We start from the raw sequence: 72,089 nt of genomic DNA, 5'->3' as shown, positions 1-72,089 counted from the left end.
GCATGAGGAGAGCATTCTTGTCTGACGAAGATGGAGCATGTGTAACATCCCTAGCCTTGCTATGCACTTGGACTAGCTTGGTTGTTGCATCATGTCTAAATTTCTCTTAAACTTGAAATGGGGATTGTTCAAACCCTAGCACTAAATCAATCCATCTAGGCTTGATTAAAATATTTTTCAATAAACCCAAAATGTCCCTAAGAAAAGTTCATGATTTCTGGTTAAGGTGAAAACCTCTCCCAAAAATGATGATTATATTTCTAGGTCATCTTTGGATTTTTGAATTAACACAAAAGTATTTGAATTGGAGCCGTTTAAATGCTATATATATTTTAAATGGTCCAAATATTCTGAAGTTATTTGTGGAGCTCTGAAATAATTCAGTTAATCACCAAAATAATTTTTAGAATTATCTAAAATGATTTAGTTCCTAAACTAAATCAGAACAAAGAAAACAAAATAGAAAAAGAAAAACAGGAAAAGGAAAAGGCTTACCTGGCCTTACGTGCAGCCCAACTAGGCAAAGCTGGCCCGGCCCATCTGGCCCGTGCCAGTCATCACCTACCTCTACCAAGTTAGTGTTGTTTTAACCTTCACAAGGACCGGGCGTAGCCACACTCAATTCAACTAAAGTTGGAGAAACTGTCACCCGCCAGCCACCTGTGTGCGAAGCACGTCGATAGAACCAGTCTCGCGTAAGCGTACGCGTAATGTTGGTCCGAGCCGATTCATCCAACAATACCACCGAATCAAAGTATGACATGCTGGTAAGCAGTATGACTTGTATCGCCCACAACTCACTTGTGTTCTACTCGTGCATATAACATCTACGCATAAACCTGGCTCGGATGCCACTGTTGGGGAACGTAGTAATTTCAAAAAATTTCCTACGCACACGCAAGATCATGGTGATGCATAGCAACGAGAGGGGAGAGTGTTGTCCACGTACCCTCGTAGACCATAAGCGGAAGCGTTATGAGAACGCGGTTGATGTAGTCGTACGTCTTCATGATCTGACCGATCCAAGTACCAAACGCACGGCACCTCCGAGTTCAACACACGTTCAGCTCGATGACGTCCCACGAACTCCGATCCAGCAGAGCTTCACGGGAGAGTGCCGTTAGCAGGACGGCGTGATGACGGTGATGATGTTGCTACCGACGCAGGGCTTCGCCTAAGCACCGCTACGATATGATCGAGGTGGATTATAGTGGATGGGAGCACCACACACGGCTTGGAATAATCAACTTGTGTGTCCTAGGGTGCCCCCTGCCCCCGTATATAAACGAGCAAGGGGGGAGGCCGGCAGGCCCTTGGGGCGTGCCAAGGAGGGGGGAGTCCTCCTCCTAGTAGGAGTAGGACTCTCCTTTCCTAGTCCAACTAGGAAGAGGGAAGGGGGAAGGAAAGAGAGGGAGAGGGAGAGGGAAAGAGGGGCAGCGCCCCCCTCCCCTAGTCCAATTCGGACTCCTCATGGGAGGGGGCGCGCCACCTCCTGGGCTGCTGCCCTCTCTCTCCCCTCAGGCCCACTAAGGCCCAATACTTCCCCGGGGGGTTCCGGTAACCCCTCCGGCACTCCGGTTTTCTCTGAAACCACCCGGAACACTTCCGGTGTCCGAACATAGCCGTCCAATATATCAATCTTTACGTCTCGACCATTTCTAGACTCCTCGTCAGGTCCGTGATCACATCCGGGACTTCGAACTACCTTCGGTACATCAAATCACATAAACTCATAATACATATCGTCATCGAACGTTAAGCGTGTGGACCCTACGGGTTCGAGAACTATGTAGACATGACTGAGACACGTCTCCGGTCAATAACCAACAGCAGAACCTGGATGCTCATATTGGTTCCTACATATTCTATGAAGATCTTTATCGGTCAAATCGCATAACAATATACGTTGTTCCCTTTGTCATCGGTATGTTACTTGCCCGAGATTCGATCATCGGTATCTCAACACCGAGTTCAATCTCGTTACCGGCAAGTCTCTTTACTTGTTCCGTAATGCATCATCCTGCAACTAACTCATTAGTCACATTGCTTGCAAGGCTTATAGTGATGTGCATTACCGAGAGGGCCCAGAGATACCTCTCCGACAATCGGATTGACAAATCCTAGTCTCGATCTATGCCAACTCAACAAGTACCATCGGAGACACCTGTAGAGCACCTTTATAATCACCCAGTTATGTTGTGACACTTGGTAGCACACAAAGTGTTCCTCCGGTATTCGGGAGTTGCATAATCTCATAGTCATAGGAACATGTATAAGTCATGGAGAAAGCAATAGCAACATACTAAACGATCAAGTGCTAAGCTAATGGAATGGGTCAGGTCAATCACATCATTCTCTAATGATGTGATCCTGTTAATCAAATGACAACTCATGTCTATGGCTAGGAAACTTAACCATCTTTGATTCAACGAGCTAGTCAAGTAGAGGCATACTAGTGACACTCTGTTTGTCTATGTATTCACACATGTATAAAGTTTCCGGTTAATACAATTCTAGCATGAATAATAAACATTTATCATGAAATAAGGAAATAAATAATAACTTTATTATTGCCTCTAGGGCATATTTCCTTGATGTTTATGCTTGTGTGTGCCTGTGTGGATTAGTTTTGTAGCTTGTTTGCTGTGTGCTTTATTGCAATCGATCGTTTTCTCGTGCTTCTTTATTTGAATCTTCAGTGTTGCCCCCTTTTGGAAATTGCTCATCAACCGACACCGAATCAGAAGAAGCCGTGAGAAGTACAGATATACACCAAGGAACTCAGTTAAAAGCAATGAGATTTTCAGCTGACACCAGTATATTGCAGACATCCGGTCTGAATACAAGTACAATCTGCTTAGACTTTCAGTAACAAGTACCCGTCAGAGATACACCTTTATTGCAGCAATGATTAAATCAGCAAGAGGACTAAATTGGATCCAAGTCCAACCGTGTATTTCAAGCCAGAGGTATGATTGATTCTGCAATAAGTCAAATTTGAAGCATGTGGCACCCCGAGGTCAGTCCGGATATGCAATGAATTCGGCAAGAAGGATGGTCAGACAAATTCTTGTCATAAAAGTTATTAGCAGATGGAATGACAAGAATATATATATATATATATTCCATTCACAAAGAAGATCAGTCCAGTCCTTCTCCGCAGCTTATCAGCGAAGCATACAAGGCAAGATTCCTCAGTCTGCATCAGAAAGGCATGAATGGACTCCAGTGCAAGATATTCAGTCATTTCAATTGGATACTGCAAAAGCTTCAGGCATAAGGTACCGAGTCTTCCCTAGTAAGTCTTTAAGGGGGGAAGCTTATGAGGTACAGTACCCAGTCTACCTCAGCAAGATATCCGCAGAAAGCTTCGAGCACGAGCTGTCCAGTCTTTCGCAGCACGATACCCCGATGGATTCCGGAGCAAGCTGCCCAGTCTTCTTCAGTATGGCACTGGTACAAGAAAATAAACAATGGATTGTTAACATATGGCAGTGTTTTCCAAGTGGAAAATCTGCAACAGTTAAGTCAGAAATAAGAATCAGTCAGAACAAAGGCATACCTCGAGAATCGGATATTTGTTCACACAATGAGTATGCTGTCAAGTTCATGGAAGTCTCTCGCACAAGGAAGAATTCACGGTACGCATCCGACAACCTCACTGGATATGTAAGTGAAGGAAAACTAGTGGGTGATGCAAGGAATCGACAAGTTCGTAAGAAATACAACATTTAGGCAATAATCTTGGCAGTAATTATCAAGATCAGCCCCACACATCCGACAAGGTGATGTTATTAATCCTGTCACTGCCCGGCAAAGTCAGCAGTAGTAATGAGATCTGTATAAGTCCACATGAACCAGATAAATATCCCGAGGCTCAAGACATGAACCAAACCACAGTATGATTGCAAGATATTGCACATGACATTATTCAGGGCTGTGAAAATAATCAAGGATATATAAGGACCCGCTCTTTCAGTTAAGGATCTAGATAAAGAATATAATAATGAAGGGGCAAGACCAACAATACAGGTATGCCAAGTATTGTGCGAACAATGTGGTATGTATGCCCAAGACAGTCTGGTATTTCATATCAAATACCAAGTGAAGATATGCCTGAGAGGTCTACTTCATTGCGGTAAGGGCCTCATAGCAAGACAACCAGCTCAGTCAACAGTGTATGCTCATAACTATCATCATTGGATACCCAAGTCTACTAAGTCCGAACCAAGGACAGGTCAACATAGTGACCTCAGCAACCATGCTGAAGCATAGCACGGACTGTTATCCCCATGGATATACCGGCAAAATGAAGAACCAATGTGAGAGCACATACTTTGATGATTGTTATCTCTCACATATGTGAAATAATTACTGAATAACCTGCCGTGAATGGGATTCTTTGCCAAGATCACCGCCAGTCAAGTCTGCAAATGTGATCATCAGGTGATGGTGCATTCTTCTGCCAGTCACGTCAAGCGACAGTCAAACTTTTGGTACAGATTGGATATGAAAGCCAGTGAAGTCAGGCAAGATAAGTCAGAAAACTCCTGCAAGAAGTCAGGATCCATCAGAAAGCCAAGTATGATTCCTATCACTGCTTTGAACCCAAAAGGTATGCATACATTCAAGCAGTCTGATATCTGGATAGAAGAGATTTTTCGGGTGGTAGGTGCGACATATGCCAACGGGTGGCTTATCATTGTGGGAGCTAGTAAGACATCGCCGGTGCCTGGAAACGGGATGAGGCGAAGACATGCACGCCGGCGGATCTTACCCAAGTTCGGGGCTCTCCGTGGAGATAACACCCCTAGTCCTGCTCTGCGGGGTCTCCGCATGATCACTAGATCAATACAAGTAGCTACAAGTGCTCCTTGAGCTGTTTGGCTAGAGGAAGAAGAAGGGCAAGGCTAGCTCTCCCTTTCTCTCTATGTGGTGTGTGAAACTCTTAAGATCAACCCTTTGCATGGGTGTCCCGGGGGGTTTATATAGGCCTACCCCAGGGGTACAATGGTAATCCGGCCGGGCGCGGGTCCCAGCCGTCAGTGTCTATGCTCGCCGGCTTCTCCGCCGGCCATTGGGGCGCGCCGACTGGTGGGTCCTGCCGGCTGCCGGCCTCTTGGCCGACAGGCCGGCCCCACCGCTTGGGGGCCTTGTCGGCGGCTGATTACTATTGGCTCGCCCCTGATGACGAGGGCTTTGTTGAGGTAAGCGTGGCTACAGTGCCGCCGCCTTGCGGGCTCTCACTGTAGCCTTACCTCGTCTTATCTCCTTAATGAGGCACACGTTTCGAGGGAGGGAGGCAGCCGGCTATTGGGAGCCGGCCACGCGCCTGGCCGACTAGGGGAGGCCGGGCCACCTTCGAGTGTCTCTCTGGCTAAAGGGGGCCCCACCCGCGGGCCGTACTGGTGCCTGTCGTGGGTGACGTCGAGGCCAACATGGCTACAGTGCCGCGCCGGACGGGGGATGGCTGGCCCGTACGGCGCCCTGTGGCCATGCCTGCTTTGGGATTTGGGGGTAGTGGGCTGTACTGCGGCCATGCCCTGTCTTATCACCGTTATGGGGATACAGTCTTGGTGGGTGCAGTCTTGGCCGGCTTCTGGGAGTCGGCTTTCTTCATGGCCGGCTTCTGGGAGTCGGTCCTCTTGGGGCCGGCTCCCTGGAGTCGGCCATCTCGTATCTTTCTTGGGGAAGGTTTCTGAGGCCGGGTCGCCTTCTGGTAGTCAGCCCTGGGGATAGCCGGCCGGGGGAAGGTGGCCCTGTGCTTTGCATGTTTGAAGGCTCGAATGGCCTGATAATTTTTCGAAGAGCCAAGGGGAGTCGGTTAGGCTACCCGTGGCCATTTACTCCGACAGTAGTCCCCGAAGCTGGTTGGGCTTCGAGGCTGAGAGGAGGTCGAGAAGCTCGGTCAGCTTTTTATCTTGACTAGCCAGCAGCTAGGAGCCGGCTTCGGTTGGGCGCGCCATCTTGGCGAAAATTTCTAAAGTCAGAAGGCGGGAGTCTGTTGGCGCGTGCGGCGGGCCGCGGGCCGGCCGGTCACCGCCTGTGAACCACGTGGCATCTCCTGGCTGAAAAAAGCCTGCCAACCCACGCGCGCGACAGGACGTCGCCGCAGGACGGGGGCCCACCATTCCTACGCCAAGGCCTAGGCGCGGATCCTCTATGGCCCAGAGCTGTCCGCACGTCTTCCGGCGGCGGTTTCCGCACGCCGTTAGGGCGTAATAATCATGGGACATGGGGGAGTGGGCGCAGTTAATCCCATGTTCCTCCCCACGCTTTGCCTCCTTGGCTTTGCCGCATGAGGCTATAAATAGGGGGAGGAGGGGAAGCGGCAAACGCTTGCACGCTCCTCTCTTCTCCGCCATCTTCTTCCTCCTGCTTTCCCTCACAGCAGCGCCTTGCCGCCGCGCCGTCCCACCAATCTTCACTCCGCCCCCCGGCTTTGCCTTCGCAGGGCCGTGCTTTCTCCGCCGCTGCACTCTTCCTCGTTAGCTTCTCGCCACCATGCAGTACGGCGGGGACTGGGACGGCTCCCTCGTCCATATGGACCACATCGAGTTCCTCCGCAAGACGCGGCGGTTGCCCGGCAAGGACCAGGTGCGGGTCCGTCTCGCGCCAGAGAAGGAGATCACGCCGGCGCCGGAGGAAGGCGAGCGGGTAGTCATCCGCTCGCACTTCCTGCGCGGCCTCGGCCTGCCGGCGAGCGCTTTCTTCCGCTCCTTCCTCGACTTCTATCAACTCCAGCCGCACCACCTCACTCCAAACACGGTGGTGCTGCTGTCCGCCTTCGTCACCCTGTGCGAAGGCTTTCTTGGCGTTCTCCCCACCCTCGAGCTCTGGGGGGAGTTCTTCCAATCTAAGCTCGGCACCCGCATGCAGGGCGTGCCGGCTCAGAGCGGCGCCTTCATCGCGATGCGGAGGCCGGTGGCCGACAACCCCTTCCCCGTCATCACGCTGATCCAGTCGGTGAAGCTCTGGCAGAAGTCGTATTTCTACGTGAAGAACGTCGCCCCGCAAGGCGACTACATCAACTTGCCGGCTTACGTAGCCGGCCCGCCGACTGGGACGCGGCCCCAGTGGTCCTATCGGGCCGTGACGCTGTCGCAGGCCGGAGCTGCGGCCGTCGCCCGACTCTGGGTGATGATCCAGTCGGAGGGCCTGACTGGGTCCGACTTGCTGGCCGCCTTCGTCGCGCGCCGGGTGCTTCCGCTTCAAAGTCGCCCTCACCTGATCTGTCAGATGAGCGGCCAGCTCGATCCGAGTCGGATGTGCACCAAGGATATGCCGCACGACGAGGTGGCTCATATGGTGAATTATCTTGCGAACTGCAAGCTCTCCGCAGAGTGGCAGTTTGGCAAGGAGCCATACTCCCGCACACATCCTCCGCCTACGGTATGCTCTCTTTACCCTTTCTTCTCTTAGTTTTGTCGCCGAGTTTTTCTTGGCCGACTCTGACCAGTCGGCACGTCTTGGCAGAGCCCTCTCCTTCGACCTGCAGCCGAGTCGGGGGCGGAGCGCCGATTTCTCCCCGACCGGGCGGAGCATGACCTGGAGGACCACGACTTGGGGGCGGCCACCATGGACGAAAACACCGAGGCGGGTGGCGGCGAAGCCGGCGGCGAAGCAGGCGGCTCCGGGCTTGGAGTCAGCTTCGACGACTAGCCGGATGATGACGAGGCGGAAATCGTCCCACGCCGCCAGCCGGCGTCCGGCCATGGCGCGGGTTCTTCCGCCGCGCCGCCGGCTCGGGGCGGCGGGCAAAAGCGCCGGGCAGCGTCGGGCTTGTTTGGCAGTCGGCCGAAGAAGCCCAAGGGCGGGGCGGCAGCGACCAGGCGGGATGAGGCGGCCGCGAAGGCGGCCCGCTTCCGCAAGGTGGTGAAGCAGCCGCAGACGGCGTCAGCGTAAGTGTATATTCCTTTGCATATTCTTTCTTCTTTTCTTGATGATTCCTGAATCCTTGTCCTTTCTCAAAAATCAGGGCTCCGCTTTCTCTTGAGCGGGTTGCTGCCGCCTCCGTGGTTGGATCGCCGGGAGGATCCGGGAGCACCCGCCGTGTGGACCCCCGCGCCGAGCTTCAGGCGGCGATGGAGCAAAATGCGTGGGAGGCGCGAGAGGAGCGGGAGGCGGAGGAGCTGAGGGCGGCTGCCGCCAAGGCGGCACATGAGGAGGAGGAGGCGGCGAAGGCTCGTGCCGACGCGGCGGCCAAGGCCCAAGCGGAGGCTGCGGCCGCGGCAACAGCGGAGGGGGCCTTGCTCGTCACCCCTCTGCGTGTCGCGACGCCTGAGGTCCCGGAGCCCCTGCCGGAGGAAGCCGGCGGAGACCTGCCGGGGTTGGAGAGGGAGGACGACGTCGTCGTCCCAGAGAGGGAGGCGGCACCAGCCTCGCTGACTAGGGCGGCTCAAGGCAGCCGGCCTAACGTGCCGCCAGCGCAATTGGCTGGGGGCGAGCCGGCCGCGAGGACGGACCTGGTGGTCCAGTTGCCATCGCGCCAGCGCGCGGGGAAGGCCACTTCGGACCCGCAGAAGGCCACGGGCTCCAGCTAGTCGGCCCGGGATGTGGAGGCGGCTAGCGCCAGCTCGGGGTGGACGCCGGGTGGAGGGACAGCCGTGGTGAATGTGGCGGCGCAAGAAGTCCGGAACTGGCTTCAGTCCCAGGCCGCGGCGCTGAGGAAATATAATGACGAGTTCCTTGCGACGCGAGCGGCTATTCGGGTAAGCCTTCCCGTTTTTGCTTTTTGACCTTGGTTTCTTCCGTGGGGGCGCGTCAGCGCACCCACTGGGTGTAGTCCCCGAGTTCCGAGTCGGCTGCTGAGCAGGCGGCTTGGAACTTCTTAGCGGGCTTTGTTTTGCTATCTTGTTCTCATTCGCTTCTCTGCCTGACTTGCAGGACTACTACAACCTCCGCGCGGCTGCCTCCAACTCGCAGGCTCGGGAGCTGACCCAGAAGAATGCTGATCTATCTGAGAGCCGGGGTAAGTGCTTCATCTTTTATCTCACGTGGGGGCGCGTCAGCGCACCCACTAGGTGTAGTCCCCGAGATTCGGGCCGACTGCTGAGCAGTCGGGTCGGATCTTTCTTGACGACTTCTTCCTTATTCCTTCTTTCTTCTCTGCCATGCCTGCAGCAGCCAACACCAAACTGAGGGAGCAGCTGGGTGGGACTCAGGCCGCCCTTCGTGCTAAGGAGGCCGAGTTTGACGCATTGGCCCAGGAGCGTGACCGCCTGGCCAAGAGGCTAGCCGACCAGGAGGAGAGCCACAAGTCGGCCTTGAAGGCGGTGCAGGACAGCGAGGCCGCCCTTCAAGCTGAATAAGAGACGGAGGCGGCGAGCTGGGCCGAGGCGAGGTAGTCGTTGATCAACGGCTACAGCCAGATCGAAGACTTGGTTGACGGTAGGCCGCCCTCTTCTTCGTCCCTTGCTTGCTGCTTGCCGCTTGGTTCATTTTCTGACTTGGTATTTTTCCCTTCTTTCTCTTTCTTTCTTGCATAGAGTACTTCCCTGGCTACTCTACTGCCGCCAACCAGGTCGTCGAGGCCCACCGCGAGGCACAAAGGCAGGCTGGCGCCACGATCGCGCCGAACGCTCGCCGATCGTTGGAGGAACAGCTCTTGGCGATTCAAGCTCGCCTCCCGCCGGCTCACCGCATGCTCCGCCGGCTTCAGCGTGTTGGGGCGCAGGTGCTGGCCGCTCTCTGGCCTGGTGAGGTGATTCCCCGCACTCCCAGTCGGATTTCCGACTAGCTGGAGGTGGCAGCCGACCGCTTCGAGGCCTGGAAGGCTTCCGCGGCTCAGACCGGCGCCAGGCGGGCGCTCGAGTTCGTCAAGGCCTGGTATCCCGAGCTGTGTTTGGACCAGCTGGCCACCTGGCGGCAGGAGGCCGACACGGAGCTGGAGCCGGTGCGGCCGGCTATCATCCAGCGAGCCTCGGTGATCGCCGACTACACCGACACCAGCGCCTTCGCTCCTGAGGTGGACGACAACGGCGTTGCCCAGCCGGAGGAGTGGTTCGGGCCGAACCCGGCAGATAGCAAGGACTCGGCGGAGGAGATCGACTCCAGCAACGAGGGCGAGGAGGAGGAGGAGGAGGAGGGTGAAGATGCCGTGCCAGATGGTGGAGCGGCCGGTCAGCCTCAGCTTGACCATGCCTCCAGCAACAAGGCACGTGCGAGCGCACCGCCTGCAGCCGGCGATGATCAAGCCAAGACTCGCCAGCCGGCCACTCCTCCAGCCGGCACCGCCATCTCCGCCGACCAGCCCGGCTCCCCTGCTGCGCCCTTAGTCTAATCTACTGCCTCTACTTTCCGGTTTTACCACTCTTGGAACAGTATTTTGTTAAGTTTGCACAATTCCACCCACTGGGGGTGTATTCGAACTATATTGACCGCCGACCTGTTGAGGGCCTTATGTGTAAATAATTATGCATGCGTTTGGCTTTCCCTTGTTCTTTGCTTTTCATCCTTCAGCTGTTTCCTTTGCCGCCCTCCCTTGGTTGCCGCCTTCCCAGCCAGACAGCTGCTCTGCAGTCTGTGGCTAGAGAAGTGCTTGGCCGGTTGGGAGGGCAAGTACTCAAGCTTTGTTGGATTGTAGCGAAGTGACTGGGAAGCCGGCCAGCCGGCTGTTTGGTCAGCCGGTAGGCGTGGCCGCCTTCCAGCGTTATATAAGTTTGTTAGTCCTTAGCCGTTTTTCGTGTGGGCACCCTTTCTGCCTTTGGCTCTTGCCAGTCGGTTCTTCGAGCTGCGACTTTCAACAAGAGAGGGCTCGGGTGCCGGCACACTACTTGTCTGACTTCAGGTAGAACTTTTAATATAACTTAAGGCGACCAGTCCCCGGGCCGACTAGTCGAACCCGGTGCCAGACAGAAAATCAAATGTAATAATACATTCATGTGTATGACTCTCGTCATTCATAGATAAAGGAGGGCAGTCCCCGAGTGCGCCTCGGGGGGCCTGTTGTCTCGTACTTAATACAGAAAGGTAGCATGATACATACTGCTTTTAACTGTAAAATCTTCTCAGGAGGTTGGCGTTCCATGGTCGTTCCGACTCCTTGTCGGAATCATCCCTCTTGCGTGCTCTTGGCTTCTGTGCGTCGATCAGGTAGTAGGAGTCGTTGCCTAGTACCTTGCTGACGACGAAAGGGCCTTCCCAAGGGGCCGAGAGCTTGTGCTGGCCGGCTGTTCGCTGGATCAGCCGGAGCACAAGGTCGCCCTCTTGGAAGGATCTTGGCTTGACCTTCCGGTTGTGGTAACGGCGCAAACCCTGCTAGTAGATGGCGGGCCGGCTGAGTGCTAACAGCCGGCCTTCTTCCAGCAGGTCGACGCCGTCTTCTCGTGCTTCCTTGGCCTCCGCCTCCGTGTACATGGTGACCCGAGGCGAGTTGAACTCGATGTCAGTTGGGATGACAGCCTCGGCACCATATACAAGGAAGAACGGAGTGAAGCCGGTTGACTTGTTTGGGGTAGTACGCAGACTCCAGAGGACAGCCGGCAGCTCATCGAGCCAGCAGCCGGCCGAACGGTCCAGTGGTATGACCAGTCGAGGCTTGATGCCGGAGAGGATGAGGCCGTTCGCTCGCTCGACCTGGCCGTTTGACTGCGGGTGGGCAACGGACGCTAAGTCCAGTCGGATGCCCTGTGTCGCGCAGAAACGTGCCAGTGCTCCCTTGGCAAAATTTGTGTCGTTTGTCGGTGATGATGCTGTGTGGCACACCATACCGAGTAGTGATGTCTGCGATGAATGTCACGGTAGTCGGCCCGTTTAGCTTATTGATCGGCTTCGCTTCAATCCACTTGGTAAATTTGTCCACGGCGACAAGCAGATGTGTCATGCCACCGTGGGCTGTCTTGAATGGGCCCACCATGTCCAGCCCCCAAACGGCAAAGGGCCAGGTGAGGGGGATGGTCTTGAGTGCAGAAGCCGGCAGGTGTTGCTTGGAGCTGAAGACTTGGCATCCTTTGCAGCATTTGACTAATTCCTTGGCATCTTCCAAAGCAGTCGGCCAGAAGAAACCATGGCGGAAAGCTTTGGCCACAAGTGATATTGAGGCTGCGTGGTGGCCGCATTCGCCTTGGTGAATATCCTTGAGGATTGCTATGCCCTTCTCTGGCTCGACGCAGTGCTGGAAGACTCCAGTGACGCTACGCTTGACAAGTTCTCTGTTTATTATCACGTATGCTCCGGCTCGGCGTTGCACTAGTCTTGCCGAGATCTCATCAGTCGGCAGCTCTCTGTTGACTAGGAAGTTGAGGATGGGCTGGGCCCATGATGGAGCTATGACTTCTTCTACTGTCAGTACAACCACTGTGACCCGGGTGGGTGGGTTGAGTGGTGGAGAGTTGGAGTCGGCCACCGCTTCTTGTGCCGCTGCAGTCCCCGGGCTGACTGCTGCAGTCCCCGGGCCGGGTTCTGAAGTCCCCAAGCCGGGTGCGACTACGGCAGTCCCCGGGCCGCTTGTCGAAGTCCCCGAGCCGCCTGCTGGGTTCCTCTAGTCGGATCCGGCTGCATCAGGGGCGGGCGGTACGAAGATGGAGTCCGACTATGGAGACGGCTTGATAGACAGTTTGAGGAGGCGCTGGAGAGAGACACCGGTTGGTATAGCCTGTCGGGTGGAGCCGATCTGTGCCAGGGCATCTGCTTGGTCGTAGTCGGCTCGTGTGTCAGGACCCCGATTCTAAGTCACACCGATCTAGCTTGTAACACCTCATATCACTTTGCGGCCTCACGCACGGTACTCCCATGGGTGTTGCCTTACCATGGCCTGGGACCGTTTGCGCCTTTTGGCTCACGTATATGATAATGTCGCTAGCATCCATATGACAGAGAACCCGGGCCGACATGGCTAGTCGTGAACCCAAAGCGGCACTAACGTATGGGGACAGGCATACATCAATCAACATCGAACGTGTCGATTAGCAGCGTGTGAATCCGGGCTGTAGGACTGGGCTAACAGGACTCCGGGAACCCGGGCTGTAGCAGGCTAGGCAGGACTCTGGATGTCACCGCGTGACATTTCCCCGAAGGGACAGACACAGGAACGATGTGAAACACATGCCGGCCAGTCAAGTGTCTGGAGCAGTAGTGCTGGGCTAGCAGGACTCCGGTGAACCGGGCTGTAGCGGACTACTATGGCTCATGGAGGCACTAGACTACATTTCCCCATAAGAGAGGCTGCCAAGGATAAACAACTAGATTGTCGGATCCCACACATACCAAGCATTTCAATCATACACACAATATGCTCGATATGTGTAAATACAACATGGCATCACAACAAAACTCTACAACTCAAGTACTTTATTTAAAGGGCTCCGGAGAGCCATACATAACATGTTCATACAGATAGGGGTCACATGACCCGACACTCGAGTCATACAAACATACAAGCACATGCGGAAGCAAACTTGTCTGGGTACAGACACTAGAAAGAAAGAAGGCTTGACGAAGCCTGTCTATCTACATAGGCCCTTCACAAGCTTAGATCACCACCTGGGTGGCAAGTCACTCGTCATCGTCGAGTTCTACATAGAACCCATCGGAAGGGGCGGTGTTGTCGTCTGAAAACAGTAATTGAAGCAACATGAGTACAAAGGTACTCAGCAAGTCTTACAACAGATCCTACTATACATGTACATTCTCAAGAAGGTAGTGGAGTTATTGCAGCAAGCCAGCTTTGACTCTTGGCTAAGCTATCCTACGAGACACCACTTGTAAAATAGTTTTCGCACACGAGTCCACTAATCACCATCTCAATACTCCACCGTGGATCCTCCCTCGTCATCCTACGAGAGAGCCATCCGCGGTACTCACACTTATCTTGAGGCTTTTAGTAGTATCCATTTACTTGTCTATGAACTGCATAAGCGACCAAGTAGTCCTTTACCGCGGACGCGGCTATTCGAATAGTTTTATACCCTGCAGGGGTGTACTTCGTCACACACGCTCTCACCACTTACCGTCGTTACACGACTTGTACTCGGCAACCTTCAAGCGGAAGCCCAACGTGGGTGTCGGCCACAGCCTACCTAAACACTCAAGTCTCTAGTCCAGGTTTATCGCCTATTCAGGTTCCATCCGCAGGAAGTCCGGCCGAGGTTTCCACATACGGCCCCAAACGATGTGTGCAGGGTTCCCGGGACACCAAACGGGCGACTCGGTACACCGTGCCACAAGCCTACCGCATCACAGCCCACCCTGCGGGTCAGCGCTGTCCACGGCCTCCAGCTTACTACAAACACCAGAAACTACGTGCAACTCCTGGACAGAGGACAAGGGTGATTAAGAAGCCGAGGGGGTCCATTGGTTTCGGGCCCAATGCGTGGTAGTAGCTGAATCTTAAATCACGCATACAGATCTCAGTTCTTCGGGACGGTCTCAATGAAACAACCCACCATGTACTCCTACATGGCCTCTCATCGATACCTTTACCAAAACGTATTCAACACCTCACTCTCATTACTGACACATGCTTTCACTCTAGTTCATCACCCTGATGAGCCAGACCTGACACGACTCTAAGCGTAGCAAGCATAGCATTGTAGGAACACTACATGGCTCGATCAACTCCTACACATGCTAGTGGGTTTCATCTAGTTACTGTGGCAATGACAGGTCATGCAAAGGAAAGTGGGTTCAACTACCGCAACACACAGCAGTTTGAATCGCGTTGTCTTAATGCAGTAGATGAGAGCAGAAGCGAGAAGATGGGTTTGTATCGAAATGATCAATGGGTTGCTTGCCTGACGGAGTGGTGGTGGAATACTGCCCTTCAGTTGGATACTCGTGAATATCCTCAGAGGCAGAACCTGCCATGAAGAACACATCGAAGCACAATCAACACCAAGCAAGTGCAACAATATGATGCATGCATGAGACATGGCAAAATGAATGTATTGGGCTAATGCAACTAAGACCAGATGGGTTTGGACTATTTTGAATCAAAGATTCAAATTCCAAGTTCATAAATGGCCCTTATTAGTGCTTTATCTTGTTCTGCATTAAACAGCAGGTTAATTTGCTTAAACATGCATGAAACCAGTACATATGGATAGAATGTATTTTTCTGATTATTTTTCATATATAAATCTTTTCATTCTGAGCTATAGATTATTTTCTATGATTTTTTGAAGTTTGTGATATTTTCTGGAATTTCCTGTATAGAAATAATTCCAGTAATTAAATTGTTTATTACGTCAGCAGTGTGTCATGATGACGTCAGCGGTCAACGGGGCGGTCCAGGTCAAACCTGACGTGTGGGTCCCCTGTGTCAGTGTCACTGTTAGTTAGTTAAACTAATTAGAATTAATTTAACTCTAACTCAGGTTAATTAGCAGGCGGGCCCCACTGTCAGTGACTCTGGGGAGTCAAACCCGTGGTCAAACCACGCTGACTCGCCGGCGTTTAGCCGCCGGCGATGTCCAGACGCGGCGGAGGCTGCGGGGTTCCTCCTCCGGCGACCAAAGGGGCGGCGGAGGGCACCTACGCGTAGCTGGTAGCAACCCGCGTCGATTGGTGGTGGAGGTGAAGCTCGGGGTCGCCGGAAATGACGCCGGCGACTCGCTGTGCGGCTGCCGGGGTACGGGTGAGATCGGACCCGTCGTTGTGGTGCTCTTGGAGGCTCAAGGCCAGGTCCTACATGGCCTACGTGACGAGGTGAACTCGTTGGGCATGGTGGCGTGCCCGTTGGGTGGCCGGAGCATCGTCGGCGATGAGCTCGGCGGCGGCGCGTGCGGTGCTGCTTGTTGCGGTCGAGGCAGAGGGCGGCAGCAAGAATGAGAGGAAGGGGAAGGGGCAGAAGCTCACGGCAAAGGCGATGAGCTAGGCGGCGCTGTTGGGGATGAACTGCTGCGGTGGTGACGGCGAAGGGGATCTCCGGCGGTGGGTGGTGAAGGCGAGGTCGGAGGAGTGGCTTCAGGGCAAGCGAGCGCTCGGGGCCCGACCTGCTCGAAGGAGAAGGCGACGGCAGAGCTGCTGGACACGGTCAGGTGACGCGGAGATGGCGGTGGCTACGGCTACGTCGGCGAGGTGGCAGCGGCTGCGTCGGCCATGGTGGAGGGAGGCGAGGCAGAGGTGCAGGGGGCGAATGGAGGTGTCCAGGGGCTCGGGGGCGCGACGTGGAGGTCGTCCAGCTCATCCACGGGCGAAGCGGCAAGCAGGTGGCGCCGTGGAGAGTTCACGCACACTGGCGTCACCTCTCTGCCTGCTCTGGCGGGAGGAAGCAGCTGACTGGCGCGGGCCAGCACAGTGCTGGGCTGGCCAGTGGGCTGCCAGGTAAGATTCTCTCTCTGCTTTCTGTTTTTCTTTTTATTTGTTTCTGTTCTGTGTTTTGAAATAGTAGAAATACTATTCCATTTAGGAAAAACCTGAAAATATTCAGAGGCACATTTGAAAATATTCTCAACAGCCTAAAAATACCTTCAAGATTATTTGGGCATTTTAAAATATTTATAGGATTTAAATTGCCCAAATGCAAATACTTATGGCTTGGTGCAAAAATCCAGAATAGCCTCCAAAAATATGAAACCATTTTTGGCAGAGGGTTTAGCCAGAACCAAAGATGGTGAACATTTATGAAGAGCATTTCAGGTTCATTGAAAATAATTTTACTAAACCCTAGTTGTTTTGAGAGGGGGTGCTGGGGTTTCTGTCATCCCCATTTCAAGTTTCTGGTAAAAGTAAACATGATGCAACACTCTAATGCATGAACTAGCTAGGATGTGACACCGTGGCATGTGAAGGAACTCACACCCTTCGAAGTATCCACTGATCTGCTGGACGAGGAATCGATAGCTCGCCATGTTTGCATCCTTGGCGTCCCAGTCGCCAGATGACTGCTGGACCACCAAGTCTGAGTCGCCATAACACAGGATCCGGCGTATGCCGAGTTCTTTGGTTAGCCGGAGCCCGTGTATAAGCGCCTCATACTCAGCCACGTTGTTGGAGGCGGCAAAGTGGATTTGCAGCGTGTATCTGAGCTTGTCGCCTTTGGGAGAGGTGAGGACGATGCCGACTCCCAAGCCGGTGCGCATCTTGGACCCGTCGAAGTGCATCCGCCAATCAGTGGAGTCGGGAGCCGGCGGTAGGTACTCGGTCTCGGCCCAGTCGATGAGGAAGTCGGCCAATGCTTGGGACTTGATGGCGGTGCGGGGCTGGTAGAAGCTTGCGTAAGGCGCCAGCGCAATGGCCCATTTAGCCACCCGGCCGGATGCATCCCAGCTGCCTATGATCTCGGCAAGCGGGGCGGTGCAGACGACCGTGATGGGATGCTCTTGAAATTAGGGCTTCAGATTCTTGGCGGCGAAGTACACTCCATAGCACATCTTCTGGTAGTGCGGGTAGTTTTGCTTTGAGGTGGACAGTACCTCGCTTAAATAATATACCGACCTCTGGACTAACTGGGCTCGGCCTTCTTCTGGGCGCTGGACCACGATGACTGTACTGACCACTCGGCCAGTCGCGGCTATGTAGAGGAGCATGGGCTCCTTCTCAGTCGGCGCCGCCAGGACAGGTGGAGTGGTCAGCATTTTCTTCAACTCATGGAAGGCTTGGTCTGCTTGGTCGTTCCACTCGAAGTGAGTGGATTTCTTCATGAGTCGGTACAGGGGGAGAGCCTTCTCCCCTAGCCGGCTGATAAAGCAGTTTAGGGAGGAGGCACCCGGTGAACTTCTGCACGTCTCGCAACTTGGTGGGAATCTCCATTCTCTCAATGGCCTTGATCTTCACAAGGTTGCACTCAAAGCCGCGTTCGGAGACCAGAAAGCCTAGAAGCTGGCCGGCTGGCACTCCGAACACGCACTTCTCGGGGTTGAGCTTGATCTGGAATCAGCGCCAAGTTGGGAAATGTTTCTCTGAGGTCTTCCAGTAGGGTGCCGCACTTCTCCGTCTTCACCACAATATCGTCTACGTAGACATGGGCATTTCTGCCGAGTTGCTTGAGGAGGCATTTCTGCATGGAACGCTGAAAAGTGGCACCGGCATTCCTTAAGCCGAATGTCACAGTCAGGTAACAGAAAGCTCCGAATGGTGTGATGAAGGTGGTCTTCAGGCGGTCAGCTGGGTCCAACTTGATCTGGTGGTATCCTGAGTAGGCATCCAAGAAACTCAACAACTCGCATCCGGCTGTGGAGTCTATCACTTGATCAATCTGTGGCAGGGCAAACGGATCTTTGGGGCAGGCTTTGTTGAGGCTAGTGTAGTCTATACACATACGCCATTTGTTGTTCTTCTTCAACACCAAGACTGGGTTGGCAAGCCACTCTGGGAAAAACACTTCCATAATAAAGCTGGCAGCAAGGAGCCGGGCTATCTCTTCTCCTACGATTCTTCTCTTCTCCTCCGACAGTCGGCGGAGAGGCTGCTTGACTGGCTTCGCGTCCGCTCGGACGTGTAACTTGTGCTCGGCGAAATCCTTCGGAACACCCGGCATGTCCTTTGGGGACCATGCAAAGATGTCTCGATTCTCACGGAGGAAGTCGATGAGCTCGCCTTCCTATTTACTGTCCAGGTTTGCACCAATGACAGCAAACCTCTCCAGGTTCTCTGGGTCCAGAGGTATCTTCGTCGTCTCCTTGGCCGGCTGGAAGGAGCCCTGCGCATCATATTCTTTGGGGTTGGGGGATAGGGCCGGCTGCTTGCCGGCCATGGCCACCACTCGCTCCAGCATCTTCTTCTCTTCTGCAACCACGAGGGACTCGGCCAGCCGGCTGCTGGCTGCAGCACACTCGATGGACTTCTTGTAGTCGCCGGCTACAATGATGATCCCCTTCAAGCTCGGCATGTTCATCTTCAGGTAGGCGTAGTGGGGCACAGCCATGAACTTGGCCAGGGCAGGTCGGCCAAGCAAGGTGTGGTAAGGGCTCTCTAGGTCCACTACCTCAAACAAGATCGCTTCTCGGCGGAAGTGATCCTTGTCTCCGAAGAGAACATCCATCTTGATCTTGCCGATTGGGGAACATGATAGGCCGGGTACGATGCCATGGAAGACGGTCCGGCTTGGCATGAGCTGCTTTGCCTTGAGGTTCAACTTATCCATGGTGTCGTGGTACAGTATGTTGATAGTGCTTCCGCCATCAATCAGTACGCGGGAGAATCGGGCAGCTCGCCTCTCCGTTGCGAGGGTGACATCCAACACCAATGCGTTGGAGCCAGGGGACGGCATCACCTCTGGGTGATCGGCCCGGCTCCAGCTGACAGGCCTTTCGGACCAGTGCATGAACTCGGGGTTGCTAGAGGCGACTGCGTTGACCTCTTGGTGCTGTCGGTGTCGGCTGCGCTTGTCTTCAACCTGGCTCGTGAATACGACGTAGGTGGCGTGCTCATCTGGGAACTCATCCTGAATGGCTCCGACTGCTGGTCGAGCAGCCGGCTGCTGGGGGGCTAGAGGCGGCGGGCCGGGAGGCGGAGGCGGCACTAGCCCCTCACCCTTGGAAATCCGTGTAAGCCAGTGGCACTTCCGGGTCGTGTGGTTGGACGGCTTCACGCCACTGTGGAACTTGCAGGGGGCGTCGAGAGTCTGCTCGTAGGAGAAGGCCGGCTGCCAAGCCGACCTGCCGCCCTTCTTCTTGGGAGCGGGCCGTTCTTCGAGCTGCTCGTCTTCTACAGTGGCCACCTGCCGACTGGTGGAAGGCGGCATAGGGGCCTTGCGCTTGTGGTCATTCTGGTAGGGGCGCCGGTTGGAGTCACCAGCCGGCGTCTTGGGAGCCGGAGTGAGCACCTTCCCAAAGGCGTCCACTCGGAGCTCGGTCTTCATCGAGGAGTCGGCCGTGGCATACTTGTCGGCTATGACCAGCAGCTCGTCGAGGGTAGCCGGCTCGTCGCAGAGGAGTCGGTGCTTGAGGAGGGTGCCCTCTCGGCACCCGACGGTGAAGTATTCGATGGCTTGAACCTCGTGCACCCCCTCGCAGGAGTTGCGGAGCTCAGCCCATCGCGTGAGGTAGTCGCGGGTCGATTCGCTGGGCCCTTGGACGCACAAGGAGAGCTGGCGGGGCTTGGGAGGCCACTTGTACGTGCTGGTGAAGTTGCGGACGAAGACTTCCGTGAAGTCCAGCCAGCTGTTGACGCTGTAGGGCTTGAGGCTGTTGAGCCAGGTGCGTGCCGTGCCTTGAAGCATGAGAGGGACGTACTTCACGGCTACGCGCCTGTTGCCGTTCGCTATGCTGACAGTGATAGAGTAGTCGATCAGCCAATCTTCCGGCTTCACGGAGCCGTTGTACTTGGGCATGTCTCTTGGGAGCGAGAACCGTTTGGGGAAGGGCTCGTCGTGGATGCGGGGGCCAAAGCAAGGCGGGCCGACATCGTCTTCTTCTTCTAGCGCCAGGGACCGTGCTAGGCGGTCGATCCGGTGGCGGGCATCGTTCTTGCCGATTCCTTCGCGGTGGCCTAGTCGGCCACCGAGAGTCGGATGCGTGACAGGCGGCGGGGTGGGATATCTCTCCCCACGAGGCGGGGGAGGAGGCGGATTGCCTTGGCGCTCCACCACTCGAGGGCGGCCTTCTGCGTCATGCTCGATGGTGATTCGAGTCCGGCTGCGGCTGGCAGCCGGCTCCTTGTCTTTCCTTCCGCGGGCGCCAATCGCAGTCGGCGACCGGGATGTCGCGGCGTGTTCTCGGTGTAGGGGAGGACTCTCAGCGCGGGCGCCGGCTTCATGCCGTTCTGCGGCCGCGTCGATCAGCTGCTGGATGCGCCTTGTCATGTAGGGGAGCTCATCAGCCCCCAGCCCGTTCAGCTCTTCTGCGGCCGCCTGAGCGGCTCGCAGATTCTCGAGCGGTGTGGCGTAGACTGGGCGGTCTGCCCCCAGCATGCTGGCGATGGCCGCGCCGCGCTTCTTGACGAGGCCGGCTCGGCTCGGCCCGCCATGAGGCGGCGTGCCAAAGGCGGCACGGTCGACTTCGCGCTGGTGAGCCTCGGTGAGGCGTCTCATGGAGGCTATCTTCTGGCCCTCCGCGATGAGGGCGAGGCGGCGTGCCTCCAGGGTCTCGGCGTCGGCGTCGGCCGGGATGGGGACGGACAAGTCATGCATCGCCGCTTGTAGGGCGTCGTGGGCGTTCTCCCTCGAGTCGGCGCTGATGACCAGCACCTCAGTGACAGCGCTGCTGCCACTGTCGGCTCGAGGGAGAGGGTCGTCGAAGACTACCACGTCGGAGGGGTAGGCCTCAAGCGATGCCGTGTCGGAGTCGACTAGCATCAGGTCGGTGGAGCCGACCGACTCCAAGTCCACAGCAAGCTCGCTAGAGACGTGAAGCTGGTCGAGGAGGCTGACGAGGCGGCTCTCGGGGTAGTCTGTGCCCGCGTCGGACGCGGGCTCGTCGGAGATGCGAGGCTCGCCAAGAAGGTCGGCGAGGCAGCTCGCCGCGCAGGCGTCGTCGACGCCTTGCAGCGCGTCAAGGCAAGCGCCATCAGGCGTAGTAGGCTAGCTACGCTCGCGGGGGAGGAAAAGGGTTCGCGTCCAGAACAGGTCTCCGGACGACGGTGCACCTGGCCCCACGGTGGGCGCCAAATGTCGGGTGGTAGGTGCGACATATGCCAACCGGTGGCTTATCATTGTGGGAGCCAGTAAGACATCGCCGATGCCTGGAAACGGGATGAGGCGAAGACATGCATGCCGGCGGATCTTACCCAGGTTCGGGGCTCTTCGTGGAGATAACACCCCTAGTCCTGCTCTGCGGGGTCTCCGCATGATCACTAGATCAATACAAGTAGCTACAAGTTCTCCTTGAGCTGTTTGGCTAGAGGAGGAAGAAGGGCAAGGTTAGCTCTCCCTTTCTCTCTCTGTGGTGTGTGAAACTCTATCGGATCAACCCTTTGCATGGGTGTCCAGGGGGTTTATATAGGCCTACCCTCCAGGGGTACAATGGTAATCCGGCCGGGCATGGATCCCAGCCGTCAGTGTCTATGCTCGCCGGCTTCTCCGCCGGCCATTGGGGCCCGCCGACTGGTGGGTCCCGCCGGCTGGCGGCCTCTTGGCAGACAGGCCGGCCCCACCGCTTGGGGGCCTTGTCGGCGGCTGGTTACTATTGCCTCGCCCCTGATGACGAGGGCTTTGTCGAGGTAAGCATGGCTACAGTGCCGCCGCCTTGCGGGCTCTCACTGTAGCCTTACCTCGTCTTGTCTCCTTAATGAGGCACACGTTTCGAGGGAGGGAGGCAGCCGGCTATTGGGAGCCGGCCATGCCCCCGGCTGACTAGGGGAGGTCAGGCCGCCTTCGAGTGTCTCTCTGGCTAAAGGGGCCCGCCGCCCGCGGGCCGTACTGGTGCCTGTCGTGGGTGACGTCGAGGCCAACATGGCTACAGTGCCGCACCGGACGGGGGATGGCTGGCCCGTACGGCGCCCTGTGGCCATGCCTGCTTTGGGATTCGGGGGTAGTGGGCTGTACTGCGGCCACGCCCTGTCTTATCACCGTTATGGGGATACAGTCTTGGTGGGTGCAGTCTTGGCCGGCTTCTGGGAGTCGGCTTTCTTCATGGCCGGCTTCTGGGAGTCGGTCCTCTTGGGGCCGGCTCCCTGGAGTCAGCCATCTCGTATCTTTCTTGGGGAAGGTTTCTGAAGCCGGGTCGCCTTCTGGTAGTCGGCCCTGGGGATAGCCGGCCGGGGGAAGGTGACCCTGTGCTTTGCATGCTTGAAGGCTCGAATGGCCTGATAATTTTTCGAAGAGCCAGGGGGAGTCGGTTAGGCTACCCGTGGCCATTTACTCTGACAAGATTCCTAGCTCCACGGGAAGATGTGTTTGAGGGAGTCCTGGATTAGGGGGTCGTCGGACAGCCGGACTATATCCTTTAGCCGGACTGTTGGACTATGAACATACAAGGTTGAAGACTTCGTCCCGTGTCCGGGTGGGACTCTCCTTGGCGTGGAAGGCAAGCTTGGCAATACGGATATGTAGATCTCCTCCCTTGTAACTGACTCTGTGTAACCCTAGCCCCCTCCGGTGTCTATATAAAATGGAGGGTTTAGTCCGTAGGACAACAACAATCATACCATAGGCTAGCTTCTAGGGTTTAGCCTCTACGATCTCGTGGTAGATCAACTCTTGTAATACTCATATCAACAAAATCAATCAAGCAGGAAGTAGGGTATTACCTCCATCGAGAGGGCCCGAACCTGGGTAAACATCGTGTCCCCCGCCTCCTGTTACCATCCGCCTTAGACGCATAGTTCGGGACCCCCTACCCGAGATCCGCCGGTTTTGACACCGGCATTGGTGCTTTCATTGAGAGTTCCACTGTGCCGTCACTGTAAGGCTTGATGGCTCCTTCAATCATCAGCAACGATGCAATCCAGGGTGAGGTTTTCCTCCCCAGACAGATCTTTGTATTCGGTGGCTTCGTACTGCGGGCCAACTCGCTTGGCCTTCTGGAGCAGATCGAGAGCTATGCCCCTGGCCATCAGGTCAGGTTTGGAAACTTGAACTATACTGCCGACATCCGCGGAGACTTGATCTTTGACGGATTCGAGCCCATGTCAGGTGCGCCGCACAGTCACGACGAGCACAATTTAGCTCTGCCGTCGGACAGTGCTCGGGAGATCACACCTGTGACTACTCCGGCCCTCAATCCGGAACAAATTGCGCCATCTAAGGATGGGTGGATGGACCCCACCACGGAGGCCGCACGCTCAGTGGCGATAGAGCCGAGTACTGACTTCACCTCCTACGAGACCCGTGTTGCCGAACACTTGGATTCGTCCCCAGCCACGGGCTCCGAGCCGCCTGCGTCCGTGCCTATCGAATCCGATTGGGCACCGATCATGGAGTTTACCTCCGCGGATATCTTTCAGCACTCACCCTTCGGCGACGTGCTAAACTCGTTGAGGTCTCTCTCCCTGTCAGGAGACCCTTGGCCAAACTATGTCCGGCTAGAATGGGATGCGGACGACGAAGAAATTCGCTCCCCACCCACCACCCACTTAGTAGCCAGTGTCGACGATTTAACCGACATGCTCGACTTCGGCTCCGAAGACATCGACGGTATGGACGACAATGCAGGAGACGAACAAGAACCACCGACCACAGGGCGCTGGACTGCCACCTCATCGTATGACATATACATGGTGGACACTCCCAAAGAAGACGATGGCGATAAGACAACGGAGGATAATCTCTCCAAGAAGCAATCCAAGCACCGACGTCAGCGGCGCCGCTCTAAGTCCCGCCATAGAAAAAGCAACGATACCGGCACAAGAGAACATAACGCTCCGGATAATGCCGAGGACGACGACAATCCCCTCCAGCCAGACCCCGAGCGGGAGGATGAACAAGCTAGCCCTCCAGAACAGGCAGCAGACGGAGAATCAGGGGATGACAATTACATGGCTCTCTCCGAAGACGAGGTGAGCCTCGGCGACGAAGAATTTATCATGCCTGAGGGTCCTGTCGAGTAGGAGCGCTTCAAGCGCTGGCTTATAGCCACAGCAAACAGCCTGAAGAAAAAGCAGCAACAGCTTCGAGCTGATCAAGATCTGCTAGCAGATAGATGGACTGAAGTCCTTGCGGCCGAGGAATACGAACTCGAACGCCCAACCAAGAGTTACCCAAAGCGCAGGTTGCTACCCCAACTCGAGGAGGAAGCATTAAAACCTACATTACCAGCGTATGATGCGGCTGATCGGCCACCTCGTGGCCGAGACAGAGGGGCATGTCAGGCCAAGGTCCAGCCTGCACCCCGTCGCCAGACCAACAAAAACACCAAGGCTTGGGGCAACACACGGGACCTGCGAGACGTATTGGAAAACAAAGCAGGACATACAAGATCGATCTTCGGATCACGGGGTCGCGCCCCAACGCGTGACGGTGATCGTCATGCCGGATACACTAAAAGCAAGTCCGGCCGGGCCGAATACAGCAGACAAGACTCGTATGAACTGCGTCGTGACATAGCCCGGCGCGCCGCACACCCCCTATGCTTCACCGATGAAGTAATGGATCATGAATTCCCAGAAGGGTTTAAACCCGTGAACATTGAATCATATGATGGTACTACAGACCCCGCGGTATGGATAGAAGATTTCTTCCTCCACATTCACATGGCCCGCGGGGACGATCTACACGCCATCAAGTACCTCCCGCTAAAACTCAAAGGGCCGGCTCGGCATTGGCTGACTAGCTTGCCGGCAAACTCCATCGGAAGTTGGGAGAACCTGGCGGATGCATTCCTGGACAATTTCCAGGGCACTTATGTGCGACCGCCGGATGCTGACAATTTTAAGTCATATAACTCAGCAGCCAGGGGAATCGGCCAGGAAATTCTGGACCCGGTTCCTAAGTAAGAAGAACCAAATCGTTGACTGTTCGGATGCGGAGGCCTTAGCGACATTTAAGAATAACATCCGTGACGAGTGGCTCGACCGGCACCTCTGTCAAGAGAAGCCAAAATCCATGGCAGCCCTCACAACACTTATGACCCGCTTCTGTGCGGGCGAAGATAGCTGGTTGGCTCGTAGTAACAACATAGCAAGCAAACCTGGCTCATCAGAGGCCAGGGATAGCAACAGCAAGCCACGACGCAGAAAATACAGGCACCACAAGTATGGTGAAAACGCCGAAGATACGACAGTTAATGCCGGGTTTAGTGGCTCAATGTCCGGTCAGCGGGGAGGGCCCCTCAAAAATATCAATTCGGGTCCATCCAGTCTGGACCGCATACTCGATCGTCAATGTCAAATTCATGGCATCCCAGGGACGCCAGCCACCCATACCAACAGAGAATGCTGGGTCTTCAAACAAGCCGGCAGGGCAGGCGCCAAAAACAATAAAGGGGGGTCTCAAAGCGATGATGGCGACGAATAGCCCAGATCACCGAACACAGGAGGGCAAAAGAAATTTCCCCCGCAAATCCAAACGGTGAATGTGGTAAACACCACTCGAATTACCAAACCGGACCTGATACGCACCCCCTAGGGATGCCGACTTAATGGAACCAGCCGTCCCACAATATAAATTAGGGCCGGTCACCTTCAACCACACAAATCGTCCGGTCAACGCCAATCAGGGCAATCCAGCCGCACTAGTCCTTGACCCAATAATTAACGGGTTCCACCTCACACGAGTCCTCATGGACGGAGGCAGCAGTCTAAACCCTGCTTTATCAGGACACAGTGCGCAAGATGGGCATCGATCATTCGATGATCAAACCCACTACAACCACTTTAAAGGCATTATACCAGGTGTGGAGGGCAGTTGTACAGGCTCCATTGCCCTCGAGGTAGTCTTCGGATCACCAGACAATTACCTTATCGAAGAGTTAACCTTCGAAATCGTCCCCTTCCGCAGTGATTATCAGGCACTGCTCGAACGAACCACGTTCGCTTGATTTAACGCGGTGCCACATTACGCCTACCGTAAGCTCAAGATGCCCGGTCCACGCGGCATCATCACGGTTAAGGGCAAAGCCGACCTTTCCTCCGGCAGCAACAAGCACACCGCTGCCTTAATAACAGAAGCAATGAGCAGAACCTTGCAGCCGAACCTCGAGTCGACGGCCAGGCTCCCGGATACCGTCAAAGGACTCCGAACTACTTCGTGGAAGGATAGCCCGGCTCGTCCGGAGCTCAGTTAAACACTCCGGTGAAGGCCAGGACAGGCCGCACTCAGCGGCTAAACCACTCTCCGGCACGCAAACATTTCTTACATTTCCTTCGCAGGTTCACCTTTGCGCCGACCAGGACGGGCGATACGGAGGCAGCCTGAACGCAAGGGAATCCATAGATATTCCCCGCGATGACCATCCAACTATACTCCGGATCCGCACGCAGCTTCTTCCTTGGTCTGAGGAGGTTCCACAGTCGCATTCCTTTTCCATTATTACCTGTCTTATATGCATTGACGTACTATTCAAATAAAATATGTGGATTTGTATGACGCTTTTCTGATGTCATTTCTTATTTAAACTCTTTTGTAGAATGGCATCCATACACCGCGATATGCCTTTAAATGTACCAGGGGCTTCGTTTTACCCACAGTACGACAATAAAGTCCGAACACCTTCGTGGAAGTTCGGCACCCGAACTTATAGCACTATATGCATCAGCTCCAAATCATGTCTTGGGTCAATAGTTGGGTTTGCTCGGCTCCCATGTTTTGGTACCTTACGTTCCGCTATATCGGCTAAGGTAGCACTGGGAGAGCTACTGCGATTGTGTCCCGGTTCTTCCGGATGAGCACCTTAGTAGAGAAAGCCAAAAACTGACTGTCATGATATGGCGAGAGCTGGTCAGCTATTCGAGAGATCGTAAAATCTTTAAGGATTTCTCCCGCATAATGCCATAACCAATGTAGCGTGCGATGGATCGGTTTTTCCGCCGATCAGGTGCTTATAGAGCCCCTAGTACGGTCTTCCGAACACCAGGTGCTGCGCCTACCTTACTAAAGCTCCTATGGCTAAGTGAGAGTGATAAAGCCCTATAGTCCGATTGCCTGATTTGTTGTGCTGAGCACCTCCTTCGAAGGACCCAAAACTGGGATAAAGAGTGCTTAGGTTTATCCCGAACACCCCCGTACTTCTTACATGGGGGCAGAAGCCGACGAATGGCCAACTCTCAGGTTTAACATATGAAACGGCCGCACAGGAGGGTTAACTTTTACATAACAGGCAATAAATAAATGACCTTGTTCAAATATTATAAAGGACAACATGATTGGCATTCATGGAAATATAACGTCCTTGGTGCATTGCTCCGCTGCAAGGTAGGATCCTTTTAGGACACTTTCATAATATAATTCGGGCTTGCGGTGCTCCTTCCCCTCTGGCGGCCCTTCGGTCATCAGCTTCTCAGCATCCATCTTCCCCCAGTGCACCTTTGCACGGGCGAAGGCCATTCACGCACCCTCTATGCAGACCGACCGCTTGATGACGTCAAGTCGAGGGCAAGTGCTCATAAGCCCCTTCACAAGCCCGAAGTAGCTGCTTGGAATTGGCTCGGCAGGCCATAGCCGGATAATCAAATCTTTCATGGCTAGTTCCGCCGCCTTATGCAGTTCGATCAGCTGTTTCAGTTGATCGGCAAAAGGCACCGGATAATTCGGTGCCAAATACTGCGACCAGAAGAGCTTATCCACAGTGTTCCTTTCTTCGGCCTGGTAGAATTGGGCGGCATCCGATACGCTGCGGGGCAGCTGCAAATACCTCTGGAGAAATCCGAATTCAAAATTAGAAACATAATCTTCTCCTCAAATACTCGCTTTATAAGGAAAAAGCCTTAACCGCCGCGATCTTCCTCGCCTCTTGGATCCCCTGCAAGGCACTTTGGGTTTCCCCCCAGGCGTCGCTCGTGGCCTGATGCGCCTTGGTGAGTTCGGATTCTTTCTCCGTTAAACTCTGCTCCAAGGTCTCGCATTTCTTCACGGCCTCTTGCAGCTCCTGCTCAGCTTTCATAACCCTTGCCTCGTACTTCTCACGAAGAGCCAGCTCTGTGGTTGCCTTTTTCTCGGCCTCGGCCACAGCCTTCTTAAGGGCCTCGACTTCGGTCACCATCCCTAGTGCAAATCATGAAGCATATTTCATCATACTGAAAATTCATTCGCAATAAACGCGAACAAGACTTGTGCATACCTTGTTTATCTCCCAACTGCATTTTCAACTGGCCAAGTTCTTCTTTGGCCCGCTCCAGACTTTGATTCAGTCCGGAGATCTCCGCAGCATGAAAGGCAGCAGCCGCTACAGACGCCTGCTTATAGCAGAAGAGAAATAGATGTCATTGAATGAGTCTTCCTGAGAACATAAATTTGATCCTCTGTCCGGCTTTTTCTTTCATCGAACAGTGTATCAGGGGCTACTATCCATACCATGACACTCTTCGAAAAACATACCTCAAAGCCTTTTATAAGGCTGGTACAGGCTCCATTCAGTCCACTCTCAGCAGACTGAATCTTCTCAATCACCGCACCCATAAGGGCACGGTGTTCATCGACGATGGAGGCGCTATTCAGCGCCACCAACAAAGCATCCGACACCTCTGGTTGGATAGAGGTTGCCGGTATGCCCCCTCTAGCTGAGAGAGGCTGCCTGCCTGATTCTGGAGCCGTATTGGTCTCCAGAACTGCACCCCGCTGGGAGCCGAATTCAAGATGACCCCCGCTGTCAGCTCCCATGGGGATTTTCTCCCCCATGTGTTCGGCCCCTGAAGTTTGACCTCCAGGCGCCGCCTTCACGGTCTTTTCCTCTCCTGATTGGCCGGGGTCCCTCTGGGACGAAGCCTCGATGGTATTCACCTGTTCGAAGGAAGGGGCCTTCGGTGGCGCCCCGCTCTCCATAGCATCCAAGCTCAGCGAATCCTCTGATGAGGATTGTTCGGCACGGGACCTCGCCGGACTACAAAAAATATGGCTCAGGTTAAAATATTATGCTATGATGAGTCTGGACGCATAAACGTATTCGGACTGTATATACTCATGAGTTCACCAGGGGCTGGGCCCTGGGATCCCACGCCAGGCCGCTGTCAGCGGCGGCAGTGGACTCCTCCGGAAGAGGAGCTTTCCCCCTTTTAGGCGACACGACCTCCAAGTGTGCGGAGGCCGTCCTCTTCTTTCTTTCCCCCGTAGGGGATTCATCTTCCTCCTCCTCCTTGTCCTCTTCGGAGGTGGAACGGGCATTAGAGCCTTCGGATATTGTGTCCGAAGTGCCGCGGCGACGAAGGCCGCCCCGGGTCTTTTTGGCCTCCTTCTCGGCCGTCTTCTTCGGCACCTTGTAAGGCGCTGGGACCAGCATCTTCGTTAGAAGTGGGACGACCGGTTCTTCGGGCGGCGGGGCCGGACAATGGTTTCGCTCCGCCTTCTTCGTCCAGCCCTAGGAGAATTATGGAAAACACATTAAGCGATTCCCTTGGGTTATGCGGTCAAAAAGTACGATTACTCACCGAACTTGCAGGGCGCGACAGTTGGTACCCGCGGTCTTCGGCGGAGTCCGGCCATGATTTGTTGGACTTGAAAAGCACCTTCCAGATGTCCTTGTGCGAAGAGCCGAAAAGCTCTCGCAAGGTTTGGTGCTTGGCCGGATCGAATTCCCATAGATTGCAAGTCCGGTGCTGACAAGGCAGGATCCGGCGAACTAACATCACCTGGACCACATTGACAAGTTCAATGTTTTTGTTTCCCATATCTTTAATGCGCGTCTGGAGCACCGACAATTCGTCGGATGAGGACTAATTCAGGCCCTTCTTGACCCAGGATGTAAGCCGCAGGGGGGCACCGGATTGAAACTCGGGAGTAGCGGCCCATTCCGTACCGCGCGGCTCGGTGATGGAAAACCACTGCTGTTGCCACTCCTTGACGGAATCATTAAAGGTGCCTGTTGGCCATGTAATGTTGGGCATCTTGCTCACCATAGCGCCCTCGCACCCGGCGTGCTCGCCACCCACTACCTTGGGCTTCACATAAAAAATCTTCAGCTATAAGCCAAAATGTGGCGAGATGCTGAGAAAAGCCTCGCACACGACAATGAATGTCGAGATGTTGAGGAAGGAATTAGGGGACATATCGTGAAGATCGATCCCATAATAATACATGATGCCGCGAACGAATGGGTGGAGGGGAAACCCTAGCCCGCAGACAAAGTGAGGAAGGAATACAACCCTCTCGTGGGGTTCCGGGGTAGGGACGATCTGTCCCGCCATCGGGAGACGATGGCTGATTCTTTTGGCCAGATAGCCGGCCTCCCGAAGCTTTTTGATATCCTTCTCCCGGACGGTAGAGGCCATCCATTTGCCTCCTGCTCCAGATCCGAACATTTTCAGAAGGCCATTGTGGGCAGAGGAGATGAACGCTTGGGCGTTGGAGCCGGAGGGGAATGGATTGGGAAGAAGAAAGCGTGGGTGCGAAAGGGAGTCCTTATCCCCTTATAAAGGCAGCAGGGATTCTGCGCCTCCCCACTTGCCTGGTAAAACCGCTTATTCCCCCAAGCGCCGTAATTGATGGCACGGTTGGGTTACCCACACCCGTATTGATGAGAATCCCGTGATAAGGGGACATGATCTCTGCTTCGACAAGACGTGCCAAGAAAACCGCCTCGCAATATGTGCCGTAGCGGGTTGAGAAAACCGGTTTGAATAATGACCGGGCCGTGGAGTGATGTCATGCTGCCGAATGTGTCAGCAGATTAGATCTGTGGAAATATTATTCTCTCTACGGTGGTATGTGGAATTTGTTTTGCAGAGCCGGACACTATCCTTGTGTTCAAAATTTTCTATGGAATATTCGGAGGTGGAACCCGCCTTGCAATGCCAAAGACAATCTGCGCACCGGACTCATCGTCATTGAAGCCTGGTTCAGGGGCTACTGAGGGAGTCCTGGATTAGGGGGTCCTCGGACAGCCGGACTGTTGGACTATGAAGATACAAGATTGAAGACTTCGTCCCGTGTCCGGGTGGGACTCTCCTTGGCGTGGAAGGCAAGCTTGGCAATACGGATATGTAGATCTCCTGCCTTGTAACCGACTCTGTGTAACCCTAGCCCCCTCTGGTGTCTATATAAATCGGAGGGTTTAGTCCGTAGGACAACAACAATCATACCATAGGCTAGCTTCTAGGGTTTAGCCTCTACGATCTTGTGGTAGATCAACTCTTGTAATACTCATATCATCAAGATAAATCAAGCAGGAAGTAGGGTATTTCCTCCGTCGAGAGGGCCTGAACCTGGGTAAACATCGTGTCCCCCGCCTCCTATTACCATCCGCCTTAGACGCATAGTTCGGGACCCCCTACCCGAGATCCGCCGGTTTTGACGCCGACAGTGTTCCAAACTCCGTGGAATATTCTCGGTACTCAATATCGGAATGACATCTCCAGCAAGGATCAATGTCGAGAAGGACACCTATGTCAGTTATGATAATCTTTCGGACCTCAGCTAAGTCAGCAGGATGAAAGAAAACTTGAGTCAGTGTGAACAGGAACATATGAGGTGAGTCCTGTCAGAATGTCAGATACGGTGAAGCAAACCACCCCAGATCAAGAAACTCAGTCAAATCCAATTCAGTGGGAATATTATATGAGAATGAATAAAAGAAACCCGAGTTGGAAACGGTTTCTTCAAGTCAGAAAAATTAATTATTCCTGAGCAACCAAATCTCGAGGACGAGCTTTCTTTAAGGGGGGGAGGTTTGTAACGCCCTGAATTTTGCCATTTTCTTTTTCTGATGATTTTCTTGGATTTCTTGATTTGATTTGTTTTTCCGTGGCTATGTGGTTCTGAAACTTGGTAAGATCATGTCTTCCTAGGCTTTATAGTGGCTTGTCATCTTCATTGTCATCCCTAGATCATGTCATTTTCATCCTAGCCCAAATCCTGGTATTCTTTTTATTGGGAATATTCCTTTTCTGATAAAGGAATTATCCTATTTGCCCTAGGCTGTGAAGCAACCCATCTTTCTGTCACTCCCAAAATTAACAAATAATTCTCATAAATTGTTTCGGTCATATCTTCCTCAAATATTTCAAATTCCTTCCTTGGCATCATCAAAGATAATTCACAAATATTCCTTTATTGATTCTACCCTAAGTGGTGGTTTGAGAAGGAAGTGTCATTTATCTTTGCTTGATTGATCCCAAACTTTTTGGACATCTTTTTCTGTCCATATAATTTCCCCATGACAAAATTCAACTCAATTTGCCTAGTAAATATTCCTGATCAAATTTTATAAAGTTCGTGTCTGAGGGAAGTGATTGTGAAGGAAGTACTAGCTAGGCATATCCAAATGAGTTGAAATTTTGCAAGGTCCTTCATATGATAAAATAATGACTCTCCACCAAATATGAGCTCATGTAACTCATCTATGTGAGCCCAGCTCCAAATCATAGTTTCTGGTCAGATTTTTAGTTTGTGAAGCAATCATATTTTATATTGCTTCAAATAAGCTGAAAATTTACCAGGACATTGTCATATCCATATCAACTCCCTCCACCAAGTTTTGGCTCAATCCATTAAACCATTTGCCCTGTGCATTTTTTTCCAAAATTCTTCCCAGGGAGATGCTATATGAAGCAAGTACCATTTTGGTTCATCCAAATGGCCTGAAACTTTTTGGGCATCTTCATATACTCAAACAATTGGGCCATAACCATTTTCAGCTCATGACCATCATTTATGTGAGTGCAACTTCATCATCTCTAATTCCGACCAGTGGGGTCATTTCTACAGCAACCCCCATCTAAACTCCTCCTCTTAAGCTAATTTTTGGTGATCAGCATCACCTTAGTGTGTGATCATCACCAGACAAATCACTTCCTTCGTCTCCAAGCTTGTGTCCTCTCTGGACAGCACAAGCAGGTTGCTACTGATCTGCTTTGGCTCCTCCTACTTTTCTCTTGTTTGCCCCTAGACTGAGTTGTTACCTCCTTTGAACTCGGGGTATCAAGGTCCTTCCACCAGACATGATGTGGCCGATCACCTGGCACCGCGTATGCCAGTTCACGCGGTGACCATGGGGCTCACCAGCGAAATCTCGTGCTCTGGCACATTGTCGCCCCTGTTCCCATCGTTTCCCTCCCCATCTCTACGCCTCACCTTGTCCAGGAGCTAACCCGTGCTCGTTTGCTCCGCCCTGCGTCGCTGCCCCGCCCTACATCGCCGTGGTCAAGTCGCAATCGCCGCGCCCATGCCACACCCCTCCTCTGCTCCATTTTTGGCATGTCGGCCCGATCTTCTCGAGCGTCCCTTAGCGCTCCCCTCGGCCTATATAAGGACCCCCGAGGTGTTCCGCAGCTCCGAAGCCTCTCCATTGCCTCTCTAGTCCACCGGAGTCCTCAGCCCCCTCCTCTTTTCGCCGGAGATCCCCATGGTCGCCTTGGTTCCTCCTCGGTTCCGGCGAGCCTAGCCCTCTTCTCTCCATTCCACCACCACCATCGTGTTCTACTCGCTCCGGCGCACCTCCCCCACCTCTTCGTTTTGCCCCGCAATCCCTCTGGTCGCGTGCTCCTCGTCCGGCCACCGCCCGTTCCTCTCGGCTGCCTTGTCGTTTTCTCTATCCGGAGCTCCACCCTCTCTCTCGACGTTGCCTAGCTCTCCCACACACTCCGGTGAGTCTCCTACCGCCCTCCACCTCGTCTCCCCGTCGCCAGAGTGCTTCTCCTCCAAGAAAAATGGCTGCTAGAGCCCGCCTCTGTTCCCCATCGCCGCGGCCGTCCCGCTCCTCCCCGGTGGCCACTCTCCCTCTGGACGGGACCCCCTTACTGCACCGGTCCCGCCAGTGCCCGCGCCTCGGCCGAAGACGGTCGGAGCCGGCCGGTCCCGTAGTGAAAATGACCATTTTGCCCTTGCCGCTAATCAGCCCTCTTCGAGAGAGAACCATCCGGCGTTTAGTTCCGCGGTTTCACCGCACCTTTTTCCCGGAGTCTCCGTCACCCCCAAGAAAGCCACAACCACCATTTGCATGATAGCCATGCAGTAGCATTGGTTTTCTACTTGAATCTTAAATAAGTGTCTGTTTGTTTTGCTACGGCTGTCGGTGTTTTGGTTATGCTATGGATCTGTGTTTACTTTCATGATATGTTCATATGCACCTGGTTATCACGTTCTACGTGCTAGTATTACTTTCATATTGCCATGTTTGGTAGTAGTACAAGTTGGGTTGGTCATGTTCTTCGGTGCATGACTATCGTTGGTTACCTACCGTTGAGTTGCATGTTTCTTTGCTGTTAGTTGGTTAAGTGTTTACTCGGTAATGTTATTGATGTGTTCTTGCATGGTATTTATTCATGATGCTAGTGGTCATGCTATGCTTATGGTAGAGTTATGCTTGTGTTATTCATGCTCGTCCGTATGTCATGCTCATTCGGATATATGATATATGATTGTTGATATGCTTGAGGATTATGTTGCACATCCAAGCTCATGTTGGTATCCTGCATTGTAGATGCATCATGTTATTTTTAATATGGCTCACCTTATTGCATTCAGGTTTAACTAGATAATAATGAAATTGAACATTTGTTGGCTGAGTCATGGTGCCACCAAATCGAGCTGACCAATGCAATCACATTTGCCTTTTATGGGAAGGTCCTAATTGGGTCTATTGTCATGCCTCTCGCCGGTGCCTCCAACGAGGGAAGGTTATGTGCGGGCGCTACCTTGGCCGGGTAGGACGACATAAGCCTTGTGTGCCCATGTTTGATTTTGAGCTCATGTGCCCGTTTGGGACCGTTTATTTTGCCATGACGGTGTCCGTTGATGCCTTTGGTAGGCACGGGGCCACCCATGACTTAATCCAAAGGGAAGTTGGTCAGAGTGGCCGGGAGAGTGTCATGGCAGTTCATCGGTTTTGTCGGAATGCTGTTGGTCCACATGTATGGGAGCGTGAGGCCATGGGTTCTGTGGTGTGGGTAAAGTGCACTACCTCTGCAGAGTGTGTGTGTTATATCTATCGATAGCCGCGCCCGCAGATATGGGGCCAGTTCATAGTCGGTCACACTATGAGCCAACAAAAATAATAACTTGCTTAATAATAACCCCGGTTCGATGATGAGAAAGAAATTGGTTGTGAATGAGAGAGGATCATGGAGGTATCGTGGATACTGAAGTTGTGTGATCGCGAGATGATCACGGTGGTATCGTGGATACCGATGTTGGTAAGTTGATGCATGTGTTGGCTATGAGGTAACCCGAGCAGAGTAAGTTGGTGCATGATAATGTTAACCTGTTGCATGTAGTATCATCATGTTCATATGCTCATGCAACACTAAAGTTGTATCATGTTCAGTTGTGCATGCCATATTGTTCTGCTAGTATCATGTTCATGATTGATTTAACCTGCTAATGCCATGCTGTTGTTTGTCTTGACTGCTTTTGGTTATTGTGAGCTTGCAAGTACATTCAATGTACTGACCTGGCGTGTCATGCCAGTTTGCAGGTCGTGCCTGCAATGCTTGCTTGTTACGTTGGTTCTGTTGGGGAACGTAGTAATTTCAAAAATTTCCTACGCACACGCAAGATCATGGTGATGCATAGCAACGAGAGGGGAGAGTGTTGTCCACGTACCCTCGTAGACCGAAAGCGGAAGCATTAGCACAACGCGGTTGATGTAGTCGTACGTCTTGACGATCCGACCGATCAAGTACCGAACGCACGGCACCTCCGAGTTCAGCACACGTTCAGCCCGATGACGTCCTTCGAACTCCGATCCAGCCGAGTGTTGAGGGAGAGTTTTGTCAGCACGACGGCGTGGTGACGATGATGATGTTCTACCGACACAGGGCTTCGCCTAAGCACCGCTACAGTATTATCGAGGTTGACTATGGTGGAGGGGGGGCACCGCACACGGCTAAAAGATCAAGCGATCAATTGTTGTCTATGGGGTGCCCCCTGCCCCCGTATATAAAGGAGCAAGGGGAGGAGGCGGCCGGCCAGGGAGAGGCGCGCCAAGGGGGAGTCCTACTCCTAGTAGGGGTAGGACTCCTCCTATTCCTAGTAGGACTAGGAGAGGGGGAAGGAAAGGGAGAGGAGGAGAAGGAAAGAGGGGGCCGGCCCCCTTGCCCTAAACCAATTCGCTTTGGACCTTGGGGGGCGCGCCCCACACTCCCCTTGCTGCCCTCTATTTCCACTAAGGCCCATGTAGGCCCATTAAGCCCCCGGGGGGTTCCAGTAACCCCTGGTACTCCGGTAAAATCCCGATTTCACCCAGAACACTTCCGATATGCAAATATAGGCTTCCAATATATCAATCTTTATGTCTCGACCATTTCGAGACTCCTCGTCATGTCCGTGATCACATCCGGGACTCCGAACAACCTTCGGTACATCAAAACATATAAACTCATAATATAACTGTCATCGAAACTTTAAGCATGCGGACCCTACGGGTTCGAGAACTATGTAGACATGACCGAGACACGTCTCCGGTCAATAACCAATAGCGGAACCTGGATGCTCATATTGGCTCCCACATATTCTACGAAGATCTTTATCGGTTAGACCGCATAACAACATACGTTGTTCCCTTTGTCATCGGTATGTTACTTGCCCAATTCTATCGTCGGTATCTCAATACCTAGTTCAATCTCGTTACCGGCAGGTCTCTTTACTCGTTCCGTAATACATCATCCCACAACTAACTCATTAGTTGCAATGCTTGCAAGGCTTAAGTGATGTGCATTACCAAGAGGGCCCAGAGATACCTCTCCGACAATTGGAGTGACAAATCCTAATCTTGAAATACGCCAACCCAACAAGTACCTTCGGAGACACCTGTAGAGCACCTTTATAATCACCCAGTTACGTTGTGACGTTTGGTAGCACACAAAGTGTCGTGGAATTGTCACGGCAGATGTCCTTGGGCTAGGACTTAGTCGTGAAGCCATCGCAACTAGGAAGCTTGAAGGGGTTATGCGGGACAAGGAACACGAGGGTTTATACTGGTTCGGCCCCTTACGGTGAAGGTAAAAGCCTACGTCCAGTTCGAGGTGTTATTGATTAGGGTTATGATCGCCAGGGAGCTAAACAGCTATCCCGGCTCTCGGAGAGATTGTTGTCGCCCCCAAACCGCTGCCGGGTCGTCCCTTTATATAGGGAGGCTGACGCCCAGCAGCCCTTAGAGTCCCGGCCGGCTCATAAGAGTGTCCGGCTCGGGCTCTAAAACAATACTTGCCTTACACTACAAGTCTACTATAACAATGATTGTAACTACGGGCTTTAAGCCATATCCGGGTCTCAGCCCATCTCTGGCCCATTATCCTGAAACTTAGCTCCGGGCTTCTGGTAATGATCCTTGGAGTAACCCGGCCCTCCTGGCGGGTGACCCCCAGGTCTATATCCTCAACATTAGGCCCCAGATTGACTTGAGCCGGCTCGTGTCAATCTTCAGCTCCGCAGTCAGAAAAAATCTCCGGCTTATCATTCATGTGAAGGTCATAACCCGGAGTGACGTCATCCTCTGGACTCCGGGTAATCCGCCGTGACGTCATCCTCCATTAAGTCCGTTTTTTACTCCGCCAGATCCGCAACGGATCTTTGCTTTTACTGTCCTTCCGAGAATCGAGGCGCCGTGAGGGGGAGATAACCACGCCGTGGCCTCCTCAAATCCCGCGCCCACTTATGACTCGGCCTTATAAATAGGCCGGCCCGGCACTCTCTTCTTCACACTCTCCTTCTTCTTCCTCGCACTGCCGTTCCTCTGCCCGAGCTTCTGCCGCCGCCGCCGCCGTCGCACCCCTGGTCTTCCTTAACCCGGCCGCTGCATCAACCTGACTCGGACCAGATAACGTCGGCGACCTCCGCTCTTCTCCAGCTCCGGTGAGTCCCCTCTGCCTTACTAGCATAGATCTAGGACAGAGTTCATCTGTGTTCTTCATGTTCATCACTGTTACCGCAAGTTTCGGTAACCCCTGTAGCCACTGCCCCCGTTGATCCTTAGGCTTGTGTAGAACCACCGCGGTAGATATCTGAGGTTCATTTCTTCTGCAAGAACACCTCTTTTTACTGCATAAGGACTGGGTTCCATCTCAAGAACCTCCCCTGCTTCTGTTTTTTAGGTCTAGAAAACTTTCTCTGCTCCGACTACTTTGATCCAAAAAAGTTACTGTAATATGTGAAATCTGTTTACCACACTTAGTAAAAACTGCAGTCCTTGAATCTTGGCGGCTTATATTTCCGACTTAGAGAAAACACGCGCCGTAGAACTTTCCGGTTTAAAGAGAATCATGCTCTGTAGTATCTTCCGACTTAACCGCAGTAAGCCGTAGACGACCAACTTATCCTGAAAGCCCCGACGGCTTAGATAACCCACCGTATCAATACATACCATTAGTCCCCTTCATAAGCCGTCATTGTAACTTGAATGATATACTCCGGCTTATAATTAACCCGGACACTTTTCTCTTCCTCGTAGACCACCAACCGTCACCATGCCTCCCAAGGCTCCCATCACTTGCAACTGGATGAAATCCAGCGTCACCGAAGAGACCCTGGCCAACTTCGTTAAGTCCGGATATCTGCCTAAGAAGGAAGTGATGTCCTACCGTGCCCCTGACCCGTCCGAAGAAAGGCCACAGCCGAGAGACGGGGAGGTAGTGATCTTTGCCGACCATATGAGCCGGGGCTTCGCACCGCCCGGCTCAAAATTCTTCCGGGACGTGCTCAACTCCTTTGATCTTCGGCCTCAGGATATAGGACCCAATTCCATATCCAACATCTGCAACTTCCAAGTTTTTTGTGAAGTATATCTTGGAGAAGAGCCGAGTCTGCTGCTCTTCAGAGAGCTGTTCTATTTGAACCGCCAAACCGAGTGCGCAAACGGTCCAAGTCTAGAGTTAGGCGGCATCTCCATCCAACGGCGCAGGGATTGTCTGTTCCCTTACGCAGAACCGCCAAGTCACCCCAAGGACTGGAACATGACTTGGTTCTACTGCCAAGACACGTCCCCGGCTGATGAGAGCCCGCTGCCCGGCTTTCGCCCAACGCGCCTGGAGCCAACTCATCCATTATCCGACAAGCTGACTGCCGCAGAACGCCAGCCTCTGCTTCCAACGATCAACAAGATCAAAGCCCTGCTAGGCAATGGTCTGAACGGAATTGACCTGGTCCGGGTCTGGATCTCATGGCGGGTGATCCCATTGAGCCGCCGCCCCGGCTTAATGTGTGAGTACACCGGGCGAAAGGATGACCCGCAGAGGCACAGTCGCAATGATCTTCCAGAAGACGTTGCTGAAGAAGAGACCAAGGCTCTTTTAAACGAGAGCCTGGCAGACTGTGGAAGAACCGGGCTAGCCCCGTTCTGCAAGACCAATCCAGCCCCAGCGGTAAGCCGCTGACTTTAACCTTTCCATTTTGTTTTACCTGTCATCTTACTAAGAACTCATTACTGTATTTCTCAGGCTGATGATAAATTCTGGCGGGTCAAGTATGACCACGAGGCGGCCAAGAAGGCCAGGAAGGCGAAGAAAGCCGCCAAGAGAGCCGCCCCTCGCAAAAAGGGAAACAGACCCACTGCTTCGGAGCTGCTGCAATTAAGCGATAGCTCCGAGTCAGAGGTAACCCTTAAATCTTTTAAATTCTTGCAGTATATGTTGTCTGATGCTGTCCGCCTTATCAACACTTGCTTATTGACAGGATGACACCGGCGCCAGTAACCCGGTGGTCGAAGAGGTAACATCACTTTCCTCCGGCTCGGAGCCTTTACCACAGCTGAAAGTCCGAAGGGTAACCCGGAAAGTAAGCTTTTCCCATCGATTAGCTCACCGAGACCCTCAATTTCTTTTGAAGCAGCAGGTTCACGAGAGCCGGCGTCACACCCGGGCCCGCAAGGACACCGACCTCTCCACTGGGTTACCCGACGCAACGAGGAAACGCCGCACTGAGGTTTTTTCTCACCTGTACCCTTTTCATCCGTTGGCGGGTGTCATCCGTCAGCCACTCAACTCTTCTGACTCCAATTACCAGGAGACCTCCCCCTCCTCGGGTGACTCCATGCAGTCAAGTCTGCCGGCCTTCAAGACTGCCCCCGGGTAATAACAATCTCCTTACATTATCTGTCTGTACTTACCCTTTGTATGCCTAACACTTCTGCCTTTTCAGTGCCCAGGCAAAGCTCACCAAAAGAGTAAAGAAGACCAGGTCAGCCGGAGTGCCCGACTTGCCTGAGCCGGAGACGACGGCTCAAGAGCCGCCAGTCGCCTCCGCCCCTGAAGCCACCATTCCCATGGATACGGCGCCTGAAGCCCCTGCCCCGACCACCAAGACAACGACCGAAGCGTTAGCTAACCCGGAGGCCTCCGGCTCAGCCCCACCAGCTAACGACCCGGACGTGGTAATTACCCGGACGGAGTTTGTTGAGCCGGGGAGGCCGACCGCGCTGGCCAAATGCTCCGCGAGGGGGGAGTTGCTGCAACCCCACCGGGTGAATCTGGATCTCTCCAGCTACACCGACTTAAGTATTGGAGAACTCGTCTCAGGCTACATCAGCCAGGTTCACAAGAGCCGGGACGCCGAGATCGCCATGGTCAACCAGATCCAACAAAAATCTGAGGTAACCTTCTGCTGTTCTCTTACTTTCCGCATAGTGATCCTTGCCATTCTAGCCCCCAAGTCTAGGACTTATACTTGAATATGTTGTAGACTTTAGATTCCGGCTTACTGAACTGAGCCGGCCGTACATAGATAGATACGTTCAATATGCATTAGCCCCCAAGTGCCAAGTGTCTTTGCTTGGAAAGCGCTTGGGACTTTATAGAATGACTGTTAATAACCCGGAAATATATGCAGGCTGTTGGCAAGAAATTAGAGTCGGACCTGGCGGATCTCAAGAGCCGGCTGAAGGCACAAGAGATGGAGACCCGGAAGGCAAATGCCAAGTTTGTCTCCAGCATCGCCGCTCAGGAGAAATTGAAGACTGAATTCGACGCTGGGCGGAAGGCCTGGGCTGAGGAGAAAGCTGCACTGGTGACCCGGGCAGAACAGGCGGAGAAGGCCCTCACTGAGAAGACCGCTGAGCTCTCCGGTCTAAAGCGCCAAGTGTCCCAAATGGTAGCTGCCATCTTCGGTAAGTTGCCTCACCGGCTTTCATTCAAGTTGGAATGTTTACATCTCTTAACTCATCCTTATCACCGGGTCATCTGATGTTGTTAAACAGGTTCCAGAAGCGCCAACTTGAACCAGAGCGTGGTCACCAAGTTAAAGGCCGTGTACACCCTGGTGGAACAGCTCTACACCGGGTCACAGCGGGCCTTAGCTGTGGTGGCCCTGTCAAATGAAGTGCCGACTCATCTGGCCGAAGTCCTGCGCCGGCTCGCAGTTCTGCCGCAGCGGATCCAGGAGCTACGACGAGCATCCGCGAGATCCGGAGCAATCGCCGCACTGAGCCGGGCCAAAGCCTTCTTGCCGGAGCTAGACCCGGCAGATATCGCCCTGGGTTACCCCAGCCTGAAAGAAGACGGCTCAGCGTTCGACCAGAAGGACTTCGCGGCTTGTGTGAAGGCTGTGCGCCCGGTGGCCACCATCATCGGGAACGACACCGATTTAACCAAGTATCAGCCGGGATACAACGCGGAGAATCAGAGGATTCCAACCCCTCGCTATGAAGCTATCAATCTGATTCCCCCGGCTCGCCAGCACACCTTCGCCCCGGAGATTAACCCGGCCGGGTTAATTGACGAAGAAGCTCAGTTCGAAGCTCTCAGCGGCATCAACTGGAAGTCGTCGACCTTCGAAGCCTTGGGATCAGCCGAAGCAGAAGATGAGCCGGGGACTTCAACTCAGCAGGCGTCATAAACCGGCTAGCGGCTCACCAAACAACGCCCCATCCTTGAAACTGTGAAAGACTTTTGTAATAGAGTAGGTGCAACAATTTATCTCTGCCGTGCCATCGTGCACGTAATGAATGCTGAAATCCTTTGAAGTCATTCTTTTGATGCTCCTCCGGGTCGTAATTATCCCTTTGTCCTTCTCAACCTTAAAAAGTGCCTTCAAATATCTGCATAGAAAGGCAAATTACAAGTCGCAAGGCGGCTTACCGCCCTGAGAATCAGGTGTTTGAGATGGATAACCCGGGATACGAACCAAAAAAGATTGGTCCTTAACTATACTCGAACATAGCTGTGATGACACACTTAACAGCCTGTAAGCATGCTTCCGGGTTAAATAACCCGGGTAGCACGGTTGGTACCTTAACTCGAATTTATTTGTCTTGATGACATCCATGATGCTCAACTAACAAGATAAACCAAAATTAAGCCGGCAAGTGAAACCCGGCAGTACATACTTTGACATGATCAAAGCAAGTTTGTGGTAAAATATAAAAACTTAAGGGCTTCCGGTTCGAATACGACCAGAAACTCGGTCCAAAGGGGTTAAGCTAAGATTCGGATACGATCATATAGCCCCCAGTGGGTTTGGCGATGCCAATCAAGAGGGTATCGACAGCTATGTTCTCTTTGGTTCGAATACGACCCATGTTTGAACAGGAAGCCCCCAAGTGATTCTGAAAATTTGTTTAACGACGCTGATTCGAATACGATCCACGTCGGTTCTCAGAGGGGTTACACTATGATTCAAATATGACCAGAGGCAACTTCCCAATGAGCTCGGCACTTTGCCAATCAAATGGGTATCGACAGCTATGTTCTCTTTGGTTCGAATACGACCCATGTGTGAACAGGAAGCCCCCAAGCGACTTTACTGCTTACAGCTAGATTCGAAGATGATCATAAGCCGGATCTTCTGTAAGTCAGCATGTAACAACACACATTTTTGGAAGAGAGCAAAGGACAGAGGTCCTGCTTTATTGCTTTATCATAATATATACATGGCTGAGATAAATATGTACATCACAAGAGTCGGAAGCTCAAGTGTAGTAAGGCCGAAGCTGAGCTATGTTCCACGGCCGACGGGTCTCCTCCTCAGATTTACGCGAGTCCTTATGCTCCCGGATATCAATGAGGTAATATGACCCGTTGTGCAAGTTCTTACTGACCACAAAAGGCCCTTCCCAAGGTGGGGATAACTTGTGTGCATCTGTTTGATCCTGGATGAGCCGGAGCACCAGGTCGCCCTCCTGGAAGACCCGGGATTTGACCCGGCGGCTATGATAACGGCGCAGGTCTTGTTGGTAAATCGCTGAACGGGCGGCTGCCACATCACGCTGTTCGTCCAGCAAGTCCAGAGCATCTTGGCGCGCCTGTTCATTATCCGTCTCAACATAAGCCGCCACACGAGGTGAATCATGACGGATGTCGCTGGGGAGAACTGCTTCTGCTCCATAAACCATGAAGAAAGGCGTGAAGCCTGTAGACCTGTTAGGAGTAGTGTTGATGCTCCATAAAACGGAGGGCAACTCCTCCACCCAACAACCTGGCGTCCGTTGCAAAGGGACCAAGAGCCGGGGTTTAATGCCCTTCAGAATCTCCTGGTTAGCTCTCTCAGCTTGACCATTGGATTGGGGGTGTGCCACTGAAGAGACATCAAGCCGGATATGCTCTCTTTGACAAAACTCCTCCATAGCGCCTTTGGACAGATTAGTGCCATTGTCTGTTATGATGCTGTGTGGAAAGCCGAAGCGGAAGATCACCTTTTTCATAAATTGAACCGCCGTGGCTGCATCACACTTGCTAACTGGCTCAGCTTCCACCCACTTCGTGAATTTGTCCACTGCCACCAAGAGGTGGGTCTTCTTATCCTTGGACCGTTTAAAAGGCCCGACCATATCAAGCCCCCAGACCGCAAAGGGCCAAGTGATCGGGATCATCCTCAATTCCTGAGCCGGCACATGAGCCCGTCGGGAGAACCTTTGGCAGCCATCACATTTACTGACCAAGTCCTCTGCATCAGCGTGAGCCGTCAGCCAATAAAAACCATGACGGAAAGCCTTGGCCACAAGAGACTTTGAACCGGCATGATGGCCACAATCCCCTTCATGGATCTCGCGCAAGATCTCTTGACCTTCCTCAGGGGAGATACAACGCTGGAATGCCCCTGAAACACTGCGATGATGCAACTCGCCATCGATAACAATCATTGACTTAGCCCGCCGGGTTATTTGCCTGGCCAGAATTTCATCCTCAGGCAACTCTCCCCGGGTTATATAAGCCAGATATGGCATTGTCCAGTCTGGTATGATATGAAGAGCCGCCACCAGTCGTGCCTCCGGGTCAGGGATAGCCAAGTCCTCCTCTGTAGGCAACTTAACCGAAGGGTTATATAGGACATCCAGGAAAGTGTTAGGCGGCACCGGCTTTCGCTGAGAGCCGAGCCGGCTTAAAGCATCAGCCGCCTCATTCTTCCTGCGGTCAATGTGCTCCACTTGATATCCCTGAAAGTGCCCGGCAATGGCATCAACCTCGCGGCGATAAGCCGCCATTAGAGGATCCTTAGAATCCCAGGTGCCTGATACTTGTTGAGCCACCAAGTCTGAGTCACCAAAACACCTCAGCCGGCTTAAGCTCATCTCCTTAGCCACCCGAAGACCGTGGAGCAAAGCCTCGTACTCAGCCGCATTATTAGTGCAAGGAAACATCAACCGTAGCACATAATGGAACTTGTCACCTTTAGGGGAAGCCAAGACCACACCAGCCCCCGAGCCCTCCAGCTGCCTGGACCCATCAAAGTGAATAGTCCAATAAGTGTTATCCGGCTTTTGCTCGGGTACTTGTGACTCTGTCCAATCATTGATGAAATCTATCAAGGCCTGAGACTTAACAGCAGTGCGTGGCACATATTTGAGGCCATGAGGTCCAAGTTCTATAGCCCACTTAGCAATTCTCCCTGTAGCCTCTCTGTTCTGGATAATATCACCGAGAGGGGCGGAACTGACCACAGTGATGGGATGACCTTGAAAGTAATGCTTAAGCTTCCGGCTCGCCATAAACACCCCATATACGAGCTTCTGCCAATGCGGATACCGCTGCTTGGACTCAATGAGCACCTCACTGACATAATAAACCGGCCGCTGAACCGGATGCTCCTTACCCACCTCCTTGCGCTCCACCACAATAGCCACGCTGACGGCTCGTGCGTTTGCCGCTACATACAGTAGCAAGGGCTCCTTATCAACCGGAGCAGCAAGGACGGGGGGCTCTGCCAGTTGCTTTTTCAAATCCTCGAAGGCGGTATTAGCTGCATCATTCCAGACAAAGTTATCAGTTTTCTTCATCAATTGATATAAGGGCATAGCCTTCTCACCCAAACGGCTTATAAACCGGCTTAACGCAGCGATGCGACCCGCCAAACGCTGAACGTCATTTATACATGCCGGCTTAGCTAGAGAAGTGATAGCTTTGATCTTCTCTGGGTTAGCCTCAATGCCCCTGTCAGAAACCAAGAAGCCCAATAGTTTGCCTGCAGGAACACCAAAAACACATTTGGCCGGGTTAAGCATCATCTTATAGACCCGGAGATTGTCGAAGGTTTCCCTTAAGTCATCTATCAGGGTTTCCTCCTTGATGGATTTAACCACAATGTCGTCCACGTAAGCGTGAACATTGCGCCCGATCTGCTTATGAAGGCAATTCTGCACACAACGCTGGTAAGTCGCCTGTGCACACTTGAGTCCAAAGGGCATAGACACATAGCAGAAGGCTCCAAAGGGAGTGATGAACGCCGTCTTCTCCTGGTCCTTAACTGCCATCTTAATCTGATGATACCCGGAATAAGCATCCAAGAAACTTAAGCGTGCACAACCTGCCGTGGCGTCAATGATTTGATCGATACGGGGGAGAGCAAAAGGATCAGCCGGACACGCCTTGTTCAAGTCCGTGTAGTCCACACACATCCGCCAGGTGCCGTTCTTTTTAAGTACGAGCACCGGGTTAGCCAACCACTCTGGGTGAAAAACCTCAACAATGAACCCGGCCGCCAAAAGCCGGGCCACTTCTTCACCAATAGCCTTCCGCCTCTCTTCGTTAAACCGTCGAAGGAACTGTCTGACCGGCTTAAATTTTGGATCCACATTGAGAGTGTGCTCAGCGAGTTCTCTAGGTACACCTGGCATGTCAGAAGGTTTCCATGCAAAGATGTCCCTATTCTCACGGATGAACTCGATGAGCGCGCCTTCCTATTTCGGGTCCAGATTTGCACTGATGCTGAACTGCTGAGACGAGTCACCTGGAACAAAATCAACAAGTTTAGTCTCATCGGCTGATTTAAACTTCATTGCTGGTTCATTCTCCGTGGTTGGCTTTTTCAGAGAGGTCATATCTGTTGGGTCAACATTGTCTTTATAAAATTTCAACTCTTCTGTGGCACAAACAGACTCTGCATAAGCCGCGTCACCTTCCTCACACTCCAGAGCCACTTTCCGGCTGCCGTGAACTGTAATGGTCCCATTGTGACCCGGCATCTTGAGCTGTAAGTACACATAACACGGCCGTGCCATGAACTTGGCGTAAGCCGGCCGTCCGAATATAGCATGGTATGGACTTCTTATCTTGACCACCTCAAAGGTCAACTTCTCCACCCTGTAGTTGTTTTCATCACCAAAAGCCACTTCCAATTCGATCTTGCCGACTGGATAAGCCGACTTACCGGGTACCACACCATGGAAGATAGTATTTGACTGGCTGAGGTTCTTATCAACTAGCCCCATACGACGGAAAGTCTCATAATAGAGGATGTTGATGCTGCTGCCTCCATCCATGAGTACCTTTGTGAACTTATAGCCTCCCACCTGAGGAGCCACTACTAAGGCCAGGTGGCCCGGGTTATCCACCCGGGGAGGGTGATCCTCCCTACTCCACACTATGGGCTGCTCCGACCACCGTAAGTAGCGTGGAACCGCCGGCTCAACAGCATTAACAGCCCTCTTGTGAAGCTTCTCGTCTCGTTTGCACAAACTAGTGGTGAACACGTGATACTGTCCACCGCTAAGTTGCTTCGGGTTGGTCTGATAGCCCCCCTGTTGCTGTTGATGACCCTGACCAGACTGTTGATTGAAGCCCCCTTGACCGTTCTGAGGACCGGAATTTGACCCGCCACCCGGGCCATGAAAGCCGCCAGCGCCGGAGCCGCCTGCGCCTGGGCCGCCGCCCGGGCCATTGTAGTTTTTAAAGGCCTTCATGATAGCACAATCCTTCCACAGATGAGTCGCTGGCTTCTCTCTAGAGCCGTGTCTCGGACAAGGTTCATTCAACAGCTGCTCCAGAGAAGGTCCTGACCCGCCGCCTCGGGGAGGGGGCCTCCCCTTGCGTCGCTGGTTGTTGCCTTGGGTGTTGGCTACGAACTCCAGGCTGCCATCGGCCTTGCGCTTGCCTCCTCCTTGATTCCCCGGGTTAAACTGAGGGCCCTTGCCATTGCCGTTCTTCTTTCCCTTCCCTGTCCTTTCATCATCTGAAGGGGGATCCTTGGTACCATCGGAATCAGCGTATTTGACAAGAGCCGCCATTAGTGTACCCATATCCGTGCAGTCACGTTTAAGCCGCCCAAGCTTCATCTTTAGGGGCACAAAACGACAGTTCTGTTCTAACATCAAGACTGCAGAGCCGGCGTCCATCTTATCTGATGAATGTATGATCTCCTTGACCCGGCGAACCCAATGGGTCGTGGACTCACCCTCCTGCTGCTTACAGTTAGTCAAATCCACAATTGACATAGACTGCCTACAGGTATCCTTGAAGTTTTGAATGAACCGGGCCTTCAGCTCAGTCCAAGACCCAATGGAGTTCGGTGGCAGCCCTTTTAACCACGTGCGGGCAGTTCCATCTAACATCATGGTGAAATATTTGGCCATGGCCGCCTCGCTGACCTCTAGCAGTTCCATAGCCATCTCATAACTCTCAATCCAGGCCGCAGGCTGTAAGTCAGCTGTATAGTTAGGCACCTTCCTAGGGCCCTTGAAATCCTTAGGTAAACGTTCATTACGGATGGCCGGCACCAAACAAGGGACACCCCCGGTCCTGGTAGAAATACCCACATCAACGGACGCCGTTGGATAAGCCGGGGGGGTCTGATAAGCCGTCAATTGCGGCACCTGCTCCGCCTCTTGCCGTGCTTGGTCTGCGGCGTAGAAGGTTCCAACATGAGCCGGGCCATGGCGTCGGACATTACTTGAGCCGGTCGCCGAGACCATGTGCCGGCTGTAGCTCGGGCTCTGGCCTGGGCGAGGAGTTGAGTGGATCCTGTCCCGGCTGTAGGAGTACGCCTCTTGCTGCGCTAGGGCCGTCTGCAGGAGTTCCCTGACCCGGCGGGTTTCCACGGCTGCCGGAGAATTGCCGTCAACGGGAAGAGCCGCCAGTCGTGCTGCCGCAGCTACCATGTTCTCCAGCGGGTTATCGTAATGACCCGGGGGTATTGGCACATACTGAGGCGGGGCAGGGGGCGCCTGGGGAGGCCCCATTACTAGTGGCTGAATAAGGGGTCCCGACCCGGGCGCAATGACCCCTGGTGGGTTACTGGATCCCGCACCCGGCGTGTTGAATAGATTGCGCGGATCGTAAACCGGCGGGAGTCGAGACTGGGCCTTCTGATGCCTCCTTCTCATGACCTCGTTGGCCGCGTTCTGATCCATCGTGAGTTGGAAGGACTGCGCCTGAATCAACTGAGTCCGGGCGTCGAGAGCCGCCCGCTCCGCCGCCAGCCTGATCCCTTCTGCTGCAAGATCCTCTTTTGCTTTCATCAGATCCAATTTTAACTGTGCCACCTCCGCGTCATGCTGGGCTTGATCTGCCGGGTCAACCGTGGCAGTTAACAGGGCCGTCATCTTATCTGTGAGATCCATCAGCACCTGAGCCGGGGAAGGCTCCGGGTTTTCTGATCCGGTAGCGGGGTTCTGAACAGGCTGCGCACCAGCCATAAAAACTCCGACCTGACTTGGCGGCTCAAAAAGGTCCGGAATACTGTTGCCATCGGAATAACTCATGAGCCTGCCATCTTGAAGTTGGTACAACGAGTTTGACTCATCAGCGGCCGACTCGCCGTCAGAGCCGGCGGCCGCCTCATCCCCAGACCCAGATGGATCGGAGGGCCTTCCATGGATGCATCCCACAAAAGCGCGTTTTAAGGCAGGCCGGGCCCGGGCGGGTCGTGCGCGCTGAGCCGTTTCGATGAGATCGGCGCAGAGACCCGGCTCGGGGCCCGGCTCACCAACCTTGCCAATGAAGACATGAATTCCGCCAAAGGGGACCCGGTACCCGTACTCCACTGAGCCGGCGTCGGGGCCCCAGTCCGCGTCGTCGATGTAGAGCCTGCCGCGACGACTCTTGGTCATCCGGCCCACAGCGTATCCCTTGAGCCCTTCGAAGCTGCCCTTCAAGAACTCAAATCCACCGTGCGCTGGCCCCACGGTGGGCGCCAACTGTCGTGGAATTGTCACGGCAGATGTCCTTGGGCTAGGACTTAGTCGTGGAGCCATCGCAACTAGGAAGCTTGAAGGGGTTATGCGGGACAAGGAACACGAGGGTTATACTGGTTCGGCCCCTTACGGTGAAGGTAAAAGCCTACGTCCAGTTCGAGGTGTTATTGATTAGGGTTATGATCGCCAGGGAGCTAAACAGCTATCCCGGCTCTCGGAGAGATTGTTGTCGCCCCCAAACCGCTGCCGGGTCGTCCCTTTATATAGGGAGGCTGACGCCCAGCAGCCCTTAGAGTCCCGGCCGGCTCATAAGAGTGTCCGGCTCGGACTCTAAAACAATACTTGCCTTACACTACAAGTCTACTATAACAATGATTGTAACTACGGGCTTTAAGCCATATCCGGGTCTCAGCCCATCTCTGGCCCATTATCCTGAAACTTAGCTCCGGGCTTCGGATAATGATCCTTGGAGTAATCCGGCCCTCCTGGCGGGTGACCCCCAGGTCTATATCCTCAACACAAAGTGTTCTCAGGAGATTGGGAGTTGCATAATCTCATAGTCCAGGAACATGTATAAAGTCATGAAGAAAGAAATAGCAACATACTAAACGATCGATGTGCTAAGCTAACGGAATGGGTCAATGTCAATCACAATCATTCTCCTAATGATGTGACCCCGTTAATAAATGACAACTCATGTCTATGGCTAGGAAATAACCATCTTTGATCGACGAGCTAGTCAAGTAGAGGCATACTAGTGACACTCTGTTTGTCTATGTATTCACACAAGTATTATGTTTCCGGTTAATCAATCTAGCATGAATAATAAACATTTATCATGAAATAAGGAAATAAATATAACTTTATTATTGCCTCTAGGGCATATTCCTTCAGTCTCCCACTTGTACTAGAGTCAATAATCTATATATATCGCCAGTGATTTAACATCAATAGTACACTCACCATGTGATATAACACCCACAGTTCACATCGTCATGTGACCAACACCCAAGGGTTTTACTAGAGTCAATAATCTATTTCACATCGCTATGTGATTAACACCCAAAGAGTACTAAGGTGTGATCATGTTTTGCTTGTGAGAGAAGCTTAGTCAATGGGTCTGTCACATTCAGAGCCATATGTATTTTGCAAATTTTCTATGTCTACAATGCTCTACATGATGCTACTCTAGCTAATTGCTCCCACTTTCAATATGTATCCAGATTGAGACTCAGAGTCATCCGGATCGGTGTAAAAGCTTGCATCGGCATAACTCTTTACGACGAACTCTTTATCACCTCCATAACCAAGAAATATCTCCTTTAGTCTTCTCAGGATAATTTTGACAGCTGTCAAGTGATCCACTCCCGGATCAATATCATACCCCCTTGCCAAACTCATGGCAAGGTACGCAATAGGTTTGGTACACAACATAGCATACTTTATAGAACCTATGGCTGAGGCATAGGGAATGACTTTCATTCTCTTTCTATTTTCTGTCGTGGTCGTGTTTTGAGTCTTACTCAACTTTACACCTTGCAATACAGGCAAGAACTCCTTCTTTGACTGTTCCATTTTGAACTACTTCAAAAATGTTGTCAAGGTATGTACTCCTTGAAAAATCTTATCAAGCGTCTTGATCTATCTCTATAGATTTTGATACCCAATATGTAAGCAGCTTCACCGAGGTATTTCTTTGAAAATCTCCTTTCAAACACTCCTTTATGCTTTCCAGAAAATTCTACATCATTTCCGATCAACAATATGTCATTCACATATACTTATTAGAAAGGCTGTAGTGCTCCCACTCACTTTCTTGTAAATACAGGCTTCACCGCAAGTCTATATAAAACCATATGCTTTGATCACCTTATCAAAGCGTATATTCCAACTCCGAGATGCTTGCACCAGTCCATAGATGGATCGCTGGAGCTTGCACACTTTGTTAGCACCTTTAGGATTGACAAAACCTTCTTGTTGCATCATATACAACTCTTCTTTAAGAAATCCATTAAGGAATGTAGTTTTTGACATCCATTTGCCAGATTTCATGAAATGTGGCAATTGCTACGGACAGACTTTAAGCATTGATACGAGTAAGAAAATCTCATCGTAGTCAACATCTTGAACTTGTCAAAAACCCTTTTCGACAAGTCGAGCTTTGTAGATAGTAACACTACTATCAGCGCCTGTCTTCCTCTTGAAGATCCATTTATTATCTATGGCTTGCCGATCATCGGGAAAGTCAACCAAAGTCCATACTTTGTTCTCATACATGGATCCTATCTCAGATTTCATAGCCTCAAGCCATTTTGCAGAATCTGGGCTCATCATCGCTTCCTCATAGTTCGTAGGTTCGTCATGGTCAAGTAACATGACCTCCAGAACAGGATTGCCGTACCACTCTGGTGCGGACCTTACTCTGGTTGACCTACGAGGTTCGGTAGTAACTTGATCTGAAGTTTCATGATCATCATCATTAGCTTCCTCACTAATTGGTGTACGCATCACCGGAATTGATTTATGTGATGAACTAGTTTCCAATAAGGGAGCAGGTACAATTACCTCATCAAGTTCTACTTTCCTCCCACTCACTTCTTTCGAGAGAAACTCCTTCTCCAGAAAGATTCCGAATTTAGCAACAAAAGTCTTGCCTTCGGATCTGTGATAGAAGGTGTACCCAACAGTCTCCTTTGGGTATCCTATGAAGACACATTTCTCTGATTTGGGTTCGAGCTTATCAGGTTGAAGCTTTTTCACATAAGCATCACAGCCCCAAACTTTAAGAAACGACAACTTTGGTTTCTTGCCAAGCCACAGTTCATAAGGCGTCGTCTAAACGGATTTTGATGGTGCCCTATTTAACGTGAATGCGGCCGTCTCTAAAGCAAAAACGATAGCAGTAAATCAGTAAGAGACATCATAGATCGCACCATATCTAGTAGAGTACAATTACGACGTTCAGACACACCATTACGCTGTGGTGTTCTGTCACGACCGGATTTTTGGGATATAAATTCCCAGAAAAACGGCCTGTGTGCTCACCAGCCCCAGGATTACTGTTAGCTGATGAGGTACCAACTTGATACAAGAATTCCAAGCAAGGAACAAAAATATGTAGTAAGACCATTTAGGCCTGGGAGTACAACACTTGGTTTCTAATGGTTGAGGGCGGAAGCGGTTGGAAACATCTGCGTCTATGGGACTCCACTTCCCACAAGAACAGCTGACCAGGATAACTCCTATCTTCGCGAGGCTGCAAACGTCAACAGCGTAGGTTCCGAGGGTGTCACCGCGATGTATACCTCCACGCAAGGCAATCTGGCCAAGACAATAGCCAGGGACAAGCCAGTGAGTACGTTTGAATGTACTCGCAAACATTAAGAACACGGGTATAATATATCAAACATACTCCAGGTTTAATAGATGATCATACATCCGTCACGAAATATACAAAAAAAATCATGATGCACACATATGGATAAAAATATACCAAAATAAAATACTGGGTGCCAAACGAGTGTCTGAATGACTCCTCGAGCGGTAAATGCAGAAATAATAATACTGGTGCCAAACGAGTGTCTGAATGACTCCTCGAGCGGAAAATGCAGAAATAATAATGCCGCAGTCGGGCGTCTGAGCGACACCACATAAAGGGCTTATAAAAGAATAATCACAGTGAATATCCAGGAGGTAGAACCATCCCAGGGATACTCAATAACATACGTAATATAAATGGTTAGTCCAAAACAATAAAGATCATAATCCAAGGGTGCCATAATCATAAACAAAATTTAGTACAATCGTTTCTCCATCCGAAAACCGATAATTTAGTCAAGCCGTATCTCCATCCGAATTCCGTTACTAAGCTCTAATTAAATCGTTCTCCATCCGAATGCCGTTACAGAGTTCTAGTTAAATCGTTCTCCATCCGAATACCGTCACGGAGACTCAACTCGGGTTGTGGCCTTTACTTAAGAACAAGACTATCTGACAGGATATATCCTCTGCAGAGGGAGTACCATTTTCCACGAGTAACGGGATTACTCAGTCCCTCAGGACTAATTCCGTCTACGGTCTTTTGATTGAAAACACGCCTGACCTGCACACACCAGCTTAACTCACCAGTGTCTGGAATCACCCACGACACCTGCCAAGCAAAACTCTAAGTGGGGAGGCTACAACCTCGACGTAGCATGGGATCACATAATTTATACCGCGCGCAAACTGGGGAAGCTATCCCCTTCGGCTACAACCGAAAACACCCATGCCCCCGGACCGAATGACAGGCTTTAATCCGTGGCCACGGGACCTTCATCACGGCCTCTCTGTACGGTGTGTGCTTTGGAAAGGGGTTGACAACCTACTGAACCAAACCCTGTCCCTTGCAGGGACAAGTGGTGGTACCGACAAAGGAAGCTACTGAACAAGACTCGGTCTACAACCGACTCAGGTGATCCAAGTATCCACCAACAATATTACCACTAGTGAAATAAATCACCACTCCTCGAGCCTCACCATGCTATGCCGGGCATACTCGTCTCAACGAGGGATTAGGGACAAGCTCGTGTCTACCCAAGACCACGACTTTCCCGCTTCCTACCGGTGTGCAAGAGAAGCTCACGAGGGCGATACAAATCCTTAGGGTATCCATTGCTGGCCACAAACAATCTCCAAAGTGCACTCATGCACGAGACTACATCGATACATAAACTATCACATCTACTCCAAGTCAAAAGGTGCTGTGATCGCATCAAAACACCACAACAAATATTATGCCAGAGTTCAGAAATGCTTGCCTTCAAGAGTATGCAATGGATGCACTTTATTGGAAGCTTTCCTTTTTCTCCAAAAATCCTATTTTGCAAAATACACAAATACAAATATTTCAAACACAGTACCAAAACCTGTCTCAAATATTTTTGAAATAAATCTTAAAATAAACTACATGAAATTTGAGAGAGGTAGGAAAAAGAATCAACTCATTTGGAGTTTTATTTTAAAAGTTATAGCCAGTCAAAGTTTGGTGAACTCTGTTTTAAATAAAACCAAAAAAAGGAAAACGTTTCAGCAGAAATACGCTTTCGCAGCAGAGGAAACGCACTCGGGGGTTTTGCGCCTCCACTTAAACAGAGAGAGGGCGCTGCGTGGGTCACTGACAGTGGGTCCAGAGGGCCCACTGGTCAGGTTTGACCGTTCCTTCCCTCCTTCTCTTCTCTTCTGCCCGACGGGAGCGGGGCTTCGGCGATCGCCGGCGACGGACGGCGGCTCCTCGAGGGCATCTGCGGGCGGGGATGGAACGGCTAGACCGAGGCGGTCCTTTGGGTGGTTGAAGGGTCGTCGGAGGTGGAAGGAATCGCCGGCGGCGAGCTCCGCGGCGGGGGAAAGCTACGGTGGTGAAGTGTTTTTTGTGCTCCGGTGGTCTCTGATCGAAGATGAGTAGCTGGGCAGCTCCGCAAGGACCAGAGGGAGCGACTGGTGGTGCTGGTTGGGCGAGAGGGTGGCCGGTTGCAACGAATCGCACCGGAGCTTGGCAGCGGCCGGGCTGGCCGGAGTTGAGGGAGACGGCCACTACTGTTCGATTCACTACGCGGGAAGCTCTACGAGGAGTGTCTGAAGTCGCGTGAGTGCTCGGAGGGGCTCGGGGACCCTTTATATAGCGCCCGAGGCAGGTTCCCGCGGTGGCAGAGGATAGGACCGCCGGCGACAGCCATTGCTGTAGTTGCAGGGCCTCCTGGCGGCGATGAGCGCGTTCCGACAGGCAGGAGGATAGGCACGATTGATTCCCAGGGGCAGCTGGCGCGCTGGCGCGGTTTGGGCGGTGCCGAACATGGCAGAGGCCGCTGCCGACGCCGGCGTGCCGCCAAGGGCGCGGCCAGCGGCGCAGCCGGGCACCAGAGGGATCGTGGAGCAGGGGGCGGCTAGTGCGCGGCTCAGCGATGCAGAGGGGTCCAGGGTCGGGTCGCGTCGCGTGCGGCAGTGCGGCGTGTCGGCGTAGTGCGCGCGCGTGCAAAACGTGCGCTCTGGGCGCGCCCAGAGCACGCACGGCACCTGTTCGACGCAATGCCAGCGCGCTCTAGAGCTCGAGGGTGGAGCTGGCACTGCACAGGATGACGGTGGGGGAAGCAAGACACTTAGTGGACAAGGTGGATAGGTCAGGGGTTCAAGTCCATAGTGCAAACCAGAGAGCTTGTCAAAAGTGGTTGTGCACACCAGGTGTTCGACAGAATGCCAGATGCACATAGGCAACTCTTGGAGTGGCCAAAAACTCCAGATCAGTGCCTCCTTAGACACAGGAGATGGTGGTAGGGTCAGTTTGGCAAAAACAGAAAGTTGATAGTGCAAGTTTTGCAAAACTCCAGTTTTGGGCAGGAAGAAAAGGGGTTTAGAACATGCACTTCAAAATCTCCAATGAGCCCAATCTCCTGGACTTAAGAGTTTGGTAGGGAGGGCTACAAGTAGGAGAAAGCTCAGGGTCACTAGAGCAAGGAAAATATGGTTGCAGTACAAATCACCAAATTGGACCAGAATGCAAAAGAGGTTGATCCACTCAAATTTTCCAAAGAACATCATTGGGTTTTTGCTTGAAGATGAATTGTATGCACCCACTGTCATCTCCAAATACTTGGAAGAATTTTTGAAGAAATATTTAAATGGGTTGCAGTGCGAAAGTGCCTACTGGACCAGATTGGAAAAATTGGTGTAGAGCTCAAAATCTCCAATGGCCAGAAGGTATCTTTGCATAAAAGTGATGTGGAAACATCACATGACATCCCCAAATTTTGGTGGAATTTTTAAAAGCATTTGTCAAGTGGTTGTAGTGCAAATAGGCCCCAAATGCAAAAGGAATCATTTTAAAGAAAGAAAGCTTTTTGAATAAATAAATCTTGCAACATTTGAATCCACTGATAAATAATGGTTTTATAAAAGAGAGTAAACAAATCCAACAATACCTTTGAAGGTTTCTCCCACTAGAGGCAAAAATCCAAAATCACAAAAGGTAAAACTTGACAATTGGAAAAGTTTTATTTCCTGGCAACATTTTAATAAATAAAACGAGGCCAAAAATTTTGGGTGTCACAACACTACCCCCCTTAAGAAAAAAATCTCGTCCTCGAGATTTGTTAAAAGTTGTTTTGGACAAGAATTGTTTTTGAAATAAAATTGCTTTTATCAATGAAATCCTCTAGTTGCACAAAAACCAAAAGGCTACAGTGAGAGGGCAATAAGTGGGGTAAAACCACAGTGTGCTACACTGGCGCAGCGTGGAAAAATCCACGGTTGGGGAAAACGAGATATTTCTACGGGATACAGTAATTTAGAATAAATTCTAAATTACTAAAATACGCTGGTCGCACCCGAGAGCACAGTGCTCTCTCTGGCTGACAGGTGGGCCCAGGGCCCACTGTCGGCCTCTTCTCCTACCTCTGGCTCTCTCGTCTCTCTCTCGCGCTCTCCCGCGCTTCCTCCATCGGCGATGCCTAGCTCGAAGGGCATCGAGGCCGTACCGTGGTAGTGCGCGGCGTGCTAGCTGCCGGTGCAGCGTGCACTCACCTCGCGGGCCAGGGCGCTGTCGGTACTGCTCGCGGGCTTGCCTCCGAACACCGGCGGTCGAGCGACGAGTGGCGCTGGTGGACCTCGCCCACCGTACACCGATCTCGGGCTATAAAACGATCGCGGTGCTCCTCTCTTCTTCCTCACACCCGGCCTCGCTCCTACTCCTCCTTCCTTCTTCTCCATAGCTGCTGTCAGGAGCTCGAGCCGAGGCTCCAATGGCGGAGGCAATGCCGGACTGGTATGTGGTCCTGGTGTGTGGAGGCTTGGCGGTGCTACTGGGGTTCTCTGTGCTCCTGTGTGCGATGATCCTAGATGATCGTCGTGATGCTGCCGCACGAGTGTTAGCTCTTCGCGGTGGCGGCGATCATGTGGATTAGGCGCGGCATCGGGGCTGACTGCCGTCGGAGTGCTGGGGCAGCTCGCGCCCGAATGAACACTCACAAACCTCTCTTACCGAGACTGTGGTGCCCTCGAGTGTGGTTAGATAGGCGCAAAAATGTGTTCAAGGATTTGTAACAGTGCTCGAGGTCGAGGGGTTGCTGCTGAGAGTATGCCGCTACGATGTAGCGCGAATAAAAATCTATGTTGTGAAAATATATATGCAGCAGTGACTCGGAGAAAGAAATCCCCTCGAAAACATGTTGCGGGAGAAGAAATAATTAAAACAAAACTAACAGCCGTAACACTGCTCACAAAATAGGAACTAAAGAAAAAAAATCGGATCCGTCGCACAAAGATTTTACGGACATGCTGCAACACACAAATACAAGTACTGGACAATAAATACATCGGAGGCGTTTACATGGAAAACGGTAAAGCGACAGGGTCCTGAGAAAACGCCTCTGGCACCGGGGCACACTCCTCTTCTATCGGGGGAAGCGGGTTGACCAGTCGATGAATGCGTCCTTCTTGGTCAGGCCTCAGTGGTCTGCCAATAGCGATCCGAGGATTTAAATCAGCGAGGCTCTGGAGATAACCCATTACTCGCTGAGTTAAACGCTCCTGAGCGATGACGTACTGGGCAAGGTTGGCTAGTACTGGATCTCTCTCAATGCGCCCACCGGGAAAAGATGCAACTTCTCCGGGTGCTGCACGACTCGGAAAATAATAGTATCCTCGCTCGCTGGCATAGGGTACTGCGAATCGAAGACGAGCGATCGCCTCGTACGCAGCAGCTTCTATAGCCATATGCGGAGTCGGCATGGATTTCCCCACGAAGGAGACTTCCGTGGGATCTTGGTTTGGGTAGGCGGGAGGGATGTGCACCACTGCCCAATATTTCGAGGTGGATGGAGTGATCCTCGATTTGAGCAGCTCGTACTGGGGTGGACGGGTGGCACTCATAGTACTGCAGGTAAAGTCCCACAATAATTTGACAAAACTGCCGGGGGTTGCGTCTGGGGTTCTCAGATAAATACTGGGGGTCGACATGGCAAGGAATGGCTGTGAGCGCTGCGCACAAAGGTGAGGGGTGCTCGGCAAGGTCGCGAAGTGGCCTTTATATGGCACCGGGGCTGGGATTTCTACCGGGGTGAAGGGTAACTGATTGCCGATCCTGTACTCGGGTCAAAGCCACAGATATACACGTCACATAAATGGGACGCATTACTGTGGGAGCCGACGGGGTTGGTCTTGGTAGCTGCGCCCGAGAAATAAAAAATGCAATTGTACGCCAACGTACACATGCATAGCTACTACTCCTAAAATAGGAGCGCTCAAACAGACAGCATGCAATACAAGCGCTACAAGGTCACACATTACAAAGTGTAGGAAAACTAAGGCTCGATACAACTTTGAGCGACTTAGTCTACTTCGTTAATGTCTAAGTGGGCTGGCCTTGCGGACGCCGATGCTTCTCCACGGTTCTCACCGTCAGGATTTGCTGGTTGAGGCTGAGGTGCTGCAGGGTCGGGGAGATGGTGATGACCATCCCGGGGGTTGTTGGCCCAGATCCCGCTGGAATGGGTCTCCAAAAGGCGGCGAAGCGCTTCTGGGGTCACCAAAGTGCTCTGGTGGATGGCTGGAGCAGACCTCGGGGAATCGATCGGGTGTCCGAACAGCACGACTGGGTTGTCGGTGTCGGGCTCCGCTCCTCTCCTCGCCGGGGCTCGGCGAACTAGCTCTCCACGAGCTGCGATCAGATCAAGAGTGACCTGGTCGAACAGTTGCTCTAGTGCGCTTACATAGCGCACCAGATGTAGCAGCGCAGGATCCGTCTCGTGGTCTCCGTTGGCAACTTGGGGCGGCCTACCATACCCGTCACGACTGGGGTAGTAGTAGAACGAGCGACAGTTAACTCTGGGCGACAAGTGCCAGAGTTGAACTATAGCTTCTCGGGCTGCCAGTTGGATGGCTTGTGGCTCAAAGGAAGTTGTCCTTCCAGTGAACCTGTAGGGGCGTTCTGATGACAGACCCCTACCGTAGATGTGCACAGTGGCCCAGTACTGACGGCTTTCACCGTACATGGGTCCTTGGTACACAACATACTCAGGGGGCTCCTCTAACGCATAGGTACGGCGGGTGAGGTTTGCGAGCAGGGTCACAAAACCTCCAAGGTTGGTCGCTGTGGTCTCATTGTGAACAATGGGGCCAGGCATTGTGGCTGGGTTTGCGGAAAGAGGCTGCGCTGTGCCGTGGCTAGCGTGCCCTTTTTATAGGAAAAGGGGACGGAGTCTTCCTCCGCACGCTTGCGATAGAGACGGGTTGGGTGTCGGTCACTGGCGCGTGATCGACGGGCTAGGCTGATAGGTTGGGCACCGTCTGCCGGAAAGGCGTCGGGTCACTGTGGAGCTATCTTACGCGGGAAGCTTGACCGGGGTCAGGCTAAGGTCCGGTGGTTTGGTTAACCTAAGTTTATTGACCTGGCTAAGATAGGATTAGCCAATGGTCAGCCTGGCTCTGATACCAAGTCTGTCACGACCGGATTTTTGGGATATAAATTCCCAGAAAAACGGCCTGTGTGCTCACCAGCCCCAGGATTACTGTTAGCTGATGAGGTACCAACTTGATACAAGAATTCCAAGCAAGGAACAAAAATATGTAGTAAGACCATTTAGGCCTGGGAGTACAACACTTGGTTTCTAATGGTTGAGGGCGGAAGCGGTTGGAAACATCTGCGTCTATGGGACTCCACTTCCCACAAGAACAGCTGACCAGGATAACTCCTATCTTCGCGAGGCTGCAAACGTCAACAACGTAGGTTCCGAGGGTGTCACCGCGATGCATACCTCCACACAAGGCAATCTGGCCAAGACAATAGCCAGGGACAAGCCAGTGAGTACGTTTGAATGTACTCGCAAACATTAAGAACACGGGTATAATATATCAAACATACTCCAGGTTTAATAGATGATCATACATCCGTCACGAAATATACAAAAAAAATCATGATGCACACATATGGATAAAAATATACCAAAATAAAATACTGGGTGCCAAACGAGTGTCTGAATGACTCCTCGAGCGGTAAATGCAGAAATAATAATACTGGTGCCAAACGAGTGTCTGAATGACTCCTCGAGCGGAAAATGCAGAAATAATAATGCTGCAGTCGGGCGTCTGAGCGACACCACATAAAGGGCTTATAAAAGAATAATCACAGTGAATATCCAGGAGGTAGAACCATCCCAGGGATACTCAATAACATACGTAATATAAATGGTTAGTCCAAAACAATAAAGATCATAATCCAAGGGTGCCATAATCATAAACAAAATTTAGTACAATCGTTTCTCCATCCGAAAACCGATAATTTAGTCAAGCCGTATCTCCATCCGAATTCCGTTACTAAGCTCTAATTAAATCGTTCTCCATCCGAATGCCGTTACAGAGTTCTAGTTAAATCGTTCTCCATCCGAATACCGTCACGGAGACTCAACTCGGGTTGTGGCCTTTACTTAAGAACAGGACTATCTGACAGGATATATCCTCTGCAGAGGGAGTACCATTTTCCACGAGTAACGGGATTACTCAGTCCCTCGGGACTAATTCCGTCTACGGTCTTTTGATTGAAAACACGCCTGACCTGCACACACCAGCTTAACTCACCAGTGTCTGGAATCACCCACGACACCTGCCAAGCAAAACTCTAAGTGGGGAGGCTACAACCTCGACGTAGCATGGGATCACATAATTTATACCGCGCGCAAACTGGGGAAGCTATCCCCTTCGGCTACAACCGAAAACACCCATGCCCCCGGACCGAATGACAGGCTTTAATCCGTGGCCACGGGACCTTCATCACGGCCTCTCTGTACGGTGTGTGCTTTGGAAAGGGGTTGACAACCTACTGAACCATACCCTGTCCCTGCAGGGACAAGTGGTGGTACCGACAAAGGAAGCTACTGAACAAGACTCGGTCTACAACCGACTCAGGTGATCCAAGTATCCACCAACAATATTACCACTAGTGAAATAAATCACCACTCCTCGAGCCTCACCATGCTATGCCGGGCATACTCGTCTCAACGAGGGATTAGGGACAAGCTCGTGTCTACCCAAGACCACGACTTTCCCGCTTCCTACCGGTGTGCAAGAGAAGCTCACGAGGGCGATACAAATCCTTAGGGTATCCATTGCTGGCCACAAACAATCTCCAAAGTGCACTCATGCACGAGACTACATCGATACATAAACTGTCACATCTACTCCAAGTCAAAAGGTGCTGTGATCGCATCAAAACACCACAACAAATATTATGCCAGAGTTCAGAAATGCTTGCCTTCAAGAGTATGCAACGGATGCACTTTATTGGAAGCTTTCCTTTTTCTCCAAAAATCCTATTTTGCAAAATACACAAATACAAATATTTCAAACACAGTACCAAAACCTGTCTCAAATATTTTTGAAATAAATCTTAAAATAAACTAGATGAAATTTGAGAGAGGTACGAAAAAGAATCAACTCATTTGGAGTTTTATTTTAAAAGTTATAGCCAGTCAAAGTTTGGTCAACTCTGTTTTTAAATAAAACCAGAAAAAAAGGAAAACGTTTCAGCAGAAATACGCTTTCGCAGCAGAGGAAACGCACTCGGGGGTTTTGCGCCTCCACTTAAACAGAGAGAGGGCGCTGCGTGGGTCACTGACAGTGGGTCCAGAGGGCCCACTGTCAGGTTTGACCGTTCCTTCCCTCCTTCTCTTCTCTTCTGCCCGACGGGAGCGGGGCTCCGGCGATCGCCGGCGACGGACGGCGGCTCCTCGAGGGCATCTGCGGGCGGGGATGGAATGGCTAGACCGAGGCGGTCCTTTGGGTGGTTGAAGGGTCGTCGGAGGTGGAAGGAATCGCCGGCGGCGAGCTCCGCGGCGGGGGAAAGCTACGGTGGTGAAGTGTTTTTTGTGCTCCGGTGGTCTCTGATCGAAGATGAGTAGCTGGGCAGCTCCGCAAGGACCAGAGGGAGCGACTGGTGGTGCTGGTTGGGCGAGAGGGTGGCCGGTTGCAACGAATCGCACCGGAGCTTGGCGGCGGCCGGGCTGGCCGGAGTTGAGGGAGACGGCCACTACTGTTCGATTCACTACGCGGGAAGCTCTACGAGGAGTGTCTGAAGTCGCGTGAGTGCTCGGAGGGGCTCGGGGACCCTTTATATAGCGCCCGATGCAGGTTCCCGCGGTGGCAGAGGATAGGACCACCGGCGACAGCCGTTGCTGTAGTTGCAGGGCATCCTGGCGGCGACGAGCGCGTTCCGACAGGCAGGAGGATAGGCACGAGCGATTCCTAGGGGCAGCTGGCGCGCTGGCGCGGTTTGGGCGGTGCCGAACATGGCAGAGGCCGCTGCCGACGCCGGCGTGCCGCCAAGGGCGCGGCCAGCGGCGCAGCCGGGCACCAGAGGGATCGTGGAGCAGGGGGCGGCTTGTGCGCGGCTCAGCGATGCAGAGGGGGCCAGGGTCGGGTCGCGTCGCGTGCGGCAATGCGGCGTGTCGGCGTAGTGCGCGCGCGTGCAAAACGTGCGCTCTGGGCGCGCCCAGAGCACGCACGGCACCTGTTCGACGCAATGCCAGCGCGCTCTAGAGCTCGAGGGTGGAGCTGGCACTGCATAGGATGACGGTGGGGGAAGCAAGACACTTAGTGGACAAGGTGGATAGGTCAGGGGTTCAAGTCCATAGTGCAAACCAGAGAGCTTGTCAAAAGTGGCTGTGCACACCAGGTGTTCGACAGAATGCCAGATGCACATAGGCAACTCTTGGAGTGGCCAAAAACTCCAGATCAGTGCCTCCTTAGACACAGGAGATGGTGGTAGGGTAAGTTTGGCAAAAACAGAAAGTTGATAGTGCAAGTTTTGCAAAACTCCAGTTTTGGGCAGGAAGAAAAGGGGTTTAGAACATGCACTTCAAAATCTCCAATGAGCCCAATCTCCTGGACTTAAGAGTTTGGTAGGGACGGCTACAAGTAGGAGAAAGCTCAGGGTCACTAGAGCAAGGAAAAATATGGTTGCAGTACAAATCACCAAATTGGACCAGAATGCAAAAGAGGTTGATCCACTCAAATTTTCCAAAGAACATCATTGGGTTTTTGCTTGAAGATGAATTGTATGCACCCACTGTCATCTCCAAATACTTGGAAGAATTTTTGAAGAAATATTTAAATGGGTTGCAGTGCGAAAGTGCCTACTGGACCAGATTGGAAAAATTGGTGTAGAGCTCAAAATCTCCAATGGCCAGAAGGTACCTTTGCATAAAAGTGATGTGGAAACATCACATGACATCCCCAAATTTTGGTGGAATTTTTAAAAGCATTTGTCAAGTGGTTGTAGTGCAAATAGGCCCCAAATGCAAAAGGAATCATTTTAAAGAAAGAAAGCTTTTTGAATAAATAAATCTTGCAACATTTGAATCCACTGATAAATAATGGTTTTATAAAAGAGAGTAAACAAATCCAACAATACCTTTGAAGGTTTCTCCCACTAGAGGCAAAAATCCAAAATCACAAAAGGTAAAACTTGACAATTGGAAAAGTTTTATTTCCTGGCAACATTTTAATAAATAAAACGAGGCCAAAATTTTTGGGAGTCACATGTTCCGGGTGGCGTGAGTTGCGAAACTATTCCGCATTGTTTCAAATGAAGACCAAACTCATCACTCAAATATTCTCCTGCACGATCAGATCGTAGAAACTTTATTTTCTTGTTACGATGATTTTCAACTTCACTCTGAAATTCTTTGAACTTTTCAAATGTTTCAGACTTATGTTTCATTAAGTAGATATACCCATATCTGCTTAAATCATCTGTGAAGGTGAGAATATAACGATATCCGCCACGAGCCTCAACATTCATCGGACCACATACATCTGTATGTATGATTTCCAACAAATCTGTTGCTCTCTTCATAGTTCCGGAGAACGGCGTTTTAGTCATCTTGCCCATGAGGCACGGTTCGCAAGTACTAAGTGATTCATAATCAAGTGGTTCCAAAAGTCCATCAGTATGGAGTTTCTTCATGCGCTTTACACCGATATGACCTAAACGGTAGTGCCACAAATAAGTTGCACTATCATTATCAACTCTACATCTTTTGGTTTCAATATTATGAATATGTGTATCACTACTATCGAGATTCAACAAAAATAGACCACTCTTCAAGGGTGCATGACCATAAAAGATACTACTCATATAAATAGAACAACCATTATTCTCTGATTTAAATGAATAGCCGTCACGCATCAAACAAGATCCAGATATAATGTTCATGCTTAACGCTGGCACTAAATAACAATTATTTAGGTCTAAAACTAATCCCGAAGGTAGATGTATAGGTAGCGTGCCGACCGCGATCACATCGACTTTGGAACCATTTCCCACGCGCATCGTCACCTCGTCCTTAGCCAATCTTCGCTTAATCCGTAGCCCCTGTTTCGAGTTGCAAATATTAGCAACAAAATCAGTATCAAATACCCAGGTGCTACTGCGAGCATTAGGTACACATCAATAACATGTATATCACATATACCTTTGTTCACCTTGCCATCCTTCTTATCCGCCAAATACTTGGGGCAGTTCCGCTTCCAGTGACCAGTCTGCTTGCAGTAGAAGCACTCAGTCTCAGGCTTAGGTCCAGACTTGGGTTTCTTCTCCTGAACAGCAACTTGCTTGCTGTTCTTCTTGAAGTTTCCCTTCTTCTTCCCTTTGCCCTTTTTCATGAAACTGGTGGTCTTATTGACCATCAACACTTGATGCTCCTTTTTGATTTCTACCTCCGCAGGTTTTAGCATTGCGAAGAGCTCGGGAATTGTCTTACCCATCCCTTGCATGTTATAGTTCATCACGAAGCTCTTGTAGCTTGGTGGCAGTGATTGGAGAATTCTGTCAATGATGCTATCATCCGGAAGATTAACTCCCAGTTGAATCAAGTGATTGTTATACCCAGACATTCTGAGTATATGCTCACTGACAGAACTATTCTCCTCCATCTTGCAGCTGTAGAACTTATTGGAGACTTCATATCTCTCAATCCGGGCATTTGCTAGAAATATTAACTGCAACTCCTGGAACATCTCATATGCTCCATGACGTTCAAAACGTCGTTGAAGTCCCGGTTCTAAGCCGTAAAGCATGGCACACTGAACTATCGAGTAGTCATCAGCTTTGCTTTGCCAGACGTTCTTAACGTCGTCAGTTGCATCTGCAGCAGGCCTGGCACCCAGCGGTGCTTCCAGGATGTAATTCTTCTGTGCAGCAATGAGGATAATCCTCAAGTTACGGACCCAATCCGTGTAATTGCTACCATCATCTTTCAACTTTGCTTTCTCAAGGAACGCATTAAAATTCAACGGAACAACAGCACGGGCCATCTATCTACAATCAACATAGACAAGCAAGATACTATCAGGTACTAAGTTCATGATAAATTTAAGTTCAATTAATCATATTACTTAAGAACTCCCACTTAGATAGACATCCCTCTAATCTTCTAAGTGATCACGTGATCCATATCAACTAAACCATGTCCGATCATCACGTGAGATGGAGTAGTTTCAGTGGTGAACATCACTATGTTGATCATATCTACTATATGATTCACGCTCGACCTTTCGGTCTCAGTGTTCCGAGGCCATATCTGCTATATGCTAGGCTCGTCAAGTTTAACCAGAGTATTCCGCGTGTGCAACTGTTTTGCACCCGTTGTAATTGAACGTAGAGCCTATCACACCCGATCATCACGTGGTGTCTCAGCACGAAGAACTTTCGCAACGGTGCATACTCAGGGAGAACACTTATACTTTGATAATTTAGTGAGGGATCATCTTATAATGCTACCGTCAATCAAAGCAAGATAAGATGCATAAAAGATAAACATCACATGCAATCAATATAAGTGATATGATATGGCCATCATCATCTTGTGCTTATGATCTCCATCTCCGAAGCACCGTCATGATCACCATCGTCACCGGCGCGACACCTTGTTCTTCATTGTAGCATCGTTGTCATCTCGCCAATCTTATGCTTCTACGACTATCGCTACCGCTTTAGTGATAAAGTAAAGCATTACAGGGCGATTGCATTGAATACAATAAAGCGACAACCATATGGCTCCTGCCAATTGCCGATAAGTCGGTTTCAAAACATGATCATCTCATACAATAAAATTTAGCATCATGTCTTGACCATATCACATCACAACATGCCCTGCAAAAACAAGTTAGACGTCCTCTACTTTGTTGTTGCAAATTTTACGTGGCTGCTACGAGCTTAGCAAGAACCGTTCTTACCTACGCATCAAAACCACAACGATAGTTTGTCAAGTTGCTGCTGTTTTAACCTTCACAAGGACCGGGCATAGCCACACTCGGTTCAACTAAAGTTGGAGAAACTGACACCCGCCAGCCACCTGTGTGCAAAGCACGTCGGTAGAACCAGTCTCGTGTAAGCATACGTGTAATGTCGGTCCGGGCCTCTTCATCCAACAATACCGCCGAACCAAAGTATGACATGCTGGTAAGCAGTATGACTTATATCGCCCACAACTCACTTGTGTTCTACTCGTGCATATAACATCAACGCATAAAACCAGGCTCTTATACCACTGTTGGGGAACGTAGTAATTTCAAAAATTTCCTACGCACACGCAAGACCATGGTGATGCATAGCAACGAGAGGGGAGAGTGTTGTCCACGTACCCTGTAGACCGAAAGAGGAAGCGTTAGCACAATGCGGTTGATGTAGTCATACGTCTTCACGGTCCGACCGATCAAGTACCGAACGCACGACACCTCCGAGTTCAGCACACGTTCAGCCCGATGACATCCCTCGAACTCCGATCCAGCCGAGTGTTGAGGGAGAGTTTCGTCAGCACGACGGCGTGGTGACAATGATGATGTTCTACCAACGCAGGACTTCGCCTAAGCACCGCTACAGTATTATCGAGGTGGACTATGGGGGAGGGGCACCGCACACGGGTAAAAGGTCAAGCGATCAATTGTTGTCTATGGGGTGCCCCCTGCCCCCGTATATAAAGGAGCAAGGGGAGGAGGCGGCCGGCCAGGGAGAGGCGCGCCAAGGGGGAGTCCAACTCCCACTAGGAGTAGGACTCCTCCTATTCCTAGTAGGAGTAGGAGAGGGGGAAGGAAAGGGAGAGGAGGAGAAGGAAAGAGGGGGCCGACCCCCTTGCCCTAAACCAATTCGGTTTGGGCCTTGGGGGCGCGCCCCACACTCCCCTTGCTACCCTCTGTTTCCACTAAGGCCCATGTAGGCCCTTTAAGCACCCCCCCGGGGGGGGGGGGTTCCGGTAACCCCCGGTACTCCGGTAAAATCCTGATTTCACCTGGAACACTTCCGATATCCAAATATAGGCTTCCAATATATCAATCTTTATGTCTCGACCATTTCGAGACTCCTCGTCATGTCCGTGATCACATCCGGGACTCCAAACAACCTTCGGTATATCAAAACATATAAACTCATAATATAACTGTCATCGAAACGTTAAGCGTGCGGACCCTACGGGTTCGAGAACTATGTAGACATGACCGAGACACGTCTCCGGTCAATAACCAATAGCGGAACCTGGATGCTCATATTGGCTCCCACATATTCTACGAAGATCTTTATCGGTCAGACCGCATAACAACATACGTTGTTCCCTTTGTCATCAGTATGTTACCTGCCCGATATTCGATCGTCGGTGTCTCAATACCTAGTTCAATCTCGTTACCGGAAAGTCTCTTTACTCGTTCCATAATGCATCATCCCACAACTAACTCATTAGTTGCAATGCTTGCAAGGCTTAAGTGATGTGCATTACCGAGAGGGCCCAGAGATACCTCTCCGACAATTGGAGTGACAAATCCTAATCTCGAAATGCGCCAGCCCAACAAGTACCTTCGGAGACACCTGTAGAGCACCTTTATAATCACCCAGTTATGTTGTGATGTTTGGTAGCACACAAAGTGTTCCTCCGGTAAACGGGAGTTGCACAATCTCATAGTCATAGGAACATGTATAAGTCATGAAGAAAGCAATAGCAACATACTAAACGATCGAGTGCTAAGCTAACGGAATGGGTCAAGTCAATCACATCATTCTCCTAATGATGTGACCCCATTAATCAAATGACAACTCATGTCTATGGCTAGGAATCATAACCATCTTTGATCCACGAGCTAGTCAAGTAGAGGCATACTAGTGACACTCTGTTTGTCTGTGTATTCACACAAGTATTATGTTTCCGGTTAATACAATTCTAGCATGAATAATAAACATTTATCATGAAATAAGGAAATAAATATAACTTTATTATTGCCTCTAGGGCATATTTCCTTCAGGTTCCTGTGTTCACGAGCTAGGATACAAGTTCCAGCCAGAGTCCAGGCGGATTGGAGTCCATCAACGCCGTTCGTTGTTCCTCTGCCAATAGTTGTTCCGCTGCCAATAGTTGTCCCGCTGCCAATAGTTGTTCCGCTGCCTCGAGTTGTTATGCTGCTTGCATAGAGCAACTATGGTTGGCGTACCGTCGCTGTGCTGGTGTTATTCATTGTAATATCGGAGACCTTGTATTCATGTTCGTGTTATAATAGAGAGCTGGTTTGTTCTATGCTAAGCAGTGCCGTATTCCAGAAGACTTCACCTCGATCTCTGGGATGGAATACGGGGCGTTCCGGTTTCTCTGAGCCGGGGTGCCACACACATCATCTTGGTGGCATGACATTACATCAAGAAAGGTTTCATGTTTTTCTGATCATTTTCTAATTTTTTGGTATTTAAATGCTATGGCACTCCATGCATGTACATGTGTCCATGCCGTGAGACCAATATGTTTGAAAATTCCTTCTAATTTACCGCACATGGAATTAACTCGCACACAAGTACGCAAATATGATTTTTCAAACCGATATGGTTAGCCGTTGCATGTAGATGTAGTTCAAATTTGAATTACGGTCAATAAATGGCTAGAAAATCACTTAAATGTCTTTAAAAGTTCAAATGACCACTGCAATTTTCCAAATTTTCACATGACAGTTTGTATTAGTGCACGTTAAACGTAGAAAAATTTGAAGGCCGTAAGGGAAGCTATCTCCCGTTCGTCATCAAACATGCATTGTTCCCTCTCGGAACCACTAGCCTTCTAGTGAGTTGCTCTAGTTTGTGAGGGGTGTGTGTCCAAACTTTCATCAAAGACACCAATTTTTTACCACATCATCTTGGTGGCATGACATTACATCAAGCAAGGTTTCATGTTTTTTTGATCATTTTTAATTTTTTGGAATTAAAATGCCATGGCACTCCATGCATACATATGCATGTGTCCATGTCGTGAGAGCAATATGTTTGAAAATTCCTTCTAATTTACTGCACATGGAATTAACTCGCACACAAGTACACAAATATGATTTTCCAAACCGTTATGCTTAGCCGTTGCATGTAGATGTAGTTCAAATTTGAATTACGGTCATTATATGGCTAGAAAATCACTTAAATGTCTTCAAAAGGCAAATGACACCTGAAATTTTCGAAATTTTCATATGACAGTTGTATTAGTGCACGTTACACGTAGAAAAAATTTGAAGGCCGTAAGAGGAAGCTATCTCCCATTCGTCATCAAACATGCATTGTTCCCTCTCGGAACCACGACCCTTCTATTGAGTTGCTCCGGTTTGTGAGGGGTGTGTGTCCAACCTATCGTCAAACAGGCCAATTTTTTTACCACATCATCTTGGTGGCATGACATTACATCAACCACGGTTTCATGTGTTTCTGATATTTTTTTAATTTTTTGGAATTTAAATGCCATGGCACTCCATGCTTAATTGTGTCATATCTGTTAGACCAATATGTTTGAAAATTCCTTCCAATTTACTGCACATGGAATTAAATCGCACACAAGTACACAAATATGATTTTTCAAACCGTTATGGTTAGCCGTTGCATGTACATCTAGTTCTAATTTCAATTACGGTCATTAAATGGCTAGAAAATCACTTAAATGTTTTCAAAGGTCAAATGACCCCTGAAATTTTCCAAAATTTGACATGACAGTTCTATTAGTGCACGTTACACGTAGAAAAATTTTGAAGGCCGTAAGAGGAAGCTATCTCCCGTTCGTCATCAAACAAGCATCATTCCCTCTCGGAACCATGAGCCTTGTAGTGAGTTGCTCCGGTTTGTGAGGGGTGTGTGTCCCAACTTTCGTCAAACATGCCAAAACTTTTACCAAATCATCTTGGTGCCATGACATTAGATCAACCAAGGTTTCTTGTGTTTCTGATATTTTTTAATTTCTGTAATTTAAATGCCATGGCACTTGCTTAATTGTGTCACAGTCATTAGACCAATATGTTTGAAAATTCCTTCCAATTTACTGCACATGGAATTAAATCGCACACAAGTACACAAATATGATTTTTTTCAAACCGTTATGGTTAGCTGTTGCATGTACATCTAGTTCTAATTTCAATTACGGTCATTAAATGGCTAGAAAATCACTTAAATATCTTAAAAAGGTCAAATGACCCCTGAAATTTTCCAAAATTTGACATGACAGTTGTATTAGTGCATGTTACACGTAGAAAATATTTGAAGGCCGTCAGAGTAAGCTATCTCCCGTTCATCATCAAACATGCATTGTTCCCTCTCAGAACCACGAGCCTTCTAGTGAGTTGCTCCGATTTGTGAGGGGTTTGTGTCGAAACTTTCGTCAAACATGCCAAATTTTTTACCACATCATCTTGGTGGCATGACATTACATCAACCAAGGTTTCATGTGTTTCTTTTTTTTAATTTTTTGGAATTTAAATGTCATGGCACTCCATGCTTAATTGTGTCATAGCCGTTAGACCAATATGTTTGAAAATTCCTTCCAGTTTACTGCACATCAAATTAAATTGCACACAACTACACAAAATATGACTTTTCAAACCGTTATGGTTAGCTGTTGCACATACATGTAGTTCAAATTTCAATTACAATCATTAAATGGCTAGAAAATCACTTAAATGTCTTAAAAGGTCAAATGACCCCTGAAATTTTCCAAAATTTTACATGACAGTTGTGTTAGTACTAAAAAATTTCTCGTACATTTAAAACACCATCCATTGCCACTTTACTCCAAATTCGTCTTTCATAGCTAATAAAAAATATCTACAACATCACACACAGTTGTTTTGTAGGAACCGTTTGCGATGAAAATTTCTGGGTCTATTTAAGTATTCCTCAAGCTTCACCGACTTGTTTGCTCCAGTGCCAGCAACCCCCGAGTCCACGAATCTCGATCCCCATTCCTGCACCCCCTTCTTGCAAAGATGATGCCATGGAAACGCTTCGTGAAGGCCGGTACGATGGTCGCGTCCCCCCCCCCCCGAGCGCCGCCGCCTGCGCCGAGAGCGCGACCGCCTACGCCGAGAGTGCTGCCGCATCCGCATTGAGCGCGGCTG

This window comes from Triticum aestivum, chromosome 6D (assembly GCF_018294505.1).
Source record: "Triticum aestivum cultivar Chinese Spring chromosome 6D, IWGSC CS RefSeq v2.1, whole genome shotgun sequence".
NCBI lineage: Eukaryota > Viridiplantae > Streptophyta > Magnoliopsida > Poales > Poaceae > Triticum > Triticum aestivum.
This window is presented reverse-complemented; position numbering follows the sequence as displayed.